Consider the following 60,948-nt stretch of genomic DNA (forward strand, 5'->3'; position numbering starts at 1 on the left):
GCCGCAGTGACAAAGCTGCCATTGTCCGGGATTGCGCTGCTTGCTTCCGCTTCCCCGGCGGGGGGCCCCGTGGCAGGCGAGGGAAGCAGAGTGGGAGACCTATTCCTCTTAATCCCTCTGAGCCCTGGACAGAAGGAGCTTGGTGTCCGGCCCCTTCGTAATCCCTGCGCTCTGAGCATCCTCTTCCTCCCAACACCCGTCCCGGAGATGGGTGTTGACTTTGGCAAGAAGGGGCCCAGGAGAAGCCAGGCCCAGGCTGCCCTGCCGCCCCTGCCTGGAGCAGGCCAGGCACGGGGCTCCACCTGGTGGCAACTTCTTCCTGCCCTAGCAGGCGCTGGGCCCCTCCTCCACGCCCTGCGGAGGTGTGGTGACACAGCCCTGCCTGTCCTTGGCGTGTCCCGTGGTGATAAAGGGATCCTGGGTGCGCTGGGCCCAGAATTGGTACCTGCCTCCTTGGGGACATGCCAGGAGTGGGCAGCCCACAGCCTCAGCCTGCTGTTAGCCTTTGACCCCTGTGAGGGCAATGCCAGAGTGCCAGCAGGAAGGGGTACAAATGGCCCTGGAGGCCTGGGTTGGGAGAAACGGAGCTCTGGGAAAAGGTGCCTGGGGAAGAGACAAACAAGGTCCCTTTAGCCTCCTCCCCTGCCTGGCCTCACTCCTCTCTGGAACACCAAAAGGCCCACAGCCTCCATTTGTCTGGTCACTTAAGGGGAGGAGAGGACATACGGGTTGGGAGGAGCAAGCTAAGTGGTCCTGGGTTCTGGTATCATCGCCCACATGTCTTGTTCTGAACTCAGCTTGAAGTCTCGCCTCCTGGCTCCTGCAGACACATGGAGGCCAGGTTGGGGGGTTGGAGCACCCTGCTTTCTGGGGAGGTGGCATGGCTGGGAGGGTGAGAGCAGCATGGGAGTCAGGCTGCCCGGGCTGTGTCCTCCTTCCATTGCTTACTTACTGGGGTCACCTGGGGGCATTTCCTCACCTGTAAAGTGGGGATAAAATGGTCTCTACTTCCCAGAACTATTGTGAGCTCTGCTAAATAAAGTTACTGAAAGCCCAGGGCCTGCCAACCAACAGCCTTGCCAGGGCCTGTCTTGCTTTCATTCCTCTCATGTTATCTCTAGACTGTGGACTCATTGAGGACATGACTTGTCCTCAATGCTGAAGCTGTCTGATGGAAAACTGTCTCCCTCCCCCAGGGCTGGCCCTGCTGGGCTTCCTGGTGCTGCTGCCCATGACCATGCCCTGGGGTCAGCTGGGCAAGGATGGCTGGCTGGGGGGCACACACTGTGTGGCCTGCCTGGCACCCCCTGCTGGCTCTGTGCTCTATCACCTCTTCATGTGCCACAAAGGGGGCAGCCCTGTGTACACCCGGCTCCTTGCTCTGGATATGTGTGGGGTCTGCCTCGTCAACACTCTCGGTGAGCCAAGGGATGGGGTGGGGGTGGGAGGCTCGAAGGACGGGAGCTGGGGGTTCGGGTAAACTCACATGAGCCTTAGAAAGGGCAGGTATCGATTAAACTGAAAGGAAAAAAAAGGGGGGCAAGTGGCCCCCAGACTGATGTGCCCTCTCCTGCCTCTCTCCTCTGTGCAGGGGCCCTGCCCATCATCCACTGCACCCTGGCCTGCAGGCCCTGGCTGCGCCCAGCTGCCCTGGTAGGCTACACCGTGTTGTCGGGTGTGACTGGCTGGCGGGCCCTCACCGCCCCTTCCACTGGTGCCCGGCTCCGCGCCTTTGGCTGGCAGGCTGGTGCCCGCCTCCTGGTGTTTGGGGCCCGGGGAATGGGGCTGGGCTCGGGGGCTCCAGGCTCCCTCCTCTGCTACCTGCGCATGGATGCACTGGCACTACTCGGGGGCCTGGTGAACGTGGCCCGCCTGCCAGAGCGCTGGGGACCTGGCCGCTTCGACTACTGGGGTAACTCACACCAGATCATGCACCTGCTCAGCGTGGGCTCCATCCTCCAGCTGCATGCTGGCGTCGTGCCTGACCTGCTCTGGGCCGCCCACCACGCCTGCCCCCCGGATTGAGTCACCTCCTGCCTGCCATGCGGGCCGGCCCAGTCTTCCAGGGCCAAGAGCACCATGCTTCCCTCCTCCTGCTGCTCTGCGAGGGCCTGGCTCCCTGGATGCTTCCAGCAAACAGGACTTCCCAACAGGGATCCCTCATCTGTTTACCCATTCTTGCCTGTGGACTAGCCTCTTCTCCTCCTCACACCTTAGATTTCCAGCTTCCTTTCTCTGGGCCTCAGTTTACCCTCTGTGAGTTGGGATCCTGCCAGCCCAGAGCCATCACCCCCCCGGCCCCTCCTGGGACCCTCAGATAAGGTACCTCATGGGTCCCTGGCCCAGCGTCTGGCCCATGCTTCATGCCCTCTGTCTTTCGGCCCAGCATACCAGCCCTCCCAGCAGCCCAAGGCTTGCCTCCCTGTTCTCCCTTCTGCCCAGAGACTGTGGAGTGAGGGGTCTGGGCAACAGGACTTATCTCTTATCCTGAGATAAGAGATAAGGCTCTTATCTCAGGATCGAGGGGCAGGAGGGCGGCTGCTGATGCTTTTTCCAGGCAACTGGCACAGAGACACAGAGAGCTGAGTGGCCCTGGACCCAGTCCCTGCTGAGCTAAGGGCCCACCCTCCTCTTTGACAGCTTGACCTGCCTACCAGGGACATACCTGCTCAAGAAATCTCTGCTCCACACCATGTGGGGCTCCCAGCTCCAGTCTGTGGGCCTGGGGCTGGGGGGCTTGCAGGAGAGCTCAGCCTCAACCCATCCCCAGGGGCCTCAGATCCTGGGCGATGTCAATAAAAGGGGCAGGAAGTGCTGGTTGCCATGCAAGTGAGCTGGGGTGCTCCCGAGATTCAAATACCTTTTATTAGACATGGCCAGGCAGAAGGGACCCACTTTCCAGAGGGACCCCAACCTCCAGGAGGATGGAGGGGAGGAGCTAAAAGGTTAAAAGTGCCGAGCTTGAGCCCACAGGCTCAGGCTGGGCCCAGTGAATCCTCAAACAGGCTGAGGAGGTTCCGAGGCTCAAAGGAGGGGAAGGTGCCCCGAGGGGGCTCTGAGTCAATGTCACTTAGATCCAGAGCATCCCTGGGGCAGGAGGGAGAAAAGAGAGAAGTGACTCCCAAGATCTGAGAGCTGCCCTCCCACCCCCAGGACCCTGGGTCCGCTCACCTCAGCGTGTACCTGCTCCGGGGGGCAGGGGAGCCACTGCAGGGGGTGGAGGTGCTCCCGGAGGCCCTAGCCAGGATGGCCTCTGGAGAGAGCGCGGGCCTACACAGGATGGGCAAGACCAGCAAGGTGTCGGGGGTAGGCTGGAGTGGGTAGGGAGGGCCTGGAGAGGAGGCCACAGCTGGGTGGGAGCAGCAAGACTAGCCCTGTCCCCGGGGTGGGAGGCCATGTCTCAGACAATGGAAGTGTGGTGTATTTTCAAAGAAGCACTTTGACAACTTCTAAAGTCCACCTGACCACACTCAGAGGCCCTTTTTGAAATACACGGGCTCTGCCTGAACTGGCTTTGAAATGACCTTGTAGTAAATGAAGCTTCTCTGGCACTTCGAGTCTGCTCTGAAGTGTCCCCCTGGTGATGGGGTAACATTTCATAAGGAAGGAGGTAATGGTGTAATCCCTCCTGAGAACTGTCAGCCCCTAGCGTGTGGTTTTCCTTTGCAGTAGTTTCTTAATTACAGCCTCTTGCTTGGCCACCAGGCACCTGGGACTAAGGAATTCCTCCCAGCGCAGGGCTTGCCAGGCTCTGGGGGCTTTGTCCTGGGAGAGGAAGGATAATGCCTTGTCCTTGTGTACTGGCAGCCTCTACGGGGGCGGGGGCTGCACTGCCTGCCTTTCCCAGCAGGACCATGGCTCCCTAGCATGGCAGCGCCCCAAGTGTGAGGTTGCCAGCCCCGCTGGACTCTGTACAGACCCCGCCCCATTCATTGAGCTGAGAAGGAACAGCTGCACCACCCCCAGCCTTGGTTCCCTTCCTGGGGTTTGACGGGGGCCAGGATTGTGGGAGGTGTCCCGCTTCACCACTAATACCCCTGGGCTTCTGGCTGGGCCTCAAGTGTGGGGTTTGGCCCCCAATGACAGCCCCCCCACAGCCGTCTGTCCCGAGCTCTCACCCACCCTGTGCTGTCATCATCCCAGTTGCTGGAGAGGCTGCTGTCCAGGAGGAGGCTGCAGGGTGGCGAGCCAGGCGGGGTGGCCGGCGGACCAGGGGGCTGCAGCCAGCTGGAAGGGTGAGCCAGCCCATGCCAGAGCCAGCACAGCAGGGCCAGCAGGGCCTGTGGGGACAGGGGCATGAGGGAGGCTGGGCAGACCCTGGGGCCAGACAGCAGAGCAGGACTGCCCATCCCCTTCACCAGCCTACCTGCCACAGGGCCCACCCTCGACTGAGGGCTTCGGCAGCCATGTACCACAGGACGCTCCAGGGCCGCGGCTGCCTGAGCATGGGCAGGGCCAACAGGGCCTCGGCCGTGGCCCGCAGCTTGGGGTCAGGTTCCAGCATCATGGTGAGGACAGAACGCAGCTCAGAAGACAGGCCTATCCATGGAGCAGGGCCACATTAGGAGTGACAGGCCCTCGAGCCCCATGGTTCCCCACTGCCAGCCATTCTCTACAATGTGTCCCCCACTCACCAGCAGTGAACTCCGGGGGCAGGTAGCCCTGGCGCAGCTGCTGCCAGCCCTCCCCGCCATGCGGCAGCTCCATGTTGCATGCCACTTCCAAGATGGTGAGGCCCAGACTGGGAGGCACAGGGACAGAGAAGGGTACGGTTGGCCTTGAGACATAGAATCCAGAGCCCTAGGCTGCCCCCAGGAAGAGAGTGGGAAAGGGCTTCTGTCTTCTGCCATGAGCCGGTGAGGTGGGGAAGCGGGGGCTGGGGGCCCTGAGAAGGTCTCTTCAGGGCTAAGGACATGGACCACATCATGGAGCATGGACCACTGTAGTGAGTCCTCCTAGCACCCTCATCACCACCACCACCACCACCACAGGACTGGCACTCTGGTGGCTGTGGTTAACAGTGATGCTCTCATCATTCATTCTGTTGACATGATTGGATACATTCGAGGCAGAGCAGTGGTTACCAGAGTAGACTGTGGAACCCAGCGCCTGGTCCAGTCCCCGCTTCACCACCTGCTAGCTGTGGACTTGGGGAAAGTCTCTTAATCTGCTGTGCCCATTCCTTGTCAATGAAGTAATAATAGTCCCTCCCATGGAGGTGTGGTAAGGACATGGGTGAATCCCGTAAACTGGTTCCAGAGGGTTCATTGCTTAGACAGCCTAACTCTTCAGAGCCCCCTAGACTAGGGGGCGGGACCTTGACCCCCTTGGGGATGTGTCTCCTGTCCTGAGGCCAGGTCTTCATGCCTTGGGGCTAGGATGGTGTTCACCCTGCTGACCACACCCCCAGCCACCACGGCAGGCCTCCCACATCCCCACCCTTACCTGAACACGTCGGCCGCTGTCCCATAAGAGCCTTGAAGCAGCTCAGGGGCCATGTAGCGGGGGTCTCCTTCCTGGGCCTCGCTAGTTTCGGATGCACCCAACTCCACCAGCAGCCCAAAGTCACCCAGCTTGCAGCGGCCCCGGGGCCCCAGGAAGATGTTGGCAGGCTTGACATCAAGGTGGACCAGGCCCTGGCCATGTAGGTGGGCCAGGGCGAGCAGGGTGTCCCGCAGGTAACCCCAGACCTGGGCCTCAGGCAGGCCGGCCCCCCAGGCCTCACAGTGCTGCTGCAGGCTGGGCCCGCACAGCTCTGTCTGCAGGTACAGGAGGCCGCCCTCCTCCCAGGCTTGCTCCAGCCGCACGCAGCGCGGGTGCTGCCCCACCTTCTCATGGCCGCCAACCTCAGCCAGCTTGCGGGCCCGGTCCTTGTGGCCCCGGAATGGTGACATGGAACGCTTCACTGCATAGAGCCGGCCATCCTCCTTGGAGCGCACCTGGAAGGGAGGGGGCACAACCATTTAGGAGGACAGTCTGGCAGATTCTGTTAAGGTTTCACATTTGTGAAAGGTGCAGTGTGGCGTCTGCCCTAGAGAGACCCCTGTGAGTGCAAGAGCGAAGCTGGACAAACCTCCACCCCAGGTGCTGGTTTGCTGGAGCCTGAGAGAGGGCGAACCTCTAAGTACTGACTTGGGAAGGTGGCTAGGATGCATTAAGTGAAAAAAGCTGGCTACAGAACAATACAGGCCATCTGATCTGCTGAGTAGCATATAAAATGGGTTCTTCTCTACATGGTCAACTCCAGAGATGTACGGAGAAAGGTCCGGAAGGACGAACCACCTGAGAATCACCATGGTTTTCTCCAGGAAGGAGAGCTGATCTAGGGGCCTGTTTGTACTTTTTAACAACAGAATTGTCTTCATAGAATCCTTGTGTAAGGAAAATGACCGTTTTAAAGAAAACATACACGATTGGAAAATATATTTTAAGAAACAAAAGGTGGCATGGAGGGCGTCGCCTGAGCGCTCGCTGGCTGGGGGCGGTGGCGGCGGGCGTGTGCCTGCACTGGGAGGGGCGTTGGCTCGGGGTGGGCAGAGCTCGCCAAAAACCCCAGCGTGGCTGGCACGGGGCGGGAGGAGATGGCAGCCCGGAGCAACCACAAGGCGTGCCAGGCTCTGGACAAAGGGAGAGTGTGTCCTGAGGGGGCCTCAGAGGGGCCTGTGGAGGGGGTGGTATGAGAAAGCAGCCAAATCAAGCACTAAGGGGAGCCTGTCAGCCCACGAGAGGAGGGCTTGCAGGGGAGGGGAGGGAAACAGGCTGCTCAAGACACTAGCCCATCCCGGCCAGGGAAATGGGGGTGAGGAGGGGGGACCCCCAGACAGGTGTGGGGAGATGTTACCTGACTCACCTTGAAGACCTCTCCGTAAGAGCCATGGCCCAAGCGGCCAAGCCTGTGGAAACTCTGCTGGAAGAAGGACTCTGGCCGGCTCGGGTCATACACGGGGCTCTGCAGGGGCTCGGAGGTTTTCCCTCGGAAGGACACCCGCCGGGGCTGGGGCTGGTGCCAGCCCGGGGTCCGAGGAGGGAAGAGGCGGCTGACAGGGATGCTACCCTTGGCGGGGGGCCGGGGCGGGAGGCTCCGACTGAGCCCCCCAGGCCTCTTGAGGGAGAAGCCAGGTTCTGCATGGCGGAAGTAGGCTGGGACTGGGACCGGGGTGCCACTCAGGGGTGGCGGGGTGCCCTCTGTGGGCACAGGCATGTCCAGCACAGGAGCCCCTGAGGGGCAGAGTACAGAACAGTATGTCACTCAAACAGCACCTGGTCCTGTGGCCCCAAAGAGGCTGCAGAAGAGAGCCACGCCTACTCCAGACCCACGCTCTGCTTTAGACATGGAGGCCGTGGGCCCACCAGTACCTGTGGGGAAAAGGTATACAAATGTCTGCTTGCCTGCACCCAGTCGCCTGCACCTTGGAGGTTAGAGAAACATAAACTGGAAACCACAGGGTCATGTCCTGGAGGCCCCCATGGTCCAGCAGAGGTTAAAGCAAGGCAAATTCTGGAGCCAGACCACCTGTGTACGCATCCCAGACCTTGCTAGGCCTTAAAATATGCAACCTCTTCCAAGACTGTCTGGTGGAAATATTAACATAGGCTCACTATCCCTTATCTCCAGTTTAAAATTTTAAAAAGTCTGAATTCCAAAAGTTTCTTTCTTGCTTTCTTTTTCCATAGTTTAGACTAAAACTCATTTAGTGGAGTTCCACTTCCAGCTCCATAGTGTAGAGGCTAAATCCCAGCTGAGTGTAGCAGAGAGGCTGGTTTCCCTCCTTTCACCAGCTCCTACTCCTAGGGCAGAAGTTCTAACTCAGCTCCAGCAGGCTGGCAATACTAGAGCCCAACTGCTAAAGTCCCAGCTCATTCCTAAGGAGAAGGCTCCACACTGGGAGAGGCAAGCCAGCAAGGCCAGAGGCTACTGCCTTCTTTATAAGGCAGCAGTGACATTCAGAGACAGGTGCCACTATCCTTGCCCCCAGCTCCAGAGTTGTGGCTCAGAGACTCTGCCCAGGGGAGAGGTAGGTCATAAAACAGAGAGCACCAAAGCTCTCTCTGCAAAAAAACTGACTTTATTAGAAGCACAGTGTGCTCATGCAACCTAATAACAAAAAAACAAGCCACCCAATCCAAAAATGGGCAGAAGACCTAAACAAGCAACTCTCCAATAAAGACACACAAATGGCCAATAGGCACATGAAAAAAATGCTCAATATTGCTAATTATCAGAGAAATGCAAATCAAAACTATAATGAGGTATCACCTTACACCAGTCAGAATGGCCATCATTCAAAAGTCCACAAACAATAAATGTTGGACAGGCTGTGGAGAAAAGGGAACCTTCCAACAGTGTTGGTGGGAATGTAGTTTGGTGCAGCCATTATGGAAAACAGCATGGAGATCCCTCAAAAGACTAAAAATAGACTTACCATATGATCCAGCAATCCCACTCCTGGGCATATATCCAGAGGGAAACTTAATTGAAAAAGATACATGTGTCCCAATGTGCACAGCAGCAGCATTTACAATAGCCAAGACACGGAAACAACCTAAATGTCTATCGACAGATGATTGGATAAAGAAGTTGTGGTATATTTATACAATGGAATAATACTCAGCAATAAAAAATTAATAAAATAATGCCATTTGCAGCAACATGGATGGACCTAGAGAATGTCATTCTAAGTGAAGTAAGCTAGAAAGAGAAAGAAAAATACTATATGATATCACTTATATGTGGAATCTTAAAAAAAAAAAAGACAAACAAACTTATTTACAAAACAGAAACAGACTCATGGACATAGAAAACAAACTTATGGTTACCAGTGGGGGAAGGGGGTGGGAAGGGATAAATTGAGAGTTGGATATTTGCAGATACTAACTAATATATATAAAATAGATAAACAAGTTTATGCTATATAGCACAGGGGACTATATTCAATATCTTATAGTAACTTATGATTAAAAAGAATATGAAAATGAATATATGTATATTCCTATATGACTGAAATATTCTGCTGTACACCAGAAATTGATACAACATTGTAAACTAACTATACTTCAATAAATATATACTGAAAAAAAAAAAAAGAAAAGAACAGAAGCACATTTTGGGAAGTTCAAGCCTAAAGGCACTCTCAAAATCAATGGAGGTTTTGGTAGTAAGCAAATAGGAGGCTAGGACCTTCATTAGTGCTACAAGCTGAACCATAGGCCAGCTAGTTTACCAGAGACAAATGGGGAAAGAGATAGCTAAGAAGGGCTTTCCTGGGGTCAGAACAAACCTTAAACACTGAACTCAAAAGCTACCCCTTTAAAGCCCAAATTTGACTGGATCAATCCATGGAACAATTGATGTTCCAGGGTATTGTCAAAAATATTAGAGCAACCAGCCAGCAATAAGTGGAGCCTAACAGCTAGGTATGATTGGAGAAAAGACAAAGAGAGCCCCCACCCACCCTAAAACCACTGGCGTCCCAGGGTGGCTGTATACATGCCCAAGGCTGGGCCCTCTGAGGAGCAAAGCCAAAGGCTTCACACTGCAGGGAAAAGAGACAACACTACAATGGTCCAGCCAGGCACCAAACAAACAAGCAAACAACAATCCCAAGCCCTCGGGGGTGGAGTGAGGAACCAGTATCTGCAATTGCTACAACATATTATCTAAAATGTCCATTTTTCAACAACAACAGGAAATTACAAGATAGGCAAAGACACAGGAAAGGGTGACCCACACACAGGGAATAAAACAGGCAGCAGAAACTGCCTGTAGGAAAGACCAGATGTCAGATTTAACAGACAAAGATTTCAAACTAGCCTCTATAAATACGTTCAAAGAACTAAAGGCAACTACACTTGAAGAAGTAAAGGAAACACGATGACAACATCTCACCAAATAGAGTATCAATAATGAGATAGAAATTACAAAAGAACCAAATGCAGAGTTGGAAAGTGCAATAACTGAAATGAAAAAAAAAAATTCACTGGAGGTGTTCAACAGTAGATTTGAATTGGCAGAAGAAATAATTAGTGAACTTGAAGATAGATTGATAAAGAGTATCCAACCTGAAGAATAGATGAAGAAAAGGAAACCAAGCCTCAGAGAAATGTAGGACAGCATTAAGTGAACCAGTGTATGCATGATAGGTACATTAGAAGAGAAGAGAAGGAGCAGGGAAAATATGGATTAAAACTTCCGAAATGTGATTTAAAAAATAATAATAATATAGCTAAAAAGCTCAATGAACTTCAAGTAATATAAACGTAGAGATCCACACACAGACACACCACATTTAAAGTGCTGAAAGCCAAAAGCAAGGGGAAAATCTTGAAAGCAGCAACAGAAAAACAACTCATCACTTGGAACCATAAAATTAACAGCTGACTTCTCAAAAGAAGTAATGGAGGTCAGAACGAAGTGGAATGACATATTCAAGCATTAGGGGTGAAATTTTGTCAACTAAGAATCCTACATCCTACAAAACTATCTTCCAAATATAAAGGCAAAAAAGAGGTATTCCCAGATAAACAAAACAGAAATAATTCATTGTTAGGAGACCTGCTTTACAAGAAAAACTAAGGAAGTTCTTCAGGCTGAAAGCATGTGATCCCCAACAGTAATTCAGATCCACATAAAAAAAAGAGAGCCCCAATAAAGGCAATGATGTTGTATATGTAGTTTAAAAGACCGTACAAATTCACTATTTTTTCTCCTTTCTTCTTTTAGCTGATTTAAAAGCAAATTTATAAAACTACGTAATTGTATTGTTGGCATGTAATATATGGAAATGTAATATACTTGCAAATAACAGCACAAAGAAGGTGTGTGGGAACAATACTAGAGAATGATACCACATAGTAACTCAAACCCACAGGAACAAGTGGAGAGAACCAGAAGAGGTAAATAAGGAGGTGAACATAATAAAAAAAATTAAGAAATTTTAAAATGAAAAACACTAAAAGAAAAAGTAGAAAAAGAATAAATAAAGGTCAATGTAGCAAACATTATACACATACACTTGCTTTTCTTTCTTCCCTTAGCTTCTTTAAGAAATTAAAGATGACCTAAATAAATGGAAAGACATTATGGTTCATAGATCCAAAGACAATATAGATAAAACGGCAACACTGTCCAATTGATTAATTGGTCTACAGATTCAGCACAATCCCTATCAAAATCCTAGAGAACTTCTTTGCAGAAATTGACAAACTGGTCCTAAAAATCATATGAAAATTCACAAGACCCAAAATAGTCAAAACAATCAAAACAAAGTTAGAGGACTCACACTTCCCGATTTCAAAAGTTACTACAAAACTACAGTAATCAAAACAGTGTGGTACTCACATAAGGATAGACATGAAGATCAATGGAACAGAACTGAGAGTTCAGAAATAAACCCTCACATTTATAGTCAATTGATTTTGACAAGGATGCCAAAACAATTCAGTAGCAAACAAACAAACAAACAAACTGCCTTCTTAAATGGAGCTGGGGCAACTGGATATCCACATGCAAAATGTTTTTAGTAGAAAAATCTGATCTGGCCCATTCTTCCCTCTAAGTGTGAATATTCATATAATTCTTGACAGAAATATTAATGTTTCTGATTATGGGGTGATGCCCCAGACCCATGAATGGGTGGTGTTACATATAAATGTTAACATGCACCTTACTAGCTTTCTAAAATCTGAGACATTTTGAGTTCTGAAACACACCTGCTTCAGGGTTTTGTGGACCTGTAATACTGACCTCATGGAAGGCTTAGCCTAGTGTCTGGGGTATAGATCCTGCAATAACTGTTATAAGCAATGCTCTGAATAGTAATTGAAAGAATACACAAAATACAACGGTCCCATGGGTGTAAGTGACTTGTGTTGGAGCAGAGAGGGCTACTGTGTTGCTATAATGTTATAATTGAAAGAAAAACAGAGAGAAAAAGGGAGAGGACTCCAATTCTGAGAGGAAGCCACAGTGTTATCAAAAGATTCACTCAGCAGGGGATGAGTCAGTAACTGAAACAGGAGGGGGCAGTCACTTGCCATCTGAAGTGACTCTAGTGCCTAGGAGAGTGAGGGATGAGGGGAGGGACCCCCACAAGGGCCTATATGGAAGACTCACCCTACATCCTATGGGGACCCTTCCTCTGCCTCCATCCACCTCAGGAAACCCATCCCAGAGTTTCTCAAAGTGAACCAGGGAGTCAGGTTACCCTAGGGTACTGGTTAAAAGTACAGCCTCCAAGTCCAGGCCCAGCACATTCAGGGACATTGGGCACCTGCATCTTAAACCAATTCTCAGACCATTCCAATGTCACTACGTTGTAGCACCACAGGCGTGACCAAAAAGCTTAGGGGGTGGGATAGGGGAGGTAGAAGAAGCAGGGACTCCCGGTGAATCCAGGGTAGCCCTGAACAGAGACTAGGCTGGGATAACTTTTTCAGCCTTCAGGGGCCTCACCCTCTCACTGGGCCGGACACATCTGCTGACCACGGTCTACTGCACTAGACTGTGAGTTCCTCCTGGGCAGGGCCACAGCTGATTCACCTTCGTGGGCGTGGGGAAACCCTGGTGAGCAGAGTTGAGCAAACCAGCTGTCACGGGGGAGGAACTGCAGATGGAAGGGTCGGTGGGGCTTTTCCTGGGGACGAACGCGTAAAGGGGGAGCAGTCGCTGGGCGAAGGGGCTTCCGGAAGACGGGTGATAGGGAGGCGGGAGGAGGAGGAGGGCAGGGGCAAGTCACCCGGGAGCCAGTAGAGGGGAAGTGGGCGGGGCCGCCCGGGGCAAGGCTGACCCAGGGAGGGTTTATCAGAGGGGCGGGGCCGGACCCAGCCGGACAGTGAGACGTGGGGCTGTTGGAGGGGATGAGAAAGGGGGCTGGAGTGGGTGATGGGGGAGACAGATCCGGAGAAGGGCTGTCAGAGGGCGAGGGGTTGCCGGGGAGGGAGGTAGAAAGGAGAAGGAGGCAGTCCCGCCCTAGAAGCGTCAGGGCCAGGTATGGGCTCACCTGGGGCGGGTGGGTGGGGCGCAGCTCAGCGAGGTCCCAGATTCCGGGTCGGCAGAGGGCGCGGGAGCCCTCAGAGCGGTCAGGCGGTCCGGGGTCTATGGTCGACGGCTCCCCACGCCCGGGCGGGAGGACTATCTGAAGGGGGAACGGCCCGTGAACGCGCGCGGAACCGACTCGCGCCAAAAATTCCAAACCGGACTCGAAGCCCCGCCCAGGAACGCCTCTTACCCCACCGCCTCCCCGATGTAGCCTATCAGAGATGGTCACCCTGCTGGGGCTCTGCCCTGACGTCCCTGCGTGCGCGTAGCCGATCCCGCCCCGTGGGCTCAGCGGCCGAGCGCGCTCACTGCGCAAGCGCCAGCCTCCTGGGCGCTGGCTGGGGGCGGAGGTCTGTGCAGCATGGCTTTCAGGCTGAGGCGGCACTTGGGCCCCTCCGGCTGGGTTTTGAGGACTCCGATGGACCTCCGGACCTCGACCGACCTCCAGACTCTGGCCCTGGCACCCACAGCCCTCTGGGCTGGCTCAGTTTCTGCATCTATAAAAGGAACCGGTCACTGCGTTTCGCCCCTGAGGTGTAGCCCCAAGAGGCGGTCACTTGGGGCTGAACAGGAAGTCCGGCGGCCTCCGGGGTCCCCTGGCGTCCCTGCGAGGTGGCGTGCCCAGGCCTCACTGGCTCCCTCATGCCTGCCGTGTACTGCACTGGGGAAGCGGTGGGGAATGCCACACAGACATCCCCCACCCCACCCCCGGAACGCGCGGCTTCGTGAAGTAGAAAATTCTGCCTCTGACGGGAAGCCTCCTGCTTCCAGGCCTCAGACCTCCAGGCAGCCCTTCTCATCCTTTGGATTTGAGACAAGCTCCACTCAAACCTCCCTTAGCCCCTTCCTGGCTGAACGACCTTGGAAACGCACTGGGCCTTTCTGAGCTTCGGATTAGTCTTTCTCTCTGGTAAAAATGGAGCTGATGACGCTTCCCTCAGGGAACTGGAGGTTCAAATAGGATGATCCCCTTAAAGTTCTTAGCAGGGGGGCCGGCGCAGAGCAAGCGCTGATTCCTAACAGTAGGCTGGGGTTTGCTTCTTCCTTCACCAGAGGGGACCTTTTTATCCATTTAACAGGATCTAGATGGGTCATGCTTTTAGGCCACCCTCCCTAGAATGCTCCCCATCTCATCACATCTCCTTTCCCCCCTTATTTTCATATAGCATTTATCTCTATCTGAAATTCTGTCTTTATCGGTTTACTCATTGACCACCTGCCCCCACAAGTTGCTGAAAGGTCATGGACTGCAGGGCTCCCAGCCAACTGTGCTGCTGACACCTTCAGCAAACACTCCACTGCATGGACCAGCACTAGAGGCATCCTGGGTTAGGTCCAAGACCCAGAGCTTCTCTGGGGGCTACAGCCCACCTCCATCCTCCCTTCCTTTGCATTAGCATATCTGGCAGCCACAGCCCCTGTCACTCAGGCTGAATCCTTGTTAAAGACCCCAGGTTTGTCCCCAGGAAACCCCAGGGAGCAAGCACACCCCTTTCCAGCTGCCATCCCCTCTGCCAGCCACATCTCCAGGAGTCCTGGACTCAGGTCCTCTTCCAACTGTCCATTCTTGAAAGTCTAATTCATAATGACTTTAAAATTGTTCTAGTTGAAAAATATACTTCCAATGGACATTTCACTGTATAGAAGGGCTATAATATAAAATTAAGTACAGATACCAGGTAAGGGCTTGGGCTATGGAGTCAGGGAATTTAGCGCTCCAACCCTGCTCTGCCACACAGAATCTCTGCAATCAGAGGCAAATTGTTTTATGTCTCTGGGCCTGTATTTTCCACATTTATAAAATGGGGATGATAATAGTAGTTCCGATCTCCTTGGGTATATGAACACTAAATGAGAAAAGGACATGGTCAAGCATGCAGTAGGAACTTACTCATTGTTTAATCATAAAAGTAACACTCCCTCAAGTGTATAGTGTTTTGCAGTTTTCAAAAAAGCTGCCTGGGCCAAAAGGAGGCCCCTGGAGGACACTTGGAGCCAGGACCCCTGCACCCACCTGGGGGTCAAAAGGTTTGAGACCAAAACGCTTGGCTGGTGCTCCATCCAGGAGGAAGCCTCCCAAACTCTGCCCAGGCATGGGATTCCCCAGGTCCTGCAGGCAGGTCCACGTGAGAGCCAGCTTGAACTGGGCGCCCCCGTGCGACCTGTCTCCGAAACAGCACCTTGGGCCGGAGGAGACTCTCCCTGAAGATGCATTCACTACTCACTAGCAAAACCCCTCCAGGAATGGGGCCGCAAAATTGGAATAATGTGACTTTAGAAAAGCAAGGAAAAGACAAGAGTGGCCACAAGTGTGAACGTGGCTACGCTAACAGGAAAGAAGAGATTGCAGTGGGCGCTTCTGGGCAGCTGGCTGTGTTCTATTTCTTGACCTCTGTGCCAGATGCATGGGTGCTTTATACGTATTTGTTATATTGTACATTCCTGTCTCATGCAGGCTCTTGTTTGGATGCTATATTTCACACTGCCACAAGGTTTTGGTTTTGTTTGTTTGTTTTTAAAATAAACTGACAGGTGGGTGGGGAGAGGGAGCTAATAGAAATCAGCTTTGCACAGCACAAGTGCCTGGGGGTGACTGAGGTGTCCCCGAGGTGCCTGATGCAGGGATCTAGGCTGAAGAGCTGCCAGATAGAGGGCTGGGGTGTGACTTGAGGGGCCTTTAGCACAGCTGCGTGTTCAGAAGATGCCTGACCTGCAGGCCCCTGGCCTTCCCAGATTCCCACCCTAGCAGGTGCTGCTGCTGTGAGCAGCTGGCTGGGAGCCCACTGACCCAGGCTGTGCTATTTTAGATAATGCCCTTCTTGAGCCTCCGTCTTGGACTTTCAGCACCCCTGCTGTCTCTTTGCCCTGGGATCCCAACTCCGGCCTCTCAAAGTTGCTTCTCTATTCAGAGGCTAAGCCATGTCCCCTCACACCTGAGAGCTAAGGGTAGGCCAGGCCCTGGCTCCATCAGAGACCCTCTCGACCCCTAAGCTGTTCATATACTCTCAGGCTGGCCCTGCCAGGGCAAGGCTGGGGGTGAACTGAGGAAACTGGTCTTGCTGGGGGCGGAGGTGGTGACATTACAGGGACCAGGGGTGCCCAACTAGGCCGGGCCCTTGTCCCAGGCAGTCAGCTGGCCCAAGGCCCCAGATTGGTTGGCATTTTCCATAAGCCCATGCCAGCACCCAGGCAGTCTGGCAGTGGTAGCTGGCACTGGCTTTCCCTTTGGCAGGGGCCAAGCAGGCGCCCAGCCGGTACCTCCTGCATGGTCCCTCCTGGTCTCCCCGCCTGCCTCCTCCTGGGCCAAACTTTCCTGGCAGCCTGCAGGGTGAGCTGTATGTCTGTGTCTGGGTCTGTGCAGGGGGTCCTCAGCCATCCCAGGTCTGAAGCAGACCCCTTGGACCCAGACTGGCATGGAGTGGGCAGACAGCAAAGTGGTGTCTGGGATAATAGGTCTGCTGCTGCCAGAAGCGTGTGGATGAACCGAGTGGAGGGTTGTGGACTCGAGCCTGTGAATTGCCTGGCTTCAAGTCCCAGCTCCGCTGCTCAGTTGTACAACCTGGGCCAAGTCCCTTCTCTTCTCTGCCTCTGTTTCCCCACCTGTAAAATGGGGTAAGAAGTAGCTCCCGACTTTATTTTTTTTATTTGAGATATTTTTATTTATTTTTTAACTGAAGTGTAGTCAGTTTACAACATTGTATTAATTTCTGATATACAGCATAGTGATTCAGTTATACACATACATACTTTTCATATTCTTTTTCATTACAGGCCATTACAAGATATTGAGTATAGTTTCCTATGCTATACTGTAGGACCTTGTTTATTTCCCCCACTCCATTTTTAAAAATTATTTATTTTTTAAATTTTATTTTTTATTGAAGTATAGTTGATTTACAATGTTAGTTTCAGGTGTACAGCAAAGCAATTCATTTATACATATATATATTTTTTCAGATTCTCTTCCATTATAGCTTATTACAAGAGATTAAATATAGTTCCCTATACAGTAGGTTTTTGTTATCTGTTTCATATATAGTAATGTGTATCTGTTAATCCCAAACTCCTAATTTATCCCTCCCCCCCCCTTTTATTTTTATTTATTTATTTCTAAAATAGAGGTACTGGGGATTGAACCCGGGACCTTGTGCATGCTGAGCACGTGCTCTATCACTGACTTCTACCCACTTCCTTCCCCTACTATAGAGGCAAGCAGATAGACTCGGGGAAGTGGGATTCCTACTCAAGCTCCTCAGCCCAGTAGAGCTGGTATTTGAACCCAGTCTGAACCCAAATCCAGTGCCCAGGTTACTGATCACTGGCCACTCAGCTGCCCTCCATGAGCAGGCCAGGGAACCAGTGCCTGGTGCCATGGGGCAGAGCAGGTGGCCTGGCAGGAGAGCCCTCCCCAGGGAATCAGAGTGGACTGTCCCAGCTGTCCCAGGCTCTTATGGGTGGTTGGGGCCAGGGGCCACCCCTGTGCTCCTCCCAGCAGCCAGTAAAGCCCACAGGACTCCAAGTCATGGCTGCCTGCCAGGCAGGGCAGGAAGTAGGTGTGTGGGGAGCTGTGCTGGTGCACCGGGCTGAGGGTACCCAGCAGGAACAGAGGGGCCTTGTGCAAAGGTGGGTCTGTTGGGGGGTAAGAGAGGGTGGGTGCTGCCAGCACAGTTGCATGGCATGTGCACTCACATGAGCATGCCCCCTGGGTGCAGGCCCTGGTGTGGGGAGAGAGAGTGGCAAGGGTGCAGTCCAGGGTGTGGGTGGGAGGGGAGGCAGAGAGGGAGGTGGGATGCAGGTGAATCTCAGTGCCTGGGGGCACTGCAAGGGAGTGGGTACCTGGTAAAAGCCCTGCAGTCCACTGGTGGCTGAACCAAGGGCCCCCATAGGTGTTGTGGGCTCAGAGGCCTCACATTGAAAAGCCCCTCTACCCGTTGTTGTCCACTTCTTACTCCAGCCTCTCTCCAGGCCCCACCCTGCCCGGCTACCTGGGGTGGTAGGCTGGACTCCTTAGCCAGAGGTGCCCCAGAGGGGCTGGCTGGGCAGGGGGCAGGCCAGCAGATAGAGTGTGGGGCCTCTGGACTAGGATCCAGGAGCCCTGAATCACTGCTGTCTCCAGCCAGCCCAGTGGGGTCCACAGACTCCCTGGATGAGGTAGGGGCTGGTGTCCAGACCCCCCTATTCCTGGCATTTCCCAGGCCTACCTCTCCTGGCCTCCTGGCCTCAGCTCCCCACCAAGCCCCCTGTGCCTGGCCCTGCTTCAGGCTCCTCTGCCTGCCCTGAGGAAGGGAATGGAGAGTGGTTACTAACCCCCAGGGACCCTTCTTGCAATCCTGCCCCTTCCTGCTCCTGCAATGCTGCCCCCACTGCATCCTGAGCAATGACACCTGCTCCCCTCCACAAATTCTGTCCCTTATAGTTAAGAGTCAGTGCTGCTGGAGCAGAGCAGGAGATGGAGGTAGAGCTGGGAGGGCCTCATGCAACAGGTAGACCCCGGCCAAGCCTTCAGGAAAGAGTGTAGACTCTTGGACAGGCTGAGCATGGGGTGACCCATCCCTGTGTGTCACCGTCCTTCATGGAACGGAGGCTCAGGCCCGCTCTTGCAAACCCAGCTTCAGCTGGGGGCAAAGGGCCATCTCCTGGTGTGGTCCCTGTGCTCTCCAGGGTTAGATGGGTTAATAGACTGGCTCTTCTTGTGAACAGGCCTGCCTGTGGGATACAGTGATACAGTCTGCTACACTGTTCCCTTGCCACTTACCCCTGTAACACACTGCCTCCTTCGTGTAACACAGTAACTCATTCTGAGTCTCCCCTGCCAGCTACACCCACATTTCTGGGCCTGGTTTCCCTACCCCCAGCTGTGTTTAGGCTGGGCCTAGGGTGCCTGCCTGCTCCTTGCCAGCTGCTGGGGGGACATCTGAGCCCTCTGGGCCTGGCGCCAGGGCCCCAGTCCCTGACGGGGGGTGGAGGGGCCTGGGGGTCTAGCTGTCAGCACCCATGATGAATGAAGGATGGGGCAGGGAAGAGGCCCAGGGCTGGACTCATGCTGAAGGAGGTGGGGGCTGGCCCCCTGGGGTCTGCCAGCAAAGCTTCTACTACTCCCAGTGGGGGGGCCTGGGTGAGGGTCCCCTCCCAGCAGGGGTGTTTAAAGGCCCAAAGGGTGGGTGTTCTCCTGCTCTGCTGGCATCATGGGCACCTGGGCCTTCCCCACAGCCCTTTTCCTGCTCTGCCTGACTTCTGAAAGCCTGCAAGGCGGTGAGGGCGGGCGACAGGGCTGCGGGCAGGTCTGGGCAGCTGAGGTTGGGGCTGGGGTTTAGGCAGAGCATTGGGCCAGGTGCTGGGGCTCCAGAGGGAGTGGAGGGTCAGTGAAGTACGGCTGGGCAGGGTCTTGGGAGACAGAGATAGATGCCTGGGGCCTGCCACCTCTCTGTCTCTGGGGTCCCTGCCCTAAGTCAGCACCCGCCTTGCTCTCTAGGGCTACCTCCATTGTCTCCTAGACTAGGGAAAGGTAAGTGACCCTCCCGGCTCCAGGGTCCAAGAAGACAGCCTGGTCTCTCCCTCCTAGGGCTCTGGGAGCTCTCTGGAGGAGAACCCCAGATATTCCCTGCTCTGGGATCCGGATGTGGGGCCCAGGAGAACACAGGTCCCACCCTGTTCTCCTGACAGGCAGCCTTGTTCATGGTCAGCTCAAGTGTGAGGAGCACAGACACCACAAACCCTTGGAACAGAGCTGAGATAGGGCAGAACCTCAGCTCCTGGTGTCAGAACATCAGTGCCCCAGAGGAAGGGGCCTGGAACTGGGTCTTGAAGGAGGGCAGGTTGTGACAGGACAGGGGAAGGACATCGCTGGCAGTGAGATAGGACAAAGGCCTGGAGGTGGGACAGGAAGAGAGGAGAGGAGGTGAGCTGGAGCAGGGGCCAGGGTGGGGTGTCCTCAAGGATCTTCCCTTCAGGGACATGGGTGACCCTGCAGGTGGGAGAGGGGCTCCCTCCTGAGACCTGACACATGTAAGCTGCAGGAGAGCAAGACTGGGGGGGGGGGGTGCTGAGGGATGAGAAGGGCCTTTGAACCCCACCCTTCCTGCAAATCCCATCCTGCTCAGAATGGGCAGGGGACAGGTGCACCCAGCCCTGGAGGAGGTGGGGGATCTGCCCCCTAGAGTGCGGCCCAGATGCCTCCCTTCATGCCAGAGACCCTTCAGTTTCTGCTACCCCAACCACCGGTCTGCTCACCCTGTGATGTGACCACCAGGGAACCCAAGGCCCAGAGAGAGGGGTGCATTCTCAATTTGCAAGGAGCATCTGGGTTCAGCTCACTTTGCTGCCTCCTAGGTCACTCCCTCTTCCCAACCCCGCAGGCTTAGGAGGCCCCAATGGCTACCGATCAGGTAAAGCTGGCTGAGGGGTGGGTGGGCAGGGAGAGGGACAGCTCTGTGTCCTCTGGAGGGGACTGAGCACCCCAGCTCCTGGCCCGTCCTGCCCCCTAAGCTCAACTGCCCCTTTCCCCCACAGGCTATGACCCTTCCAGTGGTCTAGGAGCAGGTAAGGCAGGGCCAAAGGGGACTTGGGTCTGGGGGAAGCAGCCATCTCCAAAATACATGGGGGCAGCACAGAGGCCCCCAGGCAGAGAAGCCCACCTGCCACCCTTCCTGCAGGCCTCCTCCCCTCCCTTCTGCACATCCCCCCCTCTCCGCCCCCCGGGAGTCTATGGAGACCTTCCTGGTGTCATCTCACTTGTGTACCCTGCCCACCCTGGGGGTACAACTTTTTCCTGTCCCTGCCTGTTCCCTGCGTTGCCCACTGAACCCAACTCCAGGCCGGGCACTGGCTCACTGCCAGGCCATGCGTCAGCTAGGCATGGAAAGAAGGGAGGGAGTGGGCTCCCAGGGGCTCCTCCTGCGCCCTCCACCCTCCTTGGAAAGGATGGACTGAAGCTAATTTCTCACGGACACTCTGCTCAGAATGGCTATGAAGTGGAGAGGATCCCGGTTCTCTCACCCGCTCACTGGATCTCCCCCAGGCTTCTGAGAGGGTGTTAAACCTCAGAAGCCAGGTGGGCCCTGCCTGGGCCCCAAGATCTCTCTGTCTCTGCATCTTTCTCTCACATTCCTCACCTCTCCCTTCCCCCAGGATTCCAGAATGGGCGCGGGCTGGGAGCCCAACCAGGTGAGAGTCTTGGGGGCTGGGCATTGCCTTTCTGCCTCCCTCCCAGGCCTCAGAAGGGAAGGGCAGGTTTGATGGATGATTCCAGGAGGTCGGGGGATGGATAGACAGCCTTCAGGTTTGCTGTTTCTTGTGGGGTCCAAGGGTCCTGCACCCTACCCCAAACTTACCTAGTTCATGGCTTTCTCTCTTCCCAGGCCCTCCAGCTCAGAATGGCTATGGGACAGGTAGAAGTGGGGCCAGGGTTGAGGGGAGCAGAGATGGGGCCAGGATTCTAGGGGCATCCCTGACACTTGGTCTCCTGAGACCCTCCCTTGATCCCCATCTCCTTCTCAGGCATTGGAGGGGGCGTGAAACCCCAGAAGCCAGGTGAGCCCTCACCCTGCCTGTCTCTCCTCTTCTCTGTGCCCCACCCCTCCCCTCATTTCTCCTTTACTCCTCCCTGACCCCCTCCTGCCCTGTTTTCTCAGGGTTTAGGAACGGGAATGGGCTAGGAGTAGGGGCCTTCCCAGGTGCTGCTGCCCAGCCAGGTGAGGTGGGGGAAAAGGGGTGAATATGGATATTGGGGGGTGGAGGGGATACAGATGGTCAGCATTCCGAGATGCTTCTCCCAGTCTCCCCCAGGGCAGAACTGGAGACTCACTGGAGGCAGAGGGAAGGACCATAAGGGTTCCTGTTGACTGATTTGGGGAGCAGAGAAAAAGGGCCCCTCAGCTTCACCCTCACCTCAGATAGGACCCCAAATGCCCCCCACCTTACCCCTCAGCTCAGCACAGCTATGGAGCCCCAGGAAGAGGCTGGATCCCTGGGGGTCCCCTCAACTACTGCATCTCTCTCCCCAGGCTTTGGAGAGGGAATAAAACCCCAGAAGCCAGGTGAGACCTGCTCCTTGACCGCCCTCCCCTCTGTCCACCTTGCCATCTATCTGCCTTTTGAAGCCCCAGCCCCACTCCACTACCCACCCATCCTTCCCTGGCTCTGTCTCCCCAGGATATGGAAATGGGCTGGGAACTGCTGTCTTCCCAGGGCTGGGAGCCCAGCCAGGTGAGGGCCCCTGGGGCACTACACTGGGGTCCAGGGAGGGGGAGACAGTGAACAGAGCCAGAATCAGAGAACCAGTAGAGGAGGGAGTGGTGTTCTGGGGGAAGGGCAGGGGCTCAGCCAGCCTCCCCTCGGTCTCTTCCCAGGCCTGGGAGGGGGCATGAAACCTCCGAAGCCAGGTGAGCCCTGCCCTGCCCCCATCTTGGCACTTTGTCCACCCATTTCTACCCCAGTCATTTCTGTGTGCCCCAGCATGCCCACCCCCTGGCCAACAGCCCCACCTCTCTGTCCCCAGGATTTGGGACCAGAAATGGTTTTGGTGCTGGTGCTTTTCCAGGGACAGGAGGGCTGCCAGGTGAGGCTGGATAGGGTAGGGGCTGCAGGGAGGGGGCAGGCAAGGGAGGTTCAGGGTCCAAGGTCCACAGATGGTTGGGGTCAGTGTCAACCTCTCTGTCTCTCCCCAAGGCTGGGAGAAGGCATGAAAAAACCTCAGAAGCCAGGTGTAGGGAAAGACTGCCCTCTCACTCTGCCCCCAGCCATGCCACTGCCCCCAGCCCTGCCACTGCTACCCTCCCAGGGACTCCTTTTATTTGGCTGCTGCTGTCATTTCTCTGGCTTAAGCCCTTGTCTTGGGGAGCGTCGTCCACACTTCCAGGCATGCTCCCTGAGAAGAATTGACAGGGGGGCACAAAGGTCATGGGGTGGGGACATCACAGGAGGTATGAGCCTACCCAGTGCAGCCCAGGCCCCACACTGGCCCAGCTCCAGCCTCCACCCTCCCTCTCTCTGCAGGCCCAGTGGATCAGAATGGCCAGGGACCAGGTAGGGGGAGAGGGGGTGGAGCTGGGGGCACATGTTCAGGTTTGGGGGTTCAGAGGAGCTCTAGGCTCATTTACCTGGTCTCTGTCTTTTTCTCAGGAATTGGAAAGAGCGTCAAACCTCAAAAACCAGGTGAGCCCTACTCTGTCCCTATGTCCTTTTCCTTCATCGTCCTCCCACTCCACCCCATCTCTCCTTGCTCCCTCCTGCTCTGTCTCCCCAGGATTCAGCAGTGGGAATGGGATGGGAGCTGCCATCTTCCCAGGAGCTGGAGCCCAGCCAGGTGAGCGCATGTGGGCCAAGCTGGGGTTCTAGGAAGGAGGGAGTGGGAGGAGCTGGGGAGGTCAGGGATAGGGAGGGCAGAAAATGGATTTCTTGGGGGAAAATAGGGGCTGGGAAGTGTCCGAATGCCCGTGGCTCAGTTCCCAGGGGTCTTTCCCCAGGCTTGGGAGGGGGCATGAAACCTCAGAAACCAGGTGAGACAGAGACCCTGCCCTCCTGTCCCTACCATCTTGATTCTATCCCTGCCCATCCTTGTCCTTGTCCCCACCCCAAGTCCTCCCCAAATCCACCGCTCACATACTGCTTTTTTTCTCCAGGAGAGGGCATTGGCAATGGCCTGGGGGCCCAGCCAGGTGAGGGTGGCCTGCTCGGAGGGAGGGAGACGTCACTGCCAGCCCAGCTCTGGGCTCCTGACAGAGGGGCTCTTAGGGGCTCACTTATTCCACCAACTGCCCCGAGGGCCTGCCCTGAGCCAGGCCATGGCTGGCACTGCAGAAACCATGCTGGTCAATCCTGATGGGGCTACAGGCCCACCGGGCCCAGTCTGCAAGCCAAGAACCGTGGGTGCCGCTGTGGGCTGTGGTCAGGGCTTGGGGGGAGTCCACCAGAACATAGAGCCCAAGGCTGGAGGCCTGAGGGACTTTAACCTGGCAGTGGGACACAACTCTGGGGCATTAAGCAGAGTGTAAAAGACCTTGTTTATAGGAGAAAATCCTTCGTTCCCAGAGTAGATGGGGACGGGGAGACTTGAGGAGGCTGATGGGCATTTCTGGGGCTGGGCTTGTCGGTAGCCAGAGTGGGGGCAGGGAGAAGTGAGCAGAAGTTAAGGCCACAGGAAGTCTCATGGGCCAGAGGGGTATAGAAGGCTGGATCTGGGGACTCTGTCTCTCTGCTGCCTCAATCTCCCTGGCCCTTTTCCTGTCACAGTTCCCCCACAGTGACCTCCCTACTCCACCTGTGAATCTAGCCAGCCTGAGCAGAGGGATGTGTGAGGGGAGGGTGGGGTCCTGGCAGGTGGGAGGCTGAGGGAGGCCAGGGAATCACTCCCATTTCAGCGCCATCCAAATTTTCTGTGTCAACCCCCAAATAGGTCTTGCAGCCCAAAATGGCTTTGGACCAGGTAGAGAGGTGATGGGGGCTGAGATTTGGTGGGGAGGCCCAGAGATGGGGGCTTCTGGGTTCCACACCTGCTCTTCTCTCCTCAGGCTTTGGAGTAGGAGGAAAACCCCAGAAGCCAGGTAGGCCAAACTCTGCTGTTTTTGTGTCTATAGCCATTAACCCTTTATCTGTGCTCCTCTCAAGTCCCAGGTGTCTCCTCAGGCCCTCTTGCTCTGTCTCTCCAGGGTTCAGGACAGAGAACAGAGCCCAGCCAGGTGAGCTCTAGGAATTTGGGGCTCACTGAGGGGCTAGTGGATGCGAGGGCAGACCCCAATTCTGAGGGGAGAGGAGGGTCCAGGGGGACTTACTGGACAGCCTCCTTCTCGTCTCCAGGACTCGGAGGACTGAAACCCCAGAAGCCAGGTGAGACCTGCCCTCCCATCTGGTGTCACATAACAAATACTCATTCAGCAAACACCCACAGGCCAGCCAGGTGCTGGAGGCAGGCCCTTCCGGAACCTGGGCACGCAGGAGGAAGCAGACAGGAAAGGAGCATGCATGTAACACGGGGCACATTCTGGGGAAGAGGAAGCAGAGGTGGGGGACCGCTGGCTTTGGCCCACTGAAAACTCTTGAGCTGGGGCAGCCAAGAGGGACCAGAAAGGGTATAGCCTCTGGGAATGGCTGGAGGCCAAGGTGCCAGGGGCTTGTGCTGAGAGCAGACTGTGTGGTTGGTGAAGGAAAGGATATGTCAAGGAGTCCACCTTCCTGGCTGGTTGGTGTTCATGGTGGTGCTGACACCAGTCAGGTGGGACCCAGGCAGCTGGGCATGGTGTTCAGGCTCTACAGGGAGGCCAGACCCCAGGGGGAGGTTGAGGATCAAGCTGGGGGTGTGGGGTGATGTAAAGCTAAAGGACCGTGCTTTGGGTGGGGCCTCAGAGAGGCTGTACCCAGAGCCCCTGTCCTCTTACCAGGGCCTGCAGCTCAAAACGGTTATGGACCAGGTAAGGGCAGGCCTGCCTGGAGACTCTGGGGAGGCCCAGAGATGGGGCCCCGGGGCCCTCATCTGCTCCCTGTCTCTCCACCAGGCTTTGGAGCAGGTGTGGAACCCCAGAAGCCAGGTAAGCCTCATCCCTATCTGTCTCTCTCCACCTCCCCCCAAACCCTAAGCTCCCCTCCCCCATTCATACCCCTGTCTCTATCTGTTTCTCCAGGATTTGGGAATGGAAATGGGCTGGGAGTGCAGCCAGGTGAGAATGGTGGGGTCTAGGGGCTTCCATGTCTGGGCATCCTTCCCTGCCTCCCTCCCAGGCCTCACAGGGGCAGGATTGGTGAATAATTGAGGGACGCTGGGGGGAAACCTCCAGGAGTCCAGCTTTCTGGCTTGGCTTCCACCTCAGCTGGACCCCAAATTCCCCCAGCTCACCCCTTCTGTTCTTACAGGTCCAACAAACCAGAACGAATATGGAGCAGGTAGGAGCAGAGAGGGAGGAGCCTGTGGAGGCCTTGGGATGGGGGCTCCTGGGCCCCTTATCTGCTTGCACGTCTTCTTCAGGCTTTGGCAGAAGGCTGAAACCCCAGAAGCCAGGTGAGTCCCGCCCTGGTCTTGTCTCTATCCATGGACCCCCCTGAAGCCAGAGCATCCCCACCTTGGCCTCCCTCTCTCCAGGATCTGGGTACGGGCTGGGGCAGGGGGCCCAGAGGGCAGGCGGCTGGGTTCTGTGTAGTGGGGGAATGCAGGGGACAAAAAGCCTCAGAGACCAGGTGAGGGAAGAGATCCCTTGTGCCCCCTGCCTTGTCTCTGTCCTGAACCCCTCTAAATACTGCCCCCTTCGTCCACCCCTGTTTTTCCTCCCCAGGATATGGTAATGGAAATGGACTGGGAGCCCAGCCAGGTGAGGGGAGCTGGGCCTGGGTCCTGAGAGGTTGGGAGGTGGAGCTTTGGAGGAGGGAAGCAAGAGCTGGGGGGACACAGGAAACCCAGAGGGTCAGGGCCTGGGGGGTCTGGGGAGGCCTAGTGAAGTCAGTGTCAGCCCCTCTGCCTCCCCAGGTCTAGAGGGGGCAGGAAATCCCAGTGGCCAGATGAGAGGAGGGCCATCCTGTCCCTCCTGTCCCTCCTGTCTCTCTCAGGCCTTCTCTTTATGTCCCCACCTCCCTCAGATGTGACTCTGAGGAGAGGGGCACTACCTGCTTCATGAGTGAAGGGTGTCTGGGGGGAACCCAGTACCCTGGGGAGAACAGTGGGAGGCAAGACCAAGGGACCCCTGTGCTGACCTCACCCTCTCAGCCCCATGGCCAGCTTCATCCACCCTCTGTTTCTCCCCACAGGCCCTGCAGCTCAAAACGGCTATGGACCAGGTAGTGGGGGGCCTACCTGGAGGTTCCGTAGAGGCCATGAGATGGAGCCCGGGCCTCTCACCTGCTCTCTGTCCCTGACCAGGCTTTGCAGCAGTGTCTTAGCTATATCTCTCTCTGTCTCCCCAAAACCCTGAGTTTCCCCTCCCCCGTTTCACACCCCCACCTCCATCTGTCCCCCCAGGATTTGGGAATGGCAATGGACTGGGAGTCCAGGGAGTCCAGCCAGGTGAGACTGGTGGGGTCTGCGGTGGGTGTCTGTGCTGGGCATCCTCTCCTGCTTCCTTCTAGGCCTTCGAGGGACAAGATTGGTGAAGGGTTAAGAGGGGCTGGGGGAGCACCTCCAGGAACCTTGTTTCTGACTTGGCTCTGCAAGGGTGACCACAAGCCCTTCCCTTTCCTTAGCCAGGGTCCCAAACCCCCTGCTCATCCCTCCCTTCCCCACAGGTCCCCCAGCTCAGAATGGCTATAGAGCAGGTGCTGAAGGTTTAGGAGAGCTGGAGGCCGGGAGAGGAGGGGAAAGGAAGGGGAAGGCGGTCCTCCCTAGACCCTGTTCTCAGGGTCCTCTCCTGGGCTCCAGCCAGACTTGGAGAGGGCGGAGTTGGTGATGGAATGGAGGCAGCATGTAGCAGAGGGGGCCCCAAGTTTTCTGGTTCCTAAACTGAGAGGAAGGGGAAGCTCAGCCCAGTTTCTGGCCTCCTGTGCACCTCAGCCTCTCCCTCTCCCATCCCCCCAGGCCCTACGATTCCCATCGGCTACAGACCAGGTACCTATCAGAGTGGGCCCTTGGGGGCCAGATGCCAGGGTTCTGGAGGAGAGGTCCAGGGGTGGGTCATGGGTCTCTCACCTGCTCCCATCTCTCCTCCAGGCATAGGAGAGGCCATGAAGCCTCAGAAGCCAGGTAAACTCTTTCTCTCTATACCCTGCGATAACTGTGATTTATAATTAGAAATATGTATTTAATCTTCCTCATATTCCTGGCACAGACCCCCTGAAAGCCTGGGAATTTCCTAAGTGAGGAGAGAAACTTCTGTTGTGTTAATGAGGGGACATGTGATTAGAGGGTTGGACATTTCAGTCCCATTCATACCTCCAGGGAGGGGACAGGGGCTGGAGGCCAGTGATTTAATCAATCCTGCCTGTGTAACGGAGCCTCTGTAAAACCCCAAAAGGATGGGGTTCAGAGAGCTTCTGGGTGAATGTGTGGAGGTGCTGGTGGCGGGGGTGGCGAGATCAGAGAGCTGGGAGGCTCCTTGTGCCCTCCCACGAGCCTTGTCCCTCATATCTCTTCCATCTGCCTGTTCCTGAGTTATATACTTTTATAACAAATTGATAATCTAGTAAATAAAACATTTCTCTGAGTTCTGGGAGCTGGTCTACCAAAATTAATCAAACCCAAGGAGAGGGTCATGGGAATCTCGGATCTACAGCAAGTCAGTGAGAAGCACTGGTGAGCCTTTACCCTGTGGGATCTGATGCCATCTCCAGGCAGATAGTGTCAGACTTGAGTTAAATTGTAGGACACACAGACAATGTCTAAGAAATGCTTGGTAGGGTTAGAAAAACCCCAGAATTGGAATGGGTGTTGAAATTGGACCCCCTACTTCTCTCTAACCCCAGAATCTGTCTACTCCCCCCACCCTATAACCCCCATTCTGTCCCCCCAGTTTACGGGAACGGGCTGGGAGCTGGAGCCTTCCCAGGTGAAGGGGTCCAGCCAGGTAAGGGAGGCAGGCCCTGGAGTTCTGGGAGGTGGGTAAGAGGGGGCACAGGGCCCACTGGGCAAAGAGTTGGGTCCCAGGGAAGGAAGGGGCAGAGTTGGGTCCACCTGTCACTCAGGCCTCTGTCTGTCTCTCCGCAGGCCCAGGAGGGGGCTTGAGACCTCTGAAGCCAGGTGAGTCCATCCTTGCCCCTCCTCTGCCCTCATCTGATGTCTCCCCACCCCAGGCCCTACCTTTATGCCCATGTTTCCTACCAGGATACGTGCCAGGGAATGGGCTGCGGCTCCCCTCTGGTGAGTTCAGTGGGGGCCTCGGGAGGGGAGAGAGGGCTCATTCCTAGGGAAGGGGCTGGTTGACTCTCAAGAGGCCTCTCTCTCTTTCCTGCAGCTCTGGGAGTTGGTTTGAAACCTCAGAAGCCAGGTGAGTCAGAGACCTCTCCATCTCTGCCTATACCTCCTCCCACCTCTCCTTCCAGAACCCACCCTGCTTTAGGCCCCCAACATTCCAGCTTCTCCTCTCCAGGATATGGCAACAGAAATGTGCTGGGGGCCCAGCCAGGTGAGGGGGTTGGGAAGACAGAAGGGGAGACTGCGATAAGGACATCACTGGAAGGTGGAGGCCGGTTGGGCAACAGCAGGCACCACATCAGGGAGCTGGGTCACCTTGTACCAAGAGCAGATTGTGGCTCATGGAAGCAGGGCTTTTTCTGGCCTGCCTGGCTAACATCCCCCTTGGAAGCTGTATTTGCCCTAGAAGCCACCACAGGCCAGGGGCCTTGGCCAGGTGGAGGCCAGAAGGGCAGCCTAGGGCTGGGTCGGCGCTGGCCTGGGCTCATGGCCCTCTCCCTTCCTCCCCATCCAGGTCCCTGCAATGGTGGGGTCCCTCCACTGCTTCTTCCTAGGCCTCCCACTCCAGGGGTCCCTTCTGATAAAGTGGGTGGCTGGGGCCTGAAATCCCAGCCCCCTCCCCCAATGCAGAATGGCAAGTTCCCAGGTCAGTGGGCAGTGGGGGGCCTGAGGGGCCCTGGTGAGTCCCTGGTCCCAGGAGGGGCTGGGCCTGGCTGGGCTGTCACACAGCAATTCAGCTGAGGAAAAGCCTGAACTCTGGCCCTGAGACCCCCATGTAACCCCCAATATGACAGCTCCCCCGGCCCCTATCCCCATGGCAGTCTGTGGTAGTCCCAACCCACCCTGCCCTGGGCTCACTCCTGTCCCCTGGCTTTCCTTCTAGTACCAACTCCAGCCATCCAGTTGGGGCTGAAACCTCAGAAAGCAGGTGTGAGTCTGTCTGCCCCCTCTCTCCATGCCAGGTCAGGGTCACTCCTCCAGCTCCCTTGTTCCTCAGGCTGCCTCAGGTGTTCATGTACCTTAAGGTCAGGAAGTCCCTCTGTGAGTCTACCTTTGGTCTCTCTTGCTGCTTTCTTACCTCATTTCTTCTGATTCCATTCCCCATAGATAGGGAGAGTCCCTTCCTCCTCAGAGTCTCTAAGGTCCAAACATGGCCCTCAGGGAGTGACAGAAAGTCTGGGTCCTCCCCACTGATCCCTATTCTCCTTGCAGGGTACCAGCCTCCGAATGGCTATGGACCAGAAGCAGAACTGGGTGAGGAGGCCTTTTGCCTGAGTTTTCCTTCCCTTCCCCTCCAGCAGACAGAAATTAGGGAGGCAAAACTGGGCTATCTCTGATCCCCGTTTTCTCTCCCCCAGGCTTTGGTGGTGGCCTTAAGCCCCAGAAAGTTGGTGAGCCCCCCAGGTCCCCATCTTGGGCATGAGTTATGTCCCCCCCATGGCAAGCCCTCTTTGTCTGTCTCTGTCCTTATTCACCCAGCACTTATATACTATGCACTGGGTCATCTTGGTGGCCAGAGCAGGTGTGATCCTGTCTCAGGTGAGGGTAGAGTGACAGATTGAGCAGGTGGGGAAGTGCCCAGAGGGAATCTGGGATGTCTTCCAGAAGATGGGGCATCACAGGTTGCACCTGGGTAGCTGGCTGGTGGTGGAGGGATTGTGGGAGGCCCTATGTTGCCTCTGAGTCAGTCTGTCTGTCTGCACCTCCCTGTCTCTCTGTAAGCAGATCACCCTGCCCCCCCCCCCAGTGCTGCTCCCACCCCCACCAGCCCCTCTCCCACTGCTCTCCTGCAGGTTTTGGTTACGGGAATGGTGGTCCAGGAGCTGGGGTCTTCCCTGAGGCCCACCCACAGCCAGGTGCTGGGGGGTGCTAGGTGGGGTGAGGTGGGGGGCCCTGGGCCTAGGGGCTGCTCCTGCCTCTGACCTTCTCTTTCCTCCTCCAGGATTCCCTGGGGCTGATGGCTTTAGGAATGGTGAGTGGACCTGGGAAACAGAGTGCAAGGGTGATGGGAAGGGATATCTATCGAGGGTCTGGGCAGAAACTCCCAGATCTCTTGCAGGATATGGAGAAGAAGCACCTGAGCACCCCGAAGTGATAGCTCCAGCCCCCGAAGGAAATGGTAAGAAATACTAAAGGAGCAGATTTAACCCTAGCTAGGGCAGTGGGGACTGGCCGAGTGGGCGAGGGGCTCCGAGACCCCAGAGGGACTGGGACATCCTGAATGTCCAGGTCTGGTGGGCAGGGGTCCCAGGCTGGCTCTCCTCCTTCAGGTCCAACCGGGGCCCTGGGGGGCTCTCTCTGGCCCTCCCTCCAGCCCTGGGGGGCTGCCCTGAAGCCTGGATATGGGGCTAGAAGTGCATATCCAAGAGGTGAGGAGCCAGCCAGGTAATGGGATGTGTCAGAGTGTTGTCGGGGGTCAGGTGGCTGTGGGGAACTGGGCCCAGCCTTAGAGCCCATTTTACAGCCCTGCAGAGATGGAGGGACGGCTCTTGGGGCAGAGGGAGTAGGAGGCACACAGGAGGGAACAGGCCGGAATGGACAGCGGTGGAGGGAATGCAGGCAGAGCAGGGGATGCTGAGTGTGAGCTTGGATGCCTGGATGCCAGACCCAGACAGGGGTGGGGCGTGATGGACCTGGAGTGGGGGCCGCTGGGGACTCAGTACTCCCACCTTCTGTCCCTCCCACCAGGGCCCTATGGGCAGCTGAGGCCAGAGCTGGGCCCTGGGCCCTCTGGTGAGTGGGGGTCTCCTAGGGCTGAGGTAAAGCTGGGGTGGGCAGGAGGATCCTGAAGACCTCTTGTTTCCTGGGTGCCCTGACTTGTCTGTGTGTGCCTTAGGGGGCCCCGAGGTGAAGAGAGGCAGCAGTGGCCCACTGGGAAATGGCTATGGAGGTGAGAGGAGACACAGTGCCCATCCCCCACTCTCCCCATGTCACCATTGTCACCCCTCCAGGCTGCACTGGGGGGTGCCCCTAGCCCTCAGGAGGGATAATAGGCTCTCAGGCCACCTGTAGGTGTCTGCTGGGTGACTAGCCTGAGACCAGAGGAGCGGGAGGGCTCCTGTCCCCCAACAGGAGAGAAGGGGGCCAGAGCTCACCAGTGCCCTGCTCTGCCTCTTCCCAGGCCGCTGCCCTTTTGGGAACTGCTGAGCCCCAGAGCCAATCCACCGCCCATCCTGAGGTCCTCTGTATCAGAGCCTGGTCTGCCAGGCAAGGCTGTCCAAACCCTCGAGGGCTTGGTCACCTCCCCCCATCACCAAAAAAAAAAAGCTTAAAAAATAAAATAAATTTAAAAGAAAATAGACCCTCGGGCTTGGCCTCGGGCCTGGGGTCTCCTGCAGGCTGGAAGTATCAATAAAAGCAATGAGCTTCTCTCTGCTTCTGTGTGCTTCAGTGTGAGGGATTGGCTGGCTGGGCTGGGGACAGCCTGGGCCTGCAGCCTCCAACCAGCACCTTATTCATTCATTCAACAAACATCAATGCAGCTATGAGCCAGAGGCTATGTTCCAGATGGGAGAGATGTGAGAACAGAACAAACTCGGGCTTGCCCTTGGGGAGGGGGACATCAAGTGGTCACAATCTAGTGATGGAGCTGCGTCCAAGTTAAGGGACTTGTGCAGGATTTGTGTTTTAATTTATAGTTAATTTATTAAAATGATCAAACTAAAAAAAAATCTCATTTTCCTTAAGCCTTTATACTTGATTCTGGACATGATTGTATTGATTAATCTTATCATTTGGATGTAAAACTCACTTTTTTTCCACATTCATCCAAAACTCACTTTTATACACTTTGATTAATACTCAGTTAGATTATAAATTTGACAGATCAACATCTCCCTAAATATTTAACGTGCTTTACAAGCCTGATTCACTCAATTCTTTTAGACACTTCAAATAATTACACATACAATCTACTTGATCTCTTAAGGGGTGGGATATGTTGTGGGGTGTGTGTGGCACAAATCCAATCAGCAACTTCCTCTTAAGCACTTGAGGCGCTCTTGGAAATGAATAAATCAGACATTTAATATCTCAGATTACTGAACGCTTTCAAACATCTTAAAAAGCCAGTTACTGATCCAGTATCAGTAATCAGAACTACTGGATTGCCTTATTTTTCTCATCCCATGATTACAAATTTAGTAACTCAGAAACATGGAAGTAAATTACTCTCCTATGCTGTGTCCAGAATGGAGGTTGCACAACTGGGGATTGATTTGCTATTCTGAACTTTGACCCAGGGCTTGGCCAGTCCCAGAAATAGTCTCTTTGAGCCTTTGTTCTGAGATGTGCCTTCCTAAGCCCAAACCTCCTGCAACCTGATAAAGTTTTACCCTAAATGAAGAATTTGAGATGAACAGAGTTGATGGGATTTGGCAGCCTATGAGGAACTCAGCTTGTCTTTCTATGGCCTGATTTAAGATACTTTTGGTGTAGGTGGGGAGGGTAAAGCTCAGGGGTAGAGCGTGTGCCTAGCATGTATAAGGTTCTGGGTTCAATCCCCAGTACCTCCATTAAACAAATAAATAAACCCTAATTACCTCCACCCCAGAATATATAACTTAGATGTAGACCAAAACCTGACTGCACTATGCACAAAGTTTTGGGTTGATCAACCTTTAGGAGATTGTGTAAACATTGGAATTCTAGCCTGATTTCTCTTAGCCTACCTCAATTAACTTGCTCTGTTTGAGAATCATTATAGCGTTTTGCTTTTCCACAGAAGTACTGACTCTTTAAGAGATATCCATAGTCTCATCTTGTGTTTCTCTGCCTCAAAGTATGAAATAAACCATATCGTCTTTTTATTTGGGAACAGGATTAAGAGCCAACATTTGTAGCGGGAGGGTATGGCTCAAGTGATAGAGTGCATGCTCGGCATGTAGGTGGTCCTGGGTTCAATCCCCGCGACTTCCTCCAAGCTGAACTTAATGAAGAAACCTAATTGCCTCCACGACTGAATACAAACAATACAAGCAAAAAAATAAAGAAGTCTGAAGAGCCAACATAGGGACACAGGGGCCACGGAGCTGACTGTCTCAGTGAAGGCAGTGTGTGATATCCTTTCTAACCCACCTAGAAATGTTCTACTATTGCTTTAAGAAAAATTTCTATACTTCGATTTTAATTTTTTAATTTTTAATTTAATTTTTAATCGAGATATAGTCAGTTTACAGTGCTGTGTCAATTTCTGATGTACAGCACCATGCTTCATACATGAATATACATATATTCATTTTCATATTCTTTTTCACCATATATTCCAATTTTAAATATATTGACCATTCTCTCCTTTTTCCTGATTGTTATCCATCTGTCATTTACAACCGTTCTTAATAACGTTAATAGCGAGTGCTACATGTCAAAGTTGGCTTTTTATTTTTTAAATTTTTTTAGGGGGGAGGTAATTAGGTTTATTTATTTTTAGAAGCAGTACTGGGGATTGAAAACTAGGACCTTGTGTATGCTAAGCATGCGCTCTGCCACTTGAGCTGTATCTCCCCCCAAGATTGGCTTTTGAACTGATATCGTTTCATCTTTTCTATAAGATTATTCAGCGAAAATTTGCAAATTGCATAGATATTGACCTACTAGGAGCAACATTCCAGAATCTCTAAGGGCAAATCCCAAACGAGGAAATCCATGCTCTCTCTCATTGGCTGTCGCAGGAATGGGGCGGGGCGGGACGGTTGAGGGTTGCAGCGAATCAGTGGACCCTCAGGCCAGTTGGGGGCGCCCACTACATAGGCACCGCCTGGCCTCAGGGATTGTTGCGGGTGGAGCCTGCGGCATCTCTGGACACTGTGATCGGCTGGTACTAGGGGAGGGAGGGAAGAAGCCATTGAAGGAGAGCGCTGCTGCCTCTGATTGGCTGACACTGGTAACTCCAGGCTGCGGGAGAAATGCGTAGGCCGCCAGCGCACTGGCCTTTGATTGGCTGGAGCGCGTTGGCGCGCGGCTCCGATTGGCTGGGCCGTCCGCAGCGGGCTCGTAGCCACCTGCGGGAAGAACTAAAGCTCCGCAGGCTACGCGATTGTGACCCTGGAGCGGCGGTGGCAACAGGGGCGGCCAAGCTGGCGGCTCGGCTTCCCCGCTCCCACTCGCATCCGCGGCTGGCCTGCGCCCGCGGCCACTCGCGGTTGGGCCGGGCCCGCTTGTCGCTGTCTCTGACCCCGCCGCCCGCGCCGTCCCTGCCGCACCCGCCGTTGCCCGGACTGCCGTCCAGCCTGAGCCCCGGGCCGCCTCCGCTGCCCTCGGCGCTCGCTCTGGCCGAGCTGCCACCGCTGCCCGCGCTCCCGCTGCGGCCCGAGCCGCTGGCGCCCTGGGGCCCCAGCGCCCACGTGGCGCTGCCCGAGCTGCCGCCTTCGGCCTGCGCGCCCGCGCCGCCCGCCGCCGCGCTCGCCCTGCAGGGCCTGCCGCGCCTGCCAGCGCCCTCGCCGCCGCCCGCGCACCTGCCACTGCCGCCGCTGCCCGAGGCCGCAGTCGCCAACACACCAGGGCCGGTGGGCGCGCGCGGCCGTCCGCCCCTCATCGCCGAGCCGCCCCCGCAGCCGCTGCCGCCGCTGCCCGCGAGGCCCTCGCCCTTAAACCTGCTGGCGCCTCCTGCGCCCAGCGACCCCTGGCAGCTGCCCGCCTTCCCCCCACAGCTGCGGCCGCCGCCCCCGCCAACCTACTTTTTCCTGTTGCCACCCTGTTGAAAGTCTGGCCCTCCCCTGGAGGGGCTGCGGGCGGGTGAGTAGGCAGCCCTGTCTGGACACAGGGGCCTCTGCCCCTCGCCGCCTTCCCCGACGGCAGATTCAGAAGGCTTGGGTCACAGCCTGGCTGGACGAAGAGGGCGCAGTGGAGGTTTGGGGGAGGAAGTCTGAAATTAAGCTCGTTTCTTCTATATTTTTTCCTACTGCTCTACAGCAAACCTCTTGCCTGGTCATTTGAGAATGTAACTCATCTATCCCCTATACTGATAAACTGGCTGATGATCTGGGCCGTGGGGCACTCAGCTTGAGGAAATGACAACAGAATTTGAAATGCTTTAACTAAGAAAAAAGTATTTTTAAATAAAATGCTTTAACTGGCATACTCAAGATGTCTCATTTTCCCCTTTCACAATAAAGGTTTTGGATGCCATCGCTAAGGCCCACCTATGCTTAAGTTTGTATGGCTTTTCAGAAACTCAGAATCTGCCTTCCAAGTCTTAAAAAGTCAAACTCACAGCTGAAATAGATCCCGGGGTCTCCTGGGGCTGGGCGCACCAGGAAAACAGTGGTGTTGATGGTCAACCGATACTGGGCCCTGAAACAGAAGTATCACATGCAAGGGTTGTGAAGTCCTCCCCACGGGACAGGAGAGCTCCCAGGGTGAGTTATAAGAGGAAGCCCCTGTTCTCTCCCCATCTTTACCTGCCCCCCCCCCCCCATTTACAACTCAGAATAAAGTTCCCTTTGTTACTCAGGTGGCTTGGGCTCAGGTAACCAGGCAGACTCCTATCTCAAATGGGCTCTTCTACAGCAGCTCAGGAGTGGTATCAGGAAGCCAGCTTGACCTCGGGGGACCTGTGAGAGCCTGGAACTCACCAGGAAGAAGGACAATGTATGAATTTTCTGACTGCTGTAGCAAGTCACCACAAACTGGGTGGAGTAAAACGACAGAAATTTATTCCCTCCCAGTACTGGAAGCCAGAAATCCAAAATCAGGGTGTCCCAAGGCCACACTCCCTCCCAAGGCTCTATGGGAGGCTCCTTCCTTGACTCTTGCAGCTTCTGGGGCTCCAGGCACTCGTTGCTTTGTGGCTGCCTCATTCAGTCTCTGCCTCCGTCGTCACATGATCTTCTCCCTTGTGTCTGTCTCAAATCTCCCTCGTATTTTTCTCTTATGACACCTGTTTTGGATGTAGGGCCCACCCTAAATCCAGAATGATCTCATCTTGAGATCCTTAATTTAGTTATATCTGCAAAGACCCTTTTTAAAAATAAGGCCACATTCACAGGTTCCAGTGCTTGGGACCTAGACATAGTGTCGGGAGTCACCATTCAAACTATACCAGCAGTGTCCTCTCCCCTGTGGGCCTAGCCTCCTTCCCAAGCTGTCTTTCAGCTTCCTTAAACCATCTTTTAGGCCCTATCCCTTGCTGAACCTGAGCCTTGGGTGCCCTTGGAGTCCTTGAGTGAGATCCAAAGGCACTAGTACCATGATAAAGCTCTCACTGGCACAGGAAGAAAATAGAGCGAATTGTGGCCCAGTTCCCATTCCTGCTGGCTTGCTGCTTCCTCGACCCTCTTTGTGTCCTACAGCCCGCCTCCCAAAGAAGACATCGTTCTCAGAACTTCACGTGGGTAACTGCTGCTGGTGGAAACCTGACAGTTACGACTGATAATAAAGTTAATTGTTACCCAGTCCGCGGAGTCTGCCCGGGTTTACATGTGAGGCTGCCCTTATCCTCTTGGCAAAATACTCTTGTCCCAAGTCAGTACCTACAATAATCCCCTAGGTGTGCAGGGCGCTTGTGGCCTCAGCAGATGCCTTGGGTGACCCTGGAGGAGGCAGGGCAGGCTTCTCCTTCTGGCTTACAGCCAGGAAACACCTAAGATTAGGCAGTTGTGACTTGCCCAGTGAGGCCCTGGGGTAAGGGGGGTGACACCAGGTCTGACCCAGAGTCCAGCAACCTGCACACTGCAGGTGGCAAGGAAACCAGTGCTTTCTGCAACAGGGGCATAGACAACGGTGAAACTGAACCCTGGGTGGAGGGTGGCTTCCTGTGTAATCAGATCCAGACGCTATTCTCCGTGGAGACTTCATGCGCAGGGAGCCTCCAGGAGTAGGAGGAAGGCGGGAATGGCTGGCTCCGGAGGAGCAGTGTGGGATGCATGTGGGATGGCTTGAGGAAGACTCAGCATAGAGGGGAGGGGGGTGGCTGCGGGCTGTGCTGCCTTCAGGAAAAGAGGCACCAGGAGGCCCAGCTCACCCTAAATTTTCTTAGATCCCAATTCCTGAGGTCCTGAACAAGGAGCCGGCAGCTTTTATGTCAGTCGGTCTGGGGTTGCATTAGGCTTGTCCTGTTTCCTGCATGTTCTCTTGGCCAAACTCCCTAGCTCTCTGAGCTTGCTTCCTTGTCTGTAAAATGGGGCTATGACATGAGAATTATTATAGAACATCAAGGTTTCCCCTGCTCCTTTTCATTCAGGAGCCCCTGGCTCCCAACCTGCAACATCGGGGCCTCAAGTGCCTCCCCAGAGAAACCGGTAGTGCAGTCCCCATGGCCACCCCCATACCCTTCCTGGTACCACAGTGGCTGTGGTCAGTTCCCCTCTTTTGTCCTTGGCAACACTTCCTCTCTAGGGGGAGTGAGATGGACAATAGGATTGGAGTTAACCCGCTCCCACCTCACCTCCATCTAAGCTGAGCTCCAGTTTCTTCTGCCCACCTGAACCTCCCACCCCTCCGCCCTCCCAGAGAGAACAAAGGTTAGATTTAGTTCTGTCCCTCACCGAAGGGGTGAGGAGGGCCAACCCCTTCCCGCCTTCCTCCGTTTCCTCTCTGGGTGGAACCGGGGGAAAGTTCCTCTCCCCCACCTCTTTCCCAGGAGGAGGCAGATGGGGTAGGGATGATGGAGTGGGGATTCCAGTGGACCTGTTAAAGTCTCATTGATATGGTAACCACGCGGTGGGGGTCCCGGCCTCTCCCCATCAACAGCATTCCAGCCCGAGTCCCAGTTCCTTCCTAGACCCCAACTTTAACCCTTAGGTTCCCAGATCCAGCTGAATCCAGTTTGACCAGGGGGCCCAAGAGAGGTCCTTGGGCCTCCTAGCCTTGGTCCAAGGAGGGCTGAGGGCGGGCAGTACACCTGCCCAGGTGCCCTGGGAATCTGCTCTATACTGCTGCACACCACCACCCCACCACCACCCCGTGGGCCTCCTAGTTCTGTGACATATTCCCCCATTTTTACTTTCCCTTTAGGCTGTTGGGCGAGGTGCTTATCAAGAGGGGGGAAAGTGAGAGGAAGCTGAAGTTGCTTGTCCTCCCCTCTCCAGGCAGGTCCAGCTAGGGGTGGCAGGTGAAAGGGGATATCTCCATCCTCTGAGCACCCACCTCCCACGTGGCAGTGCAGGTGTGGAGATGTCGAGCCAGAGAGGAATTGGGATCTAAGAAATTTAGGGTCCTTTTAGTGCCGTTTCTGGGCATGATGCTTATTACTGGACATGTGTAGTGCCCCCACCAGGCCCCATCATTACGTTGTGGGGTTAGAGATGCCCATAGAATGGGTGGGCCTGATTGCAGGCTGATCAATGACCCCTTCCCCCCAACCCCGTCGCCATGCAGGACTCAGTGTTCAAGACAGAAAAGTCCCAGGCAGATCAGGACCAGTTGATCATTTATGCCCAAGGCAAGAGGCAAACTCTCTTTGGGCCTGGGGAGAGAAAAGGTCCTGGGCTGGGGCTGCCCAGGATGGAGGCCTTTTGTGCAGGTTGGTGGGCCCTCCAGAGATCCGGGCTGGCCTCCCACCACCTGCCCAAACCTGTGTGACTGGATTCTCGGTGGCTCCAGAGGAAGCCCCCTGAAGACTTACCTCTATTTGCTCTTCTCAGCCACCCCCTACCCCTGTGAGATCTGAGGCCTTGGGGGCTGAATGACCTGGAAAACCCACCCAGGGTTCCCTCTACCCATCACAGCCAGGAGGGACCTCTGGTCCTTTTCCAGCCAGCTATCAGGATCCTCCTCCCTCTCCTCAGGCGTCCTGGGGCCATCAGGTCAGTCCCAGACTGGACAGTCACTGCCCCTCTGTGGGGAGGCACCAGGCATGGAAAAGTCCCACCCCCTGGAGCCCACCTGTGAGACCCGCTGATTGGCACTGGCCTCAGTCTCTCCATGTTAGGAAGAAGGGTTCTCATGCTTTCCTGGAGCACCCACCCCTTTGCAAATCTGAGGATATCAACCTCTCTTCCTGCAAAATGCTAAAACCCATTCCCAGAAGCAATGCACCCACCTGAAATTAAAAATCCTTTATAAATAAAGCCCCACTGGCCACCTAGCACCCCTCCCCTCCCCCAGGGCCATAGACCAGGTGTGCCCTGGGGAGCCTCCCACCCCTGCCCCCACTGGCCAGTCGGCTCCAGCCTCTGCAGGAGGAGGGGTGGCGGTGAGAGGCTCTCCCCGGGACACTCCTCCCTGCCACCCTGGAAAGTGGAATTTTCATCAGCCTCCAACTCCCTTTTCACAGAATAATCATCAGTTCTTGGCACCCAGGAAGGGGCTTGAAGGAGCTCATGATCCTCCCAAAAATGAGGGGTCCTGTTTGTGGGTCCCATGAGGTTTCTCAAAGGGGTCTTTGACCCAAGGAGGCTAAGGACTTTGACATTCTGAGATCTGGCCCCAGCTGGGGGGCAGGATTTGAGCCTTGGACTGTGTGACTCCCAGGCTGTCCCTCCACCCGGAGAGGGGAGTCACTGGCTCCTAGGGGTCTTCAAGAGGGGTGTCTTTCCTGAGGAGGGGGAGGCAGGGCTCTGGGAAGCTTGGGTCACTGGGCCTTACCCCCCTTGCCCTCTGTTGTGGTGTCTCACTACCCAAGGAATTGAGTTGGGTCCTGGGGCTGCTCCTCAACTGAGAGCTCAGCCCCTGCTACTCTCCCCCTCCCCCACCAAGGCTCCTGTGTGCCCCTCCCCCACCTCAACAGCAGGCTTTTTATCCCCTGGCCCCCAGACTCCTTCAGCAGCTCAGCTCAGCCCCCAGTTTCAGCAGGGGTGTAGGGGTAGGCACACCTGAGCTAAAGCAGAAAGGGGGGTGGTTTTCTAGGCCGTTGCCTGGGTGATGCCACCTGAGCTTGGCGCCAGGCACCTGTCACCCGGGGAACAGTGCGGGCGGGGTGCCTCCCTCGGGAGCCACCGGGGCCACTGGGCTGAGACTGGAGACAGATTGGATTCCAGAGAGTCCCTGGCTGGGGGAGCAGGGGGAGATGGGCGGGGTGGGTGATACTGGGGGAACTAGGTGCTTTTGCATCACAAAACAAAGTGGGGTGGGGGACAGCAAAGCTAATGGTGGCTGGCCGGCGGCTCAGGAAGGCGGCCAAGGCACCCTCCCACTCCTGTCCTGAGCCAGTGACTTTATTGCCCCCATTCCTTACTCCCCAGCCAGTCCTCAGTCTCCCAGTTCCTTTGTGCCTGTGTTTTTCCCTCCCATCCCACGGATGCTCTTTCCTCCCCTGTTCCTTCCCAATCACGAGCACCCCCATTGACCCCAAGGCGCCCCATCCTCAGCTCCGCCTCCTTCCTGTAACTCTGGCTTCCTCTGTTGTGGCATCATGCTGCTCCTCCCCTGCCTCAGCCTTAAAACCCCGCCTGCAGCTGAGAGTCAGCAGAGTTCCCAGGTGCCACCCACCAGGATAAGCCACTCAGCGTGAACCTGCACCAGCCGGTGGGGATGCAGGTCTCCTCAGCCTGAAGGTGGGTCGGGAGGGTCCAGGCAAGCTGGGTCAGGCCAGCGGCAGCCAGGACGTGACTGCAGGGTGGCAGGAACAGCAGCCGTTGGACATCTGAAGGACGACGGGCCCCTCAAAGGAACACCAGCCACTCAGCCACTCAGGACTGTGAGACTGATTTGTGTTTGTCAAGGGTCAGAGACACATCTGTGAGGGGCACGGAGCTAGGAAGTGACTTGCAGGAGGCCCACTGATGTGAGGACTGTCTTGGTCGGAGGACGCTGACTTAAGCTCCTGCTGGGCACCGAGACACCCCCACCCCCACCCCGAAGCATCCGACCCACTCCACTGAATCAACCAGGCTGCCTAGAGTGAGAAGACCTAACCAAGGCAGGCAGATGGCTTCAACTGGCCTTGAACTCCTGGGCATGACCCTGGCTGTGCTGGGCTGGCTGGGGACCCTGGTGTCCTGTGCCCTGCCCCTGTGGAAAGTGACTGCCTTCATCGGCAACAGCATCGTAGTGGCCCAGGTGGTGTGGGAGGGGCTGTGGATGTCCTGTGTGGTGCAGAGCACAGGCCAGATGCAGTGCAAGGTGTACGACTCGCTACTGGCGCTGCCCCAGGATCTGCAGGCAGCCCGAGCTCTCTGCATCATTGCCCTTCTGCTGGCTCTGCTTGGCCTCCTGGTGGCCATCACAGGCGCCCAGTGCACCACCTGCGTGGAGGATGAAGGTGCCAAGGCCCGCATCGTGCTCACAGCGGGAGTCATCCTCCTTCTCTCGGGCATCCTGGTGCTCATCCCCATCTGCTGGACCGCGCACGCCATCATCCAGGACTTCTACAACCCCCTGGTGGCAGAGGCCCTCAAGCGGGAGCTGGGAGCCTCCCTCTATGTGGGCTGGGCAGCAGCTGCCCTGCTCATGCTGGGAGGGGGCCTCCTCTGCTGCACCTGTCCCCCGCCCCAGATCGACCAGCCCCGCGGACCAAGACTGGGCTACTCCATCCCCTCCCGCTCTGGTGCATCAGGGCTGGACAAGAGGGACTATGTATGAGGTGGAGAATATCCCTGGAAGCCTGCTGCTTAGAACCTTGACCTTTTGCTGGGTGCCTAATCCTTGCCTGGTACTGTCCACCACTCCCCTAGCTGAAACCCACTTTCCAGATGCTCAAGCCAGGCCTGGCTGCAAGGCTAGTCTCAGCGGGCCTGGCTGAGTCTAGACCCACTTTTGACGGGTCCCCATTTCCACTCAGGCAGGGCCTGAGCTGATAGGGAACACCGACCTGCCCCTACGTCCCCCATGTTGCTGTCTTCTGCTGTCCAGGATTTGGACTAGCTTTCCTCGGAGCCCTCCTCCACCCCAGGAACCCCAAAGGGCAATAGCTCCTCATGCCCTCCCTGGCCTGGAGTTGGTCCTCTCTGTCTGACCAGACCACCATCAGCATCCAGAGGCTGAGGCCAGGCCCTTGGAGCAGCCAGGAGTCCCAACATATCACCTCACCTCTCACCCCCTCCTTTGAGTAGGGAATAAATAGAGTATTTGTAAATCAGCTCCTTTGATCTGTGGTTGGGCTGGGAAGACCAGGTGGCCTCCCCTGGGGCTGTCTGGCCAAGGCCTGCTTCATGTCCTGCCCAGTGGGAAACCTCACTCAGGCCATGCAAGGCACAGGGCAACACAGGAGATGAGCTATTTGTACCCACCTCCTCCTGCCAGGCTGGCCCTTGGCAGCCCCCACCCCCCACCAGCAACACCAAAGGCAAGTAACAAAACATGCTTTATTCAGTGGAAACTGGTGAGTGTGGGCAGGGCATGGCAGAAGTGTACAGGGGCTGGAGATAAAAGGGTCAGGGGTCACACAGCAGGGACATAACAACTCAGGATGGAAGAGCCAGAGATCAGAAGACTTGGAGGTGGGTGGTTGGTTCTTTGGTAACTTGTTGCCTGCTCTTCTAGAGGCTACGTGAGGCTCAAGAGCCCCTGGGGGTTCCAGAGGCCTCACCATCACGGGAAGGCTTGTCCCTGCAAGCCTAGGGAGGCCCTGCCCCCCAAAACAGTGGGAACTCTTGGGGACAGGATGAAAGCATCTGGAGAGCAAGCAGCCTTCACACTGGGCCCACAGGTCAATGGTTGGTCTGAGATGGGGATGTCCAGGGTGGAGAAAGCCAGAAACTTTGAAGCATCACCTTTTTGGCTCCATCACTCAAAGGTGAGGAACACCAGTAGTAGAGCCCAGATGGGTTACCAAATGGATTAACGACCCCTGCCTTCTCCCAAAATAAAAAGCAAAAACAACCCCAAAGCTGTCATGGATCACCACCTCCAGGGTTCCATCTCAGAGGTTAGGCTCCACTGTCAATGGAGCCCATACTCCTCTACCCAAATTAGACGTAATTCTTAGTGGGGTACTCAGAGGGACCCCGGGAGGTGGTATGTGGGGCTGATGCTGAGTATCGGGCCATATAATGTCTGGAGCTCCGGGACCCCCAGGAGGGGCAGGTGCAGCACAGTAGCCCCCCACCCAGCAACAAAAGGCCAGAGGCAGCCCAGCCCACATAGAGGGAGGCTCCCAGCTCCCACTTTTGGGCCTCAGCCACCAGGGGGTTGTAGAAGTCTCGAATGATGGTGTTGGCCGTCCAGCACACGGGTATCAGGGTCAGGATCCCAGAGATGACAAAGATGATCCCTGAGGTGAGCACCAGTCGGGCCTTAGAGTCCTTGTCCATCACGCAGGTGGTGCACTTGGCTCCGGCAAGGTAGATCAGGAAGCCGAGCAGGGCCACAAGGAGAGTGATGACGCTGAGGGCTCGGGCAGCCTGCAGGTCCTGGGGCAGCGCCAGTAGCGAGTCAAACACCTTGCACTGCATCTGGCCTGTGCTCTGCACCACGCAGGACATCCACGGCCCCTCCCACACCACCTGGGCTACCACGATGCTGTTGCCGATGAAGGCAGTCACTTTCCACAGGGGCAGGGCACAGGACACCAGGGCATTCACCCAGCCAAGCAGTGACAGGACGATCCCCAGGATTTGCAGACCAGCAAGGGCCATGGTGAGGTGGAGGTTGAGGAACTGCACTGGGGGATGGAAGCAGAGTAATGTTAAAACCAGCTGGCCCTGTCCCCTCGTTCCCAGTGAGTGCTAACCCCCATGCCACATGCCATGGCCAACACACAGGATACCAAACGTATGAACCCTAGGAGTCAGGATACCATGTCCTGTAATGTGGGCAAGGCATGCTCCCTAAGCCTCATTTTCTCACAGGGAAAATGAACGTTTAATGCTTCAGCATTTTTCTCCCCCTAGTTATGTGACAGGCATTGGCTTATATGAGTGCAAAAGTAAGCAGCCCAGTCCCCTCCCGCTCTCCATCTCTATTTCCCTTCTGAGCCGGCCCAAAGGAAGGTGTCCTCAGCCCTCAAGCCTGGAAGCCATACGCCCTGGAAGGGTCCAATGGCGGCGCTAGCAGCAGGGTCCTCTCCCGACTGGTGAAGGGGAGGGGAGCCCCGCCCCGGAGAGCAGCGCAGGTGGGGGAGGGGCGCCCAGGTTTCGGTGCCTTTGTCCCCGGGAAGGGGGGAGGGGCGTTTAACCTTTCTGCCGAAGGATCCCATCAGGGCCGAGGTTTAGGTGCAGCCCCCAACCAGGGACTCGCCGTCCCGGGTGGCTGCCATCAGATATATCCAGGTTCTTCACATGCACCCCAACCCAAAGCCGCCATGCCCCCTGTAACTCTCTCTGCGAGGCATCTACGTCCTCCTCCACAACATGCACCCTTCCGCCAGGCTTACCTGTGAAGGAGTCCACAAAGATTCGAAGTAGCTGGCCGAGTGTGAGGATGGGGGCGGAGCTGGGGGGGGTCTTAAAGAGGCAGTGACGTCACCGGATCAACGCCTCCAGGAGGGGCAGAGACCCCAGTCCAGATAGCAGCGGACGTGCGAATCCCAACCCCGCCAGTAGCGGGCGCTCGAGGACGGAGCCGCTGCTCCGGCGTCTGGACCGGGTCCGGGGGGCATTACCTGCCCGAAGTCTGGCCGGCAGTGGGTCAAGGTGTAGGGCGAGGAGCGGAAAAGAGCTCGGGTCTCGACTCTGAAACCCACCTAATCTTTCAAAGCCTAATTTTACTCTGCAAAATGGAGACAACAAGCCCACATTTTACTATGTAACTATGTCCTAAGGTGGAAATTAAAAGGGCACAGTATTATTTTTGTTTTATTGTTATTATCATACCCTCAGGCCTTAAGAAAGCTGCAGTTAGCGGGGCAAGTATAGCTCAATGGTAGATTGCGTATTTAGCATGCATGGGGTCCTGAGTTCAAATCCAGTACAGCCATTAAAAATAAATAAGTAGGTAAACCTAATTACTCCCCTTCCTCCCCCCGCCCCCAGAAGAATTAAAAAGAAAGAAAGCTGCAGTTATGTCTGTGATGGGTTGTGTCAGACTCCCCGCCATAGCCCAACACACACCTCCTGGGCTTCAGCACGGAGAATATAGGGCTGGATCTGTATTATCCCCTTGGCGTTCTGGCCCCTCACGCACGGAGACGGCTTTTGTTGAGTGAATGACTGAACTTAGTCTGCCAGGAGGGCGGGGGCGTCCAGGGGTGGATCGCGGGGCGGGCAGAGGCGAGGGATCCGCCCCGGAAGGCGGGGGCGGGGGCGGGGCCGCTGCTGTCTGTCCTGGTCCGCGGGTGGCGAGCCCAGACGGCAGCGGCCGCCCGAGGAGCGCCATGGTTCCTGGCTCGCTATGCCCGCTGCTGCGGCTCTTCGTGCTGGGTCTCGGGCTGGTGCTGCTGGGCGCCGCGGCCGGGGAAAGAGTGCCAGGTATGCCCGGCCGGGGCTGGGCGGGAGGGCGTGGGGGCTAGGGGAATCCCTGGTCCGGCGTTGGGGAGCCGGCATTGGGGGCCTAGAGGAGGGGCCAGAATGGGGGGAAATTGGCTGACATGGAGATCCGGGGTCAGGTGGTCTCTCCGGACACCGCACTTCCTGGTCAGGAGAGGTCCCATCTCGCTCCGAGCCTCAGTTTCCTGCCTGTCAAACTTGGTGGGGATGGGAGGGCTTCTGTCCTGAGAGTCTGGATTCAGAAGTGGAGAGAGAAAGAAAGTTTGAGGGAGGGATGTCCCGTTGGGTAAGGCGGCACGCCCCCAGGCTGATCAATACCGGGTCTGCCCAGCCCCAGTGACTGAACAGTGGGGGGGGGGTGTTGAGAGGCACGGAGGCCTGTGCCCCCTATACCATGCGGGGTGCCCCCTTTCATCCGGTGACTTCAGTGCCCAGCTATGCGGGGGGAGGGACTAGGGTCGGGCCCGGTGCCCAGGAATGAGTCACCCGCCGGCGGCGGGGGGGTATGGGGACCTGACCCCCCCCCCGCACTACGGCCCCCTCTCACCCGCGCCGCCGTGTCCTGGTCGGGCCGTGCGGTCACCTGTGAGGAATGCGGAGGGAAGGGCGCCGGTGACTCACGTTATTCGAGCCGGCCGACCCTGACCTCAGCCCCCAAAATAGCCGAGCCCCGCCCCCAGCCTCTGACCCACGGCCCCCTCCCCAGGAACCACCCCCTGCTCTCGCGGCAGCTCCTGGAGCGCGGACCTAGACAAGTGCATGGACTGCGCGTCGTGCCCCACGCGACCGAACAGCGACTTCTGCCTGGGCTGTGAGTAGGGGCGGGGTTAGAGGCGAGCAGACCCCAGGCGGCGGGAGAGAGTTGCTGCGGTTGAGAGGGGACCAAGGAGCTTCACATCTGGGGAATGAATCAAGGGGACGCTGGAGTGAGGAAGGGGTTCTGACCTGGGTAGCGGCCACGGTGGAGAAAAGGCTTGAGGTTCAGATCTAGGGGGCGGAGCTGGTCCGGAAAGGGGCGAGGTCTGACTTTCAGTCCTGCTCCCAGGCGCTGCGGCCCCTCCGGCCTCTTTCAGGCTGCTGTGGCCCATCTTGGGGGGTGCCCTGAGCCTGGCGCTGGTGCTGGCGCTGCTTTCTGGCTTCTTGGTCTGGAGACGGTGCCGCAGGAGAGAGAAGTTTACCAGTAAGTGTGCCCTGGCTCACCCACCGCCCCCCCCCACCATCATTCCTCAACGTGTTCCCCACTCTTGACGCCCCTCTTTTTTATCTTGCAGCCCCCATCGAGGAGACAGGCGGGGAGGGCTGTCCTGGCGTGGCGCTGATCCAGTGACAGTGAGCACCCCCTGCCAAGAGGAGGCCGCGCCCACTCATCATCCATTCATTCATTCTGGAGCCAGCCCCTGTTTTCCAGACACAGCCAGAACCAGGCCACTCCAACCACAGGGGTGGAGGGATTGGGTGACGGGTGAATCACCTCTCTGAGGCCTGGGCCCAGGCTTCAGAGGAGACTTCCAAGGTGTCTGACTGCCCTGTCTCTGGCTCCAGAATAGAAAAGGAGACCCTGACTCACGCCAGACAGCTGACACTAAGGAACTGCAGCATTTGCACAAGGGTCCCCTACTCCCACTATGGCCTGGGGGCCAGGCTGACCTGAGGGACAGACACAACACCAGGCCCCACCCACCCAGATGTACTGAAATTCCAGCACGGGGGTCTCAGCCTGGGGGGGGGGTTAGGGACCTGTTCCTAACACTAGGGGGCTGGCCCTCTAGTGGGGCTGGTCCTTAAGACACTGCTCCTCCAACCCCCAAAGGAGGGGAGATATTTATTGTGGGGAGAAAGTTTTTTGGGGGGATTTATTAATAAAAGAATCTTTAACTTTAAATGGTTTGGAGAGTGGCACGATCCCCAGCTTGACTTCCAAGAGCTGGAGGGAGGAGTGAGTCAGCCGCGGGGGTGGGGGTGAGGCTCTGACTCACACATTCTCAATGCCTGAGCCCAGCCTGCCAGAACCTGGCGGGGTCCTGACCGTTTTTCCAGGGATGTTGAGGAGAAACCCCAGCATCCAGTACCCAAGCCCTTCCCTCCCTTTCCCAAAGGCCCTGGGTTCCAGACTGAAGCTTTCATTTGCTCTGCAATCTTTATTCAGTTCCGATGGGGAAGGCCTCCCTTCCCATGTTCCTGCCCCTCCCACCCCAGGGCTCCGTGGGGCTCAGTGTCCTCCTCTGTTGGGGGAAGGTTCTGGTGCCCAGAGGCCTGGTCTGGAAGAAAAGCAGGGCCGCTGGTCCCTTCGTGGAAGTGCTGGTCTCCCCTGTTGTGGGGAAGAAGGAAGGTGGGCAAGGTCACGCCCCCCCCCCCCGCAGCCCTCAGAGCTCCATTATGTCTCCAGCTGGGCTTGCAGGGTAGTTGGGGGTGGGGGTGTCCCCCAGCCTCAGCAGCCGGAGCGTCTCAGGGATCAGGTTCCCAGGGTAGCGCCAGAGAAGCAGCTCTGAGCAAGGGCTTCTGGAAGAGGAAATGACAGTCAGGGCACAGGGCTGAGGCTGGCCTGGCAGAGCCACCGCCACCCCCCACCCCCGACCTGGTTCAGGTCCCCAGGGGCTCTTGGGCTACTGGCACCTTCCAAGGAGTCAAGATGGGGAATAACGGAGGTTGACTAGAAACTAAAAATAGCAGGATGAGGCAGAGCCTGGAGTTTGGCTCTGAAGACGGTATAATCCTCCAGAAGGCCCAGCCAGTGGCTTGTGGATGGTGCCTACCTGAGTGGGGGCAGAGCTGGGCGGAAAGCCATGGGGGTGCTGCAGTAAGGATGGTCATTGTGCAGGCTGAGTCGAGAGAAGTGGGTGGCCATGTTCTCCTCAGACAGGAACTGCTTGCGCAGGGGCTCCCTGGGGAGAGACAGAGAGGCAGGAAGGCTGGGATATTCAGAGGAGAGGTAGTCTGATGAGGACCTGGGTTGACAGAGGTCTTGCTGGGAGTCCCTCCCTGCCCCCAAACTCACTGCTCCTCCTCCAGGCGCCGCTTGGTGCTCATGGGCACAGCTCCTCGGAGAGGGGAGCTGGGAAGAAAAGAGAGCCAGGAGCACCCCACCCTCTTGGCCCCTACCCAGGATCTATCTGCCCGCCTAAGCCTGCAGCGTCAGCCAGGAGCCCCCATCCCGTCCAGTCCCTGTCTCAGCTGACGCCTAAGTCACCTCCTTCACCCTCACCCCCAGACCACCCAAAAGTCGGCCTCGGACATCTCAGCCCTTAGTCTCCAACCCTGTCTCAGCTCATGCCTAAGCCCTGCCGATTCACCCCACCGCGTGTCAGCCTGTGGACCAGCCCTGAGGCCCCAGCCAAGGCTCCTGGGGTTCTGGACCCCTGGGCCGGGCCCACCCAGGAACCCTACACACACCTCGCGTCCAGGCCTCGGGGCACCCCCGAGGCGGCCCGCGGGTGGCGCTGGGCCCGACCCTGGGGTCCTCGTTCCAGGGGTTGCTGCAGGATCATTTAGGTTCGGGGTCCTGCGAGCGGAGGGGTGGGAGCCGGGAGACAGGGGCGGGAGCCGGGAGACAGGGGCGGAGCCTCTGAGGGCGTGACCCAACGCGTGGGGCGTGGTTTTAGGCCCGCGCAGAGGCCAGCTTCCGCGCAGGCGCAGAAGACGGACGGTCGGCACGCGGCTGGGAGGCGGGTGTGTTCAGTGGGGTGGGGGTGGGCGTCCGGTAGTAGGGCTGCGGTGGGCGCCACTTGCTGTTGGGTTCTTCTTGGCGGTCCACCTCCATTCCTGGGGCTCGGGTTACGCGGCGGCCGCCTTCACGCCTGGCCGGCCAGCAGTGTTAGGAGGTGGGGCGCCGCTAAGGGGAGACGCTCTTCGGCACTTCCGGACTCGTGAGGCTGCCTGGCGCGCGGAGCACTCTGGGAGTTTTAGTTCTGGAGATGGAGCGAGCTGTGCCGCACGCCGTGCCTCTGGGTCAGGTGAGGGGGGCGTGGTGCGCGGTGGCTTCTGGGGTTTGTAGCTCATGCCCGGCTGGGAACAGGCGGGCAAGGAGTCGTGCTCTGAGGCCTGTTTTGAGTGTGTTGTTTGTAGGACTGGCTTCTGACCCGGGGGAGGGAGAGTAACCCAGAAATAGCTCAGGGGCCTAAGATGAAAGTCAGAGGATAGAGATTAGAAGTCAGTACGTTTTTCTGCATTGGAAGTAATAGGGCCACTTTTTAAGCGGTTTCTCGGAGGCAGCCCTGTGCGAAGCTCTGTGCATACAGTAGCTCATTCAGTCTTCACAAAATCTCCTGTGAGCTCCATATGACAATTAGGGACACCTGATGGAGAGGCTAAGTGATTGCTCAAAGTTCCACTAGACATCAAGCCTTAACTCTCCCTTTCCTCACCTCCTTCTTGGAGTCCACCCTGGGACTGTCTGGTCAGGTGCCCGTTGGTAGGCTGTCTTAAAGGAGGACTGAGAAGTCTGGGCTGAACTGGAGGCAGGAGAAGCAGGAAGGAAGGAGTCTGTGGATCGGAGGCCCCAAATAGCCTTCATCCAGTCTCTCTCCACAGATGGAAGTATTTCAGGCTCTGCAGCGGCTGCACATGACCATTTTCTCCCAGAGTGTCTCACCTTGTGGGAAGTTCCTGGCAGCTGGCAACAATTACGGGCAGATAGCCATCTTTAGGTACCCTTGCCCCTGCTCCCCACCATCCATTAGCTCTGGCACTTGGCCCTCCTGGGGCTGATGGCCCCCGCTTTTGACTCTCAGGCCCCTCTCTCCTCTTCTTTCAGCTTGTCTGCTGCTTTGAGCTCCGAGGCCAAAGAGGAAAGTAAGAAGCCCATGGTGACCTTCCAAGGTGGGTGCAGCCATTGAGTCTGGCTTAGGGAACCCCAGGGTGGACAAGAGGAGCTGGACAGGGTCACTCAGGTTCTGCACTTCCATTTAGCCCATGATGGGCCTGTCTACAGCATGGTCTCCACTGATCGACATCTTCTCAGTGCTGGGGATGGGGAAGTGAAGGCCTGGCTTTGGGCGGAGATCCTCAAGAAGGTAAGTGTGGAGCTGGGAGAAGGGTGAGGTGCCCAGATCTAGAGAGAGCCTTTGAGGTCACCTAGTGTTTCCCTCCATGAAGGGCTGTAAGGAGCTGTGGCGTCGTCAGCCCCCATACAGGTGAGCCATGTGGGCAGAGGGCACGTGGGGGTGAAGGTACCGCCTCTAGAGCTGACTCTATTTTCCTTCCCCCAGGACCAGCCTGGAAGTACCTGAGATCAATGCTTTGCTTCTCGTCCCCAAGGTTTGAGCCCTTTATAATTAGGGCTCTACCCTGCCCTCTTCTTGGCCCAAATGTTAATCCTTTCCCTCTCCCTGTCCATTGACTTCTGATCCCTCCCTGCCTTCCTCCGCAGGAGAATTCCCTCATCCTGGCTGGGGGAGACTGTCAGCTGCATTCGATGGACCTTGAGACGGGGACCTTCATGGTGAGAGGGCTGTGGATATGGAGGGGTCAAGGTTGGGGCCAGGGGCAGTGGCATTCTTCCTGGATCTTGTCCTGACACTGCCCTTTCCCTACAGCGGGCTCTCCGGGGCCACACTGACTACATCCACTGCCTGGCACTGCGGGAGCGGAGCCCCGAGGTGCTGTCAGGTGGTGAGGATGGGGCTGTGCGGCTTTGGGGTAAGGGAGTGTCTGATTGGAGGGAAAGGTGGTGGTGAGGGAGGCTGGGGCAAGTAGGGTGCCAGCCTCTCATGGTTCTTCCCCTGCAGACCTCCGCACAGCCAAGGAGGTCCAGACAATTGAGGTCTACAAGCACGAGGTGAGGGCATACCTCACACCCTGCCCTCCCTTCTTCCTTCCTGGACATCCCTTGTGTCTTCACCTTCCCCTTTCTTCTCCTCCCTTCCAGGAGTGCTCGAGGCCCCACAATGGGCGCTGGATCGGATGTTTGGCAACTGACTCAGACTGGATGGTGAGCTGGGCAGAATGCAGGATGGGGCATTGTGGCAGTGCTGGGCCCTGTCCAGCTGAGGGCCTGTGGCTCATGGTAGCTGGGGACCCCACCTCCACCTTTCTGCACAGGTCTGTGGAGGTGGCCCGGCACTCACCCTCTGGCACCTCCGATCCTCCACACCCACCACCGTCTTCCCAATGCGGGCACCACAGAAGCACGTCACCTTCTACCAGGACCTGGTGAGGCCCTGTCTCTCAACTCTGCCTGCCCTGCCCCTCCCTGCCCCGCCCCTCTCCCCCTCCAGCCCTGAACCCTGGGCCCCCTCCCTCTCCTCCACAGATTCTATCAGCTGGCCAGGGTCGCTGTGTCAACCAGTGGCAGCTAAGTGGGGAGCTCAAGGCCCAGGTGCCTGGCTCCTCCCCAGGGCTGCTAAGCCTCAGCCTAAACCAGCAACCAGCAGCCCCTGAGTGCAAGGTGGGTCCTGCCAGGGGCAGTGGGGATACTGAGAGGCCAGGGTGTGTGGGCAGGTCAGTCACTCCCCTCTTGCCTCTAGGTCCTGACAGCCGCAGGCAACAGCTGCAGGGTGGATGTCTTCACCAATCTGGGCTACCGAGCTTTCTCCCTGTCCTTCTGACCTCCAGTGACACTCCCATCTCCATGTCGGGTTCGGAGTGTGTTTTCTTTTTTTATACAAATAAAATTTCAGGCTTTTCTTTCATGCACGTTCTTACCAAGAATGGAAGCCAAGTCGGTGTAATGATGTATATATTACTCTGATTTTGATACATAAATACCCACCCCCACCCGGTTCTGGTGCTTGCCAGGGCCAGGGGGCCTAGTGCCTAGAAAAAGTAGTCCTATATAGATTCGAAAAACAGCTCTGCCACCCCTGCCTCTGCCACCCACCTGGGGTCTCTGAACCCCAAAGCTGGCACTTGCTCCCAGTGAGCCCCTGCTAAGCCTTTCAGGGCGGGGAGGGCATTAGCCCCCTTTGGCAGACGATCGGGGCCGTCGCTCCATTGGCCGGAAGTGGAAAGTGAGCCAAAGAGGGCAAAGGGGGCCCCCTCCACCCGGCCCTCAGGTCCTTCGGAAGAAGTTGCTGAGGAAGCCGCCGGAGGGCCCAGGTCCCAAGCGCAGTGAGAAGCGCGGCGGGGCGCGGCGTGGGGTGGAACCGGCCGCACTCAACTCTTTCAGGCGTTGGGAGCGCAGCTGCTGTCCGATGACCACTTGCATGTCGTCCTGTGGGGCGGGTCAGCATCTGGCCCCGCCCCTGCCTGTTCCGCCCCGTCGGCCCCCGTCGGCCCCCGTCGGCCCCCGTCGGCCCCCGTCGGCCCCCGTCGGCCCTGCCTCTCACCTGCCAGGCCTCCAGTTCTTGCGTTAGCGCCACCTTCTGGCCGATGGTGCGAAGCAATTCTCGGGAGAGGGAGTCCCGCTCCAGAGAAACGCGGCTGAGCTCCAGGGACAATTCCAGGGCCCTGTCGGCAGAAAACGGGTCCAAGGGCGCTGGGGCGTCAGCGAGCCTTTAGGGGAGAAGGGGGAGAGGGGTAGAACCCTGAACCCAGACGGAAGTGGGGCCGCTGATACAGAAACCAGGGAGGTCAGAGGGCTCCTGGTCCGAGTGAGGATAATTATATCCCATATCATGCGTGGCGTATTGGAGGTCTAGAAAGGCCAGAGTGTCCTGGGGGCCGGTAGTCCCCCTGGGGCGGTGGTGGATGGTGGCAGAAGCTCACTTGTTCACGGCCTCGTCCCGGTCGGAGAGAGCATCACTTAAGGCCTCCGCAGGGTCCTGAGCCCTCAGTTCCTTCTGCCTTTGCAGTTCCTCCCGCAGGGCCTGTAGCTCTGCCCGCTGCAGCGTGATCTGCGGGCAGGGGAGGGTGCAGAGAAGCGAGTAGGCCCTGGCGTCCTAGCCCGGGTTCCATCTCACCGTCCCAATCTTCTGCCCTCCTCCTCCCCGCCCATCCCCGTCTCCACAAACAACCCCGACAGCTGTGGTCCTGTGCTGAAGATGAATCTTCTGAGCCCCTAGACTGTGGCCGGATGGGTTGGGTTAGGGCTAGTTGGGTTGTATAAGCCTACAGAAAGGATGGAGAAGCACTGGAGGTGCGACTAAGTGGGGAGTGTAGCCCAGGAAGTCTTCCTGGAGGAGATGACTTACAGACTGGCTCTAGAAACATAATTTGCAGGTTTGTTGGGATGAAGGGCTATCCAGGTAGGGGGAGATAGTGGGCAAAGGCTTGGAGGTGTAGATGGGAAAGAGAAACTGACATTGAGAAGGGCTCTGCATCCAGTCCTATGTTCCCCCCCACCTCATCCTGCAACCGGACCGCTTCTGCCTCCTCCTCTTCCAACATCTCCCCCGGGCTCAGGGATGCTCGCTTCCTGGGAAGCTCCAACCTCTCCTCCTGGGACGAAGGCTGATGGCTGGATGCCTTTTGGGTCTCCAGGGACAGAGTGGTCTGTTCACCAAAGGAATCAGTCAGTGAAGTGTCGAACCTCGTGGGAAAAGGAGGAGGGGCGGAGTCTGCAGCCCTCCTGGATGGTACCTGTGCGGGGCTGGTGGGCCGAGAGCTCATGAGAGTGTCTCCACGTCTGTCCGTGTTCTGGTCTTGGTCATGGACACTGTCGAGGCTATGGGCAAGCTCCAGCTGCAGCGAGGCTCCCGAGATGTCGGCCTCTTGGAGGCGCGACTCCTCCAGCTCCGAGACGCGTCGCTGCAGCCTCCGCAGCGCGCTCAGTGCTTCCTCCGCCTCGGAGCGCGCACGTTCCAGCTGCGACCGACCCGCACACCGACAGAAACAAGGACGGTCAGCCGTGCGCTCCCGGCGCCGGCATCCCACAGCCGACCCACAGAGGGCGCCAGCGCGCCTCAGAGAGTCTGGCAGCCCCGCGAGTCCGTGAAACCCGGCACCAAAGTTGGCTCCCACTCCTGGATCTCTGGGTAGCCTTGGGCTGCACAGTTCTTGGTAAATACCAGTTTACTCACCTATAAAGCAGGGTGCCGACGGGTGCCCGGGCTTTAAAGTCTCGCATCACCCTCCCTCCTGTCCCACCCCATCAGTTCACCTTGAAAAGCCCCCCCGCCCCCGACAGGTCTGCCTTCCTTTCTTTAATGCTGTCATTCAGTATTAACTGATCCTTCCTTCTAAGCCGGCGATGTGCTGAGTGTTTCACACCCTCATCATAGCCCTGTACCATTATCATCCCGTCTCACGGATGAGGAAACTGAGTCCCACAATAGTAAGAAGGGACACTGGGATAAGAACCCAGGTAATTTGACTGCAAAGTGCAAACTCCTGAGCTCTCAGACATCAGAACATGCTGCCTCTTCTCATATCCTTTTCTCTCTCTTCACAGCCCAGACCTGGTCCAAGACCCCATCATCTCTGACTTGAGCTCTGGCTTCTGCCCCATGGCCAGGCTCTGATTCTTTTTTTTATTTTTAATTTTTTTGTGGGGGGAGGTAATTATGTTTGCATATTTAGCTTTGGAGGGGGTACTGGGGATTGAACCCAGGACCTTGTGTATGCTAAGCATGCACTCTACCACTTGAACTACACCCTCCCCCTACCAGGCTCTGATACTAAGAGTGTACTACCCCTGCTCAATATCCTTCCATAGCTCCCACTTCGCTTGTGGCCCAGCTGCTAGGGCTCCCAATGACACAGTTGTGGCCTCATCTCCCAGGAAGCCCAGACGCAGTGGCCAAGACCCTGGTGATGCACCCGCCCACCCCAACCCCACTAGTCACCTCCAGACTGTGCTCCCGCCTCTCACGTCGTAGCAGCAGCAGCTCCTCGTGGGTTGCCTGTAGCCTGCCCTGGCCCTTCTCAACCTCCTCACGCAGGCCTCGAATCTGGGCCTCCAAGTCCTGTCGACGGCTCTGCAGCATCTGATTCTGGGAAGAGGCCTCAGAGCTGGATTGGAAGTGCTAGGCTAGCCCCAGATAGCCCCCTATCCAGCCCTTCTGGCTCAATAGATCCCCAGCCCCAGCCAGCACTCACCTCCCCCTGCAGACTCTCCAGCCGTGTCCTCAGCTCTGCCCCAGCCAGGACCTGAGCTTGGCACTGCCCCCGTAGGCCATCCAGTTCCCTCTGAAGCTCCTGCTCAGCCTGGGAGGCCTTGGGGGTGGGGGGAGGCAGTGGAGCCCTCAGCTGGCCCCAGTCTGAACACCAAGCCCAGCGCACCCACCCCAACCAGGACCCAGGCATCTGCCCTCTCCTTGCCCAGGGACCTGGGGTCAGGGCTATCCCACCTGGGCCAGCTGCTGACTGAGCCGGAGGTTCTGTTCGCTGAGTTCACTGAGGGCCCGCACCCGCTCACGCCCGCTGTCCTGCTGCTCTGAACGCTGCTCCCCGAGCTGGGCCCGAAGGGCCTCCACGTCCCCTTCCAGCTCCACAGCCCTGGCCTCCCACTCAGCTCCCCGTGCTGCCAGGCCCCGGCGGAGCTCATGGTTCTCCTGCTGCAGCTGCTGTGGGGGCCGAGACAGATGGTCAGAGACAGAAGAGGAGAGGTGAGGCTGGAGCAGACACAGAGAGACTGAGATGGAGAGACAGAGACCCAAAGAGAGGGGTCTGGGGCAGGCATGAGACAGGAGAGTGCTGGGGAGGAAGTGGGCAGAGAGAGCAAGACTCAGGCTCAGGCAGTAGGAGAAGGGGGGGAGCGGTAGAGAGAAGTTGCCAGGAGGGTCTGACCCTGGGCCAGAGTGGGGTGGGGCCCCTTGGATGCCCACTCACCTCTGGTTGCCGCCTGGGCTTCTGGACCCGAGGCCGCAGGCGCCGCTTCTGACGCCTGAGTCTGGCAGAATTTAAGCCTCGGCCCATGGCCCCACGCACCTGTGTTCCAGGGGCTCTGAAGCTTCAGCCTCTGCTCAAGCCCTCTTCCCCAGCTCCCACCGGCCAGCTCCCTCTAATTAACCATGCTCAGCCCCACCCTGGCCCCACGCCTCTGCCTGCCCTCCCCAAAACCTGTCTAACCAGCAGGGGGACGCTCCTGGCACACCCAGATGCCCAGCTTGGGGAGGCGGGCAAGCCAGGGGGCCAGCCTCTGCCCCCTACTCTATGGACTCACAAAACAGGAAGATGATGCTAACCACAGCTGTTCCAAGTATTAGCAGGTGCTCCTGCAGGGTCCTGGGCTAGCGCATTAGCTGTATTGTTTTATTTACTCACTTTGAGTTAGAATCCTTAACGTCCTCATTTTACAGATGAGAAAACTGGCCTCAGAGAGGTCACATGTCTTGCCCAAGGACACACAGTGAGTTAGTGGAGCTGGGATTCTAACCCAGGCAGCCAAGCCCCTAACTGAATACTGTGGGGGCAATATAACTCTAGGATTAAGCCCACAGGTTCGGGGTCTGATTATCCTGGCCAGTGCCCAGCTCTGCTGCTGCTTTGTGGTCAGGAAAGTCTCCTAATATCTCCAAGTCCCATCCATCCACCCATCCATCCCATGTTTCCTGAGCCCCCCTGTTTTGGAGTCTGGCTGTCAGCAGTAAGCGAGACCACCAAGTTGTGTCTCAAGCAGCTTAGAGTCCAGAGGGTCACAGGCAAATGGACACATTCTTGAACCAGGTAGTTTTGGAGGGGGAACATTAAGGGCTATAAAGAGACTCTGAGAAGTGATAAAGAGCAGTGGGTGAGGGCTCCTTCAGGAGGAAGTAATGCCTAAATTGACTCCTGCAGGGCAAGAAGGAAGAGGGCCACAGCAAGGGACTTCACGTGCAAAGGCCCTGAGGCAACAAGCTTGGGTTACTAAAGGAAGTGAAAAAAGGACCCATCAGAGGAGGAGCTGTGCGGCTGAGATGAGGTCAGGGAGGTGACATGGGATGTTTAGGGATGTGGGGAAGAGTTTCAGTTTCATTCTAAATGTGAGGCGAGCCACTGGGAGATTCTGGGCAAGGACTGAAATGATCTGACTTCGAATTTTTGAAGATCCCTCTGGCTGCCCTGTGGAGAAAGGGCTCCAGGGAGCAAGAGTGGAAGCTGAGGGCCAGTGAGGAGGCGGCTGCAGTGTCTGTGGCAGAGACGATGAGGCTACAGCCTGCTTAGAGAGACAATGAGAAGTGGGGAGACTCGAACTCTAGTTTTGCAGAAGAACCAGCAGGGCTTGTCGATGTGGAAGGAGAGAGGTCACGGGGACTCAGGTCCTGCAGTAGGAAGCTGAGATGGGGACGGCAGGTGATTGGGTCATGGAATCCAGTGCCACTTATGTTGAGATGCCCAGTCTAGCCAGGTGGAGAGGGTATGGGGCTGACGATGTGGATACAGGAGTCAGTGGTGTCCAGGGCATTTAGGGGACCAGATGTGACCGCCAGGGTGAGAGGGTGGCTGACGACAGCCTGGGCAGAGAGAACTTTTTGTATCTCAGAATTGGGTAAGAATTGACTGAAGTGATGGGTGGAAAGTGCCTAGCCCAGAGCCAGACAGGGAGGGGGCACCCAGGAACTGAGCCAGGCAAGGAGGGGGCACCCAGGAAATGTTGGCTGGGGTTACTGCTGAGGAACCAGACCCAAGATTCCGAGAGGACCAGCAGCTTTCCTACAGCCACACAGCCAGGCGGGGATCTGAACCCAGGTCCTGACTTGTCCTCAGTGCCCGTATTCTTAACCAGTGGACAATATGACCAGGGGTGTGTGTGAGGAATGGTCCCAGCCCTGAACTGCTGTTCAGGGGCCTCCCCCTGCCCAGCTTTCCTCCCCACCCCCACCTGGTCCCTGCCACCTGTCCCCCATCTGCCCATGCCTGCCCTCTGCTGCCAGCTCACTTCCTCACGCTCAGAGTGCTGGGCATTCAGCACCTCCAGCTGCCGCTGCAGCTCCTCATTGCGCTCCAGAAGCATCTTGCCAAGCTCGGCGGCCAGCAGCAGGTCTTTCTCCTTCTGCTGCAGCTGCAGGGCCAGGTCCTCAGGCTCCTCAGGCCCTGCGCCCCCTCCTAGGAACGAGTCCCGCCGCTCGAGCACAAAGGGGTAGAAGCCCTCATCGCCGCTGGGGGAGGCGCCCCCAGAGAGCAACCCCGACGGGAAGCTTGGCCCTTCTGGGGAGCTCATGGTGCCTGCAGCGTCTGTAGGGACAGGTAGGTCTGTGGGGAGAGGTAGCTGCAGTACCCTCTACTCAGCAGCCCAGCGGGGTTCACCCCCGCTGGCCAAGATGTGGCTCTCCTGCAATTCTTCCCCTGCCCACTGGCCCTCTCAGTCCTGCCACTAGTGCCTCCCTGGGCCATGAAGGGTTAATGATCTGTGTCTTGGCCACCCAGCTCCGTTAATGTCTCCAAGGTAAACTGAGGCAGGAGGAAACAGGAAGGGAGCTGCCCAGCCTTCTGCCCCTGGCAGACATTTTCTGCCCCAGGAAACCGTTGTCCCAGTTCTCCAGAACCCCAGGCCACCCCACCAACTGCCCCTGCCCCCTCTTCCCAGAACCCAGCTGCTCTGGCTCCCAGTCCCTCACCAGCTGGGAAACTCTTCCCAGAACCCAGGTTCTTGAGACTCAGGACTCAGGGATAAGTCCAGCCCCTTCTCCCCAGTATCCACGGCCGTGGGAACTTAGGTGTCCTGAGCCCTTAACCCCCAGAAATCCAGCCCCTTCCTCTTCTTCCAGAAGCCCAGGCCCAGGTTCCCAGTTCCTGGAGACCCAGATGCTCTCATGCCAGCCCCCCTGTCCTCCTGGCTCTTGTTCTCCTAATGTCCTATGTCCCCACCCCTCGGAACTCAGGTGCCCAGGCCCCCAGCCCCCCAGTTTCCCAGGCCACGGGCGGGAGAGGTAACAGGTTGTGCCGGCACTGCTGCCCTGCCACTCCAGGTTTCTGTTTACTCCCCTCCCGGCCTTGGGGACGGGAGCCTGGTGGCGCTCCCCTAGGGCTGCCAGGGCCTGGCAGTTCAGGGGCTCTGGGCTCAGGAGGGCAGGGATGCCAGGGGCTTCCCTGCCATGTTCCCCCCTCCAGCCCTTCTGAGGTTCCCCACCCCCTAAACACACAAACACACACACCTGTCCCTTCCTCTCCTCCCCTTGCCAGGTGTCCAACCCCAGGCCTACCTGCAGGACCCAGGTGTTAGCGGTAGTCCTAGCCCAGCTGCCCACAGGCTGGACGGGGGTGGGGGTGGGGGTCTCCCTAACGTGGCCTCCGCGACCCAACCCAGCTCTGGGATTCAGAGCATCCCTTCTCCTTGCCTCTCCCCGCACCGAGCTACCATTAGTAAATGGTGCCCAGGCGTCAGGGCCCCCAGCCCCTTGACCCCCAACCCTAGGCGTCGGAAACCCAGCTACCTCCTTACTTCCTGCCGGCGTTCCCCATTTCCCGGTCCCAAGAGCCAGGCCCAGCCGCTCCAGCCCCGCGCCATCCTCCCGCTCCAGCTCGCCCCGGCCTGAACTCGAAGAGCCCCGGTCCCTAGGCTCTCACCCGACGACGCCCGGCTCCCTCCGAGGTCCCCGCGGTCCCGATCCCCTCTTCCGGAGGCGGTGCCAGGTGCACGGCGCACAGGTGAGGGGGCGGTGCCACGGGCAGGGCTGGGGCGCCCCCTGGTGGCCGGAATGGCCAGGTGGGGCTTAAAGAAAGTCGCCTCCACCCAGGTCAGAGCCAGTGACCCATTTTACTGCCATTGGAAAACAACAGCGCCCATTAATTGAGCACCCACTGTATGCGGACCGCACGTTGAGCATAGACTTCCGCTCCTTTTCCCTCAGAACTGCCCTGTGGGATAGTAAATTATTAACAATAACAAATCTAACACACATTAAGCACTCTGCCAACTAAGCTATTTTATAGGCATAACTTGTTTACTTTCAAGACATCTTAATGAAGCAAGAACTACTATCATCCCCATTTTCCAGGTGAGGAAACAGAGGCCCGGGGGGATCTAACTTGCTTCGGGTCAAATGGACAGAACTTGAATGTGAGGGTCAGAAATGTGACTTCAGGGTGTGTGCTCTTATACTGATTCCTGGGCT

The 60,948-nt window shown here is 56.8% G+C and overlaps 9 protein-coding genes across 26 annotated transcripts in view; 5 read left to right on the forward strand and 4 right to left on the reverse strand.

Annotated features, from left to right (window-relative positions):
• Positions 1-6,440, forward strand: part of PAQR4 (progestin and adipoQ receptor family member 4) — a 7,213-nt gene extending 773 nt beyond the window's left edge. The window contains exons 2-3 of the mRNA XM_032460280.1: positions 1,197-1,418; positions 1,592-6,440. Of these exons, the coding sequence (XP_032316171.1) occupies positions 1,197-1,418; positions 1,592-2,025 (656 nt within the window). The 3' untranslated portion in view covers positions 2,026-6,440. The remainder of the gene's footprint in view (positions 1-1,196; positions 1,419-1,591) is intronic.
• PKMYT1 (protein kinase, membrane associated tyrosine/threonine 1) lies at positions 2,945-13,200 on the reverse strand. Of its 3 annotated transcripts, none has more exons than XM_032460279.1 (9): positions 12,999-13,200; positions 12,452-12,559; positions 6,851-7,218; positions 5,446-5,939; positions 4,635-4,741; positions 4,367-4,539; positions 4,123-4,280; positions 3,172-3,270; positions 2,945-3,087 (listed from the first exon to the last, which is right to left on the reverse strand). In XM_032460279.1, exons 3-9 carry the CDS (start codon positions 7,199-7,201, stop codon positions 2,976-2,978), a joined length of 1,494 nt encoding a protein of 497 aa, XP_032316170.1. In that variant the 5' UTR covers positions 7,202-7,218; positions 12,452-12,559; positions 12,999-13,200; the 3' UTR covers positions 2,945-2,975. The 3 variants fall into 3 exon arrangements, with proteins under 3 accessions (XP_032316170.1, XP_032316168.1, XP_032316169.1); XM_032460277.1 differs by having other exon boundaries at positions 6,851-7,356; positions 12,999-13,199; XM_032460278.1 differs by lacking the exon at positions 12,999-13,200 and having other exon boundaries at positions 6,851-7,356; positions 12,452-12,578.
• An 8,549-nt stretch (positions 13,201-21,749) lies between these two features.
• LOC116657541 (collagen alpha-1(III) chain-like) lies at positions 21,750-32,186 on the forward strand. Its single transcript, XM_032460276.1, has 37 exons — positions 21,750-22,071; positions 22,187-22,240; positions 22,384-22,416; positions 22,533-22,592; positions 23,030-23,059; positions 23,156-23,188; positions 23,280-23,339; positions 23,656-23,691; positions 24,429-24,458; positions 24,544-24,576; positions 24,682-24,711; positions 24,830-24,859; positions 25,411-25,440; positions 25,525-25,557; positions 25,651-25,686; positions 25,880-25,909; positions 25,992-26,024; positions 26,296-26,331; positions 26,765-26,794; positions 26,976-27,020; positions 27,528-27,557; positions 27,660-27,692; positions 28,459-28,512; positions 28,653-28,685; positions 28,770-28,805; positions 28,900-28,932; positions 29,374-29,505; positions 29,743-29,787; positions 30,072-30,113; positions 30,218-30,250; positions 30,653-30,715; positions 30,802-30,831; positions 30,919-30,978; positions 31,130-31,228; positions 31,548-31,592; positions 31,696-31,749; positions 31,981-32,186. The coding sequence occupies exons 1-37, from the start codon at positions 21,975-21,977 to the stop codon at positions 32,004-32,006; spliced, it is 1,647 nt and encodes a 548-aa protein (XP_032316167.1). The 5' UTR covers positions 21,750-21,974; the 3' UTR covers positions 32,007-32,186.
• A 9,276-nt stretch (positions 32,187-41,462) lies between these two features.
• On the forward strand, positions 41,463-42,571 carry CLDN9 (claudin 9). The gene has a single exon (XM_006179683.3). The coding sequence runs from the start codon at positions 41,664-41,666 to the stop codon at positions 42,315-42,317; it is 654 nt and encodes a 217-aa protein (XP_006179745.1). The 5' UTR covers positions 41,463-41,663; the 3' UTR covers positions 42,318-42,571.
• Positions 42,572-43,025: 454 nt separating this feature from the next.
• CLDN6 (claudin 6) lies at positions 43,026-45,921 on the reverse strand. The gene is made up of 3 exons (XM_006179682.3): positions 45,725-45,921; positions 45,049-45,383; positions 43,026-44,337 (listed from the first exon to the last, which is right to left on the reverse strand). Exon 3 carries the CDS (start codon positions 44,309-44,311, stop codon positions 43,646-43,648), a length of 666 nt encoding a protein of 221 aa, XP_006179744.1. The 5' UTR covers positions 44,312-44,337; positions 45,049-45,383; positions 45,725-45,921; the 3' UTR covers positions 43,026-43,645.
• A 2-nt stretch (positions 45,922-45,923) lies between these two features.
• Positions 45,924-47,981, forward strand: TNFRSF12A (TNF receptor superfamily member 12A). Of its 2 annotated transcripts, none has more exons than XM_032460298.1 (4): positions 45,924-46,081; positions 46,806-46,910; positions 47,145-47,279; positions 47,371-47,981. In XM_032460298.1, exons 1-4 carry the CDS (start codon positions 45,988-45,990, stop codon positions 47,424-47,426), a joined length of 390 nt encoding a protein of 129 aa, XP_032316189.1. In that variant the 5' UTR covers positions 45,924-45,987; the 3' UTR covers positions 47,427-47,981. The 2 variants fall into 2 exon arrangements, with proteins under 2 accessions (XP_032316189.1, XP_032316190.1); XM_032460299.1 differs by having other exon boundaries at positions 45,950-46,081; positions 46,831-46,910.
• Positions 47,982-48,217: 236 nt separating this feature from the next.
• HCFC1R1 (host cell factor C1 regulator 1) lies at positions 48,218-49,630 on the reverse strand. 3 transcript variants are annotated; one of them, XM_032460296.1, is made up of 4 exons: positions 49,490-49,630; positions 49,095-49,151; positions 48,853-48,981; positions 48,223-48,598 (listed from the first exon to the last, which is right to left on the reverse strand). In XM_032460296.1, exons 1-4 carry the CDS (start codon positions 49,582-49,584, stop codon positions 48,463-48,465), a joined length of 417 nt encoding a protein of 138 aa, XP_032316187.1. In that variant the 5' UTR covers positions 49,585-49,630; the 3' UTR covers positions 48,223-48,462. The 3 variants fall into 3 exon arrangements, with proteins under 3 accessions (XP_032316188.1, XP_032316187.1, XP_032316186.1); XM_032460295.1 differs by having other exon boundaries at positions 48,853-49,008; XM_032460297.1 differs by lacking the exon at positions 49,095-49,151 and having other exon boundaries at positions 48,218-48,598; positions 49,490-49,627.
• Positions 49,631-49,717: 87 nt separating this feature from the next.
• THOC6 (THO complex 6) lies at positions 49,718-52,729 on the forward strand. Of its 3 annotated transcripts, XM_032460292.1 has the most exons (13): positions 49,718-50,049; positions 50,627-50,742; positions 50,850-50,914; positions 51,005-51,108; positions 51,191-51,228; positions 51,304-51,352; positions 51,465-51,536; positions 51,631-51,733; positions 51,823-51,872; positions 51,963-52,025; positions 52,136-52,246; positions 52,347-52,481; positions 52,561-52,729. In XM_032460292.1, exons 1-13 carry the CDS (start codon positions 50,011-50,013, stop codon positions 52,639-52,641), a joined length of 1,026 nt encoding a protein of 341 aa, XP_032316183.1. In that variant the 5' UTR covers positions 49,718-50,010; the 3' UTR covers positions 52,642-52,729. The 3 variants fall into 3 exon arrangements, with proteins under 3 accessions (XP_032316183.1, XP_032316184.1, XP_032316185.1); XM_032460293.1 differs by lacking the exon at positions 50,627-50,742 and having other exon boundaries at positions 49,911-50,049; positions 52,561-52,725; XM_032460294.1 differs by lacking the exon at positions 49,718-50,049 and having other exon boundaries at positions 50,827-50,914; positions 52,561-52,725.
• Positions 52,730-52,754: 25 nt separating this feature from the next.
• On the reverse strand, positions 52,755-60,528 carry BICDL2 (BICD family like cargo adaptor 2). 11 transcript variants are annotated; one of them, XM_032460285.1, is made up of 11 exons: positions 60,401-60,528; positions 58,806-59,068; positions 56,744-56,842; positions 56,263-56,475; positions 56,012-56,128; positions 55,759-55,905; positions 54,554-54,778; positions 54,317-54,466; positions 53,741-53,868; positions 53,362-53,527; positions 52,755-53,246 (listed from the first exon to the last, which is right to left on the reverse strand). In XM_032460285.1, the coding sequence occupies exons 2-11, from the start codon at positions 59,052-59,054 to the stop codon at positions 53,085-53,087; spliced, it is 1,656 nt and encodes a 551-aa protein (XP_032316176.1). In that variant the 5' UTR covers positions 59,055-59,068; positions 60,401-60,528; the 3' UTR covers positions 52,755-53,084. The 11 variants fall into 11 exon arrangements, with proteins under 11 accessions (XP_032316176.1, XP_032316175.1, XP_032316174.1 ...); XM_032460284.1 differs by having other exon boundaries at positions 56,263-56,478; XM_032460283.1 differs by having other exon boundaries at positions 58,773-59,068.
• Positions 60,529-60,948: the final 420 nt, after the last annotated feature.

Source organism: Camelus ferus, chromosome 18, assembly GCF_009834535.1.
Source record: "Camelus ferus isolate YT-003-E chromosome 18, BCGSAC_Cfer_1.0, whole genome shotgun sequence".
Classification (NCBI taxonomy): Eukaryota; Metazoa; Chordata; class Mammalia; order Artiodactyla; family Camelidae; genus Camelus; species Camelus ferus.

What these genes read in the sequence shown, in the direction of transcription:
- PKMYT1 (XM_032460279.1), bottom strand. Translation starts at nt 7,201, where the DNA reads ATGCCTGTGCCCACAGAGGGCACCCCGCCACCCCTGAGTGGCACCCCG. An exon ending in CTTACGGAGAGGTCTTCAAG is followed by an intron (nt 5,940 to 6,850) that starts GTGAGTCAGGTA and finishes CCTCCCTTCCAG; the next exon opens with GTGCGCTCCAAGGAGGATGG. An exon ending in ACAGCGGCCGACGTGTTCAG is followed by an intron (nt 4,742 to 5,445) that starts GTAAGGGTGGGG and finishes TGTGCCTCCCAG; the next exon opens with TCTGGGCCTCACCATCTTGG.
- LOC116657541 (XM_032460276.1), top strand. Translation starts at nt 21,975, where the DNA reads ATGGAGCCCCAGGAAGAGGCTGGATCCCTGGGGGTCCCCTCAACTACT. An exon ending in AGTCCAGGGAGTCCAGCCAG is followed by an intron (nt 27,021 to 27,527) that starts GTGAGACTGGTG and finishes CCATCCCCCCAG; the next exon opens with GCCCTACGATTCCCATCGGC. An exon ending in GCTGAAACCTCAGAAAGCAG is followed by an intron (nt 29,788 to 30,071) that starts GTGTGAGTCTGT and finishes TTCTCCTTGCAG; the next exon opens with GGTACCAGCCTCCGAATGGC.
- BICDL2 (XM_032460281.1), bottom strand. Translation starts at nt 59,054, where the DNA reads ATGAGCTCCCCAGAAGGGCCAAGCTTCCCGTCGGGGTTGCTCTCTGGG. An exon ending in TCAGTCAGCAGCTGGCCCAG is followed by an intron (nt 56,129 to 56,262) that starts GTGGGATAGCCC and finishes CCCACCCCCAAG; the next exon opens with GCCTCCCAGGCTGAGCAGGA. An exon ending in GGCCCACCAGCCCCGCACAG is followed by an intron (nt 54,467 to 54,553) that starts GTACCATCCAGG and finishes TTTGGTGAACAG; the next exon opens with ACCACTCTGTCCCTGGAGAC.
- THOC6 (XM_032460292.1), top strand. Translation starts at nt 50,011, where the DNA reads ATGGAGCGAGCTGTGCCGCACGCCGTGCCTCTGGGTCAG. An exon ending in GCCCATGGTGACCTTCCAAG is followed by an intron (nt 50,915 to 51,004) that starts GTGGGTGCAGCC and finishes ACTTCCATTTAG; the next exon opens with CCCATGATGGGCCTGTCTAC. An exon ending in TGGGGCTGTGCGGCTTTGGG is followed by an intron (nt 51,734 to 51,822) that starts GTAAGGGAGTGT and finishes CTTCCCCTGCAG; the next exon opens with ACCTCCGCACAGCCAAGGAG.
- CLDN9 (XM_006179683.3), top strand. Translation starts at nt 41,664, where the DNA reads ATGGCTTCAACTGGCCTTGAACTCCTGGGCATGACCCTGGCTGTGCTG.
- HCFC1R1 (XM_032460295.1), bottom strand. Translation starts at nt 49,584, where the DNA reads ATGATCCTGCAGCAACCCCTGGAACGAGGACCCCAGGGTCGGGCCCAG. An exon ending in CCCCGAGGCCTGGACGCGAG is followed by an intron (nt 49,152 to 49,489) that starts GTGTGTGTAGGG and finishes TTTTCTTCCCAG; the next exon opens with CTCCCCTCTCCGAGGAGCTG. An exon ending in CCAGCTCTGCCCCCACTCAG is followed by an intron (nt 48,599 to 48,852) that starts GTAGGCACCATC and finishes TTCCTCTTCCAG; the next exon opens with AAGCCCTTGCTCAGAGCTGC.
- CLDN6 (XM_006179682.3), bottom strand. Translation starts at nt 44,311, where the DNA reads ATGGCCCTTGCTGGTCTGCAAATCCTGGGGATCGTCCTGTCACTGCTT.
- TNFRSF12A (XM_032460298.1), top strand. Translation starts at nt 45,988, where the DNA reads ATGGTTCCTGGCTCGCTATGCCCGCTGCTGCGGCTCTTCGTGCTGGGT. An exon ending in GGCCGGGGAAAGAGTGCCAG is followed by an intron (nt 46,082 to 46,805) that starts GTATGCCCGGCC and finishes CCCCCTCCCCAG; the next exon opens with GAACCACCCCCTGCTCTCGC. An exon ending in CAGGAGAGAGAAGTTTACCA is followed by an intron (nt 47,280 to 47,370) that starts GTAAGTGTGCCC and finishes TTTATCTTGCAG; the next exon opens with CCCCCATCGAGGAGACAGGC.